Source organism: Mytilus californianus, unplaced genomic scaffold (genome assembly GCF_021869535.1).
Source record: "Mytilus californianus isolate M0D057914Y unplaced genomic scaffold, xbMytCali1.0.p SCAF_16, whole genome shotgun sequence".
NCBI classification, from domain to species: domain Eukaryota; kingdom Metazoa; phylum Mollusca; class Bivalvia; order Mytilida; family Mytilidae; genus Mytilus; species Mytilus californianus.
This window is the reverse complement of record NW_026262648.1, coordinates 1,332,122-1,404,210: the sequence shown is the minus strand read 5'-3', so window position 1 is coordinate 1,404,210 and position 72,089 is coordinate 1,332,122. Positions and strand designations below refer to the sequence as shown.

At 31.7% G+C, this 72,089-nt stretch overlaps 4 protein-coding genes across 6 annotated transcripts in view; 1 reads left to right on the top strand and 3 right to left on the bottom strand.

Annotated features, from left to right (window-relative positions):
* Positions 1-832, bottom strand: part of LOC127726122 (uncharacterized) — a 4,308-nt gene extending 3,476 nt beyond the window's left edge. Inside the window, exon 1 of the mRNA XM_052233442.1 lies at positions 586-832. Coding sequence (XP_052089402.1) covers positions 586-667 — 82 coding nt within the window. The 5' untranslated portion in view covers positions 668-832. The remainder of the gene's footprint in view (positions 1-585) is intronic.
* Positions 833-3,430: 2,598 nt separating this feature from the next.
* LOC127726111 (uridylate-specific endoribonuclease D-like) lies at positions 3,431-12,127 on the bottom strand. The gene is made up of 5 exons (XM_052233432.1): positions 12,097-12,127; positions 8,669-8,834; positions 7,848-8,050; positions 6,029-6,258; positions 3,431-3,655 (listed from the first exon to the last, which is right to left on the bottom strand). The coding sequence occupies exons 1-5, from the start codon at positions 12,125-12,127 to the stop codon at positions 3,431-3,433; spliced, it is 855 nt and encodes a 284-aa protein (XP_052089392.1).
* A 4,657-nt stretch (positions 12,128-16,784) lies between these two features.
* On the bottom strand, positions 16,785-36,079 carry LOC127726051 (zinc finger protein 704-like). 3 transcript variants are annotated; one of them, XM_052233381.1, is made up of 7 exons: positions 35,395-36,079; positions 34,409-34,557; positions 33,897-34,105; positions 31,470-31,570; positions 30,664-30,883; positions 27,565-27,714; positions 16,785-26,953 (listed from the first exon to the last, which is right to left on the bottom strand). In XM_052233381.1, exons 1-7 carry the CDS (start codon positions 35,910-35,912, stop codon positions 26,723-26,725), a joined length of 1,578 nt encoding a protein of 525 aa, XP_052089341.1. In that variant the 5' UTR covers positions 35,913-36,079; the 3' UTR covers positions 16,785-26,722. The 3 variants fall into 3 exon arrangements, with proteins under 3 accessions (XP_052089341.1, XP_052089343.1, XP_052089342.1); XM_052233383.1 differs by lacking the exon at positions 35,395-36,079 and adding an exon at positions 35,113-35,181; XM_052233382.1 differs by lacking the exon at positions 35,395-36,079 and adding an exon at positions 34,870-35,082.
* A 543-nt stretch (positions 36,080-36,622) lies between these two features.
* Positions 36,623-64,211, top strand: LOC127726050 (protein cereblon-like). Its single transcript, XM_052233379.1, has 6 exons — positions 36,623-36,773; positions 40,639-40,785; positions 45,036-45,091; positions 48,988-49,067; positions 50,017-50,099; positions 59,093-64,211. Exons 1-6 carry the CDS (start codon positions 36,662-36,664, stop codon positions 59,134-59,136), a joined length of 522 nt encoding a protein of 173 aa, XP_052089339.1. The 5' UTR covers positions 36,623-36,661; the 3' UTR covers positions 59,137-64,211.
* The last annotated feature ends 7,878 nt before the right edge of the window (positions 64,212-72,089 follow it).

Here is a 72,089-nt window from a genome sequence, read left to right as displayed (position 1 = left end):
CTTTATTAATTGTAGAAATTTAAAGATTATTTTGGTATACTACTAAATACTGATGTTTTAAAAACATTTTCTGAAAAGGCGATTTTTTTTTAATATGACTGATTCATTCGGTTATCATAATAAAGGGTGTCGATTATCTATACAATTAAAATTGGAGCCTTTGAAACAATTAATTTACTTATCTCTATGAACTTTTTCTTCGTCGAATTCATTTTGAATCACCATGTAAAATCTAGGAATCCTAAATGGTGATCTTTATTCGGAAATTCTCAAAAAACTTATCTGAATGTTCATGATAATTGTTTTATTATTCAAAGTATTTTATACAAATTGGAAAGTGAAGAAATTGTCTTCGAGACGTTAAAAATCAATATTAAGTATGCAAGAAAATTCCGTCACATGAGTATGTACTAACGTATCTACATATTTGATTGATTGGTTGTTGGTGTTTAACGCCACTTTCAGAATCCTCAACTATACCATGGCGGTCAATTTAATCGGAGAAAACCACCGATTGGCGATCTTCTGCAAGAATGCACAAATTTGACAGTTTTACATAATCAAAGAAATTATATGTGAACTCACCAATAAGTGATGCCATTTTGGGGTGACATTGGCTTGCATCTTTCAAATCCGTGTCTCTGTCTTCTCGTTTGCGCTTGACCATGGCTTTGCTTTCAGCTTGTGTGTTCAAAGAATTAACTCGACGTCAAAACTCTCGGCTTGTATGATATAAAGTGAAGATGGAATATCTTATCACTAAACTTTAACTCTTCTGTGACACTTTTTTGTTGTCAAATATGAGCTTTCAATGGCACTTTGAACTCATTTCAAAACTTGCACGAGAAATATACATGTGTCATTTTCGTCACGTGGGTGTCTTTTTCGTGATTAAAAAGTGTTCAAATTTCTCAGTACCATACTTAGCTTGTTGTTGTTTTCTGATTGTTTGATTGATTTGTTTACCTTTTGTTTGATTGCTGTGATTATGTTAATACGTTAATTAGTTTTAAATCCAGGTAAAAAATTAAGATAAGATTTTGAATTGAATTCTAGTGTTGAGTGACATCTTGAGAACATTGAGAAATTTAATAAGAAAACAAAAATTTAATTTTAAAGTTATTTTTGTTGTTTTTTTCTAAATTTGGTTGCACACCACCAACTTATCTTATGTTTTTTATTCAAAACTATTATAATAAAGGGGGGTAAAACAAAATATGATAATAAAATTAATAATTTGTATTTCTAGGAAAAAAAGAATTGTAAAAATCCAGTAGCCTGTCACACATCAAAGTTTAGTATGCAGTTTACTGTCGTTTTAAATTTATTTATATTCTTACTTATTTGACTGTTCTGAATGCATTTGGATATTCGCTTTTTAAATGCACATATTAAGATATTATTATTATTAACTGTATTACTATTATCTTGTTATGATTACACCGATATTGCAAAACAAATTACAAAAAATCAAACACTACTAAATAACAGAGTACACGCAAATATCAAAAAAAATGTTCAAATGCAGTTTTAGTGACATTGTAATTCTTAAAATTCTTAAACATTATTTCGGCTTCATATTTTCATTGATTATTTTTTTATAATTTTCATTCAAATAATAATGTTGTCAAATTCTAATGGAATTATAATATTAAAGTGCTAAAACAATTCTACACATTTCTATAAGATCAAACTGTTATTTAGTGCTTATAAATGTATTTAATCCTGTTATCTAATACACGTGGCTATATTGCTTATCCACGTGTACATTCACGTGTATTTGTTTATTTATTTTAATAAACATTGACCATTGGTCCGAATTGGACCTTTAACTTATGTAAAATTTTGAGTTTAAAGTTGCAACTTATGTTGCACGAATTTCAAAAACCGGAATAGTTTTCTTTGTTTTTTAAAACTACAGTATATAATCATTCGAAGCTCAGTTTTCAGTGCAGCTAACCAACCCTCCCACCCATAGCTATTTATATGGAGAATGTATATATTTTTCATTTATTTGTATACTGACTATTTCTATTTTGTCTTTGTAGATATTTCAACATGGCAGCGGTCAGTGCAGATGTCATATGTGACGGACTCTTTCTATGTATGTTTAATAAATCTAATAAATTTAGCTGCACAACTGGCGAGCTGGTCCCATAATGATATGGTGTTTTTGTTTTATGTACTAGCCTAAGTGTTGTGGTTACTTTATGTTCGGTTGAGGAACGAATGAGAACATAAAGACATTTTGACACAAAATTGAAAATTTTACATATTTTTTGAAAAATTTATCATCAAAGGACGTCTCTTAACAAAATTATTAAAAAATAAGTCATAATATAATTGTTAGAATGAATCTCAAAGAAACACTAAGGTGCTGTATTATTGTCGGAAAATGAAAATTGAAAGGCGCGTTTTTTGTTTGTTTTTTTTTTTAAATATTTCAGTTGTTGACGTTTGTTCCTGTTTATTATAATTGTTTTATTTTTATTATTTTGTACTTAAATCAGGCCGTTAGTTTCGTCGTTTGAATTGTTTTACATTGGTCATTTCGGGTCCTTTATAGCTTTTGTGCGGTATGGGTTTTGCTCCTTGTTGAAGGCCGTACGGTGACATATAGTTTTTTACTTTAAGTCATATGGTCTCTGGTGGAGAGTTGTCTCATTGGCAATAATATCACATCATATTATTTTTATACTGTTGTGAAATAAATTCAGGGAAAATTGACCTTACATCCTGACACTCATGGTGGAAAGTCAAGCTGACTGCACATGAGAAAATACATCTATAAGGCGGTTGTATGTGAGACTTAGCTTGTAGCAATGACAATCTCATTTTTACAGGTCATAACATTTCAGAGGCTATCCAAATAGTGTATGTTATTATTAAAATAACTTTCTAAATAAGTCCGTGTATACCTATTGTAGGGCAATATTTCAATCCTTTCCCAATGCACCTGGGTTTTTTTCAGTTGCAATTTTCTGCCTTCTCCACACTTTGCAAAACCTACTTAACTTAAATATTGTTTAATTTAGTCTTATCCTGAAAAATCCTTCAAAATCAGTGTTCTCAAATTTCCTGCCGAAAACAATTTTTATATTTAAACGCTTGATTTGCTACATGAAGTTTGTCCTCCATCGTTAAACAGTATGCTGCATGATTTTCTAAAGTCTCTTTTTGATAAACCATTATTGATGGGTTTCTGTCTCATCTTACATTGTTGTTTTTTTAATTAACTTTTGAAAGCTTTAAGTTTAGATAAAATACAATTAACGAAATAGATTGTTTTTCTATGATTGATATGGGAGTCTCATGTGCCTGCACGCATTATTATATCTGTATAGATATTTGTGATATTTCGTTGATTTAACGAAAGCGTACCATGAATAATACAAGAAAAAAATGAACAACATCATAATCATATCATTTATTAAAGATAGGCTGTTGCGATTTGGTCCCCTGGCATGTTGTCGACTTCGTAGGTCTTCACACGAATGGTATGGCCATTTATATTGAATTGACAGTCCCTGTTCCTATGTAAGTAGTAGCATAGTGTATAGCACGCCATTTCAAACTCTGGACTGGACCCAAGTATTAAGGAACTTAACTTTTTATAACTGTTGTACCATTTAAAATGGACTCCGAGTATTCCAGGCTGAAATGGAAATAGGAATTAATGTTGAGAAAGAAACTTGCTGTGGTTTTTTAATGATGTACCTACATACATATATAGTACTTTCTATAACATTTTATAAAAGTTACTTTCAATTATTTCTACGAAATTAATTCATTTCTAAGAAAAGGTGAACATGTATAAATATATAAGTACATATAATGTATATTATGCAATAGAACTCTTTAAGAGACGACGTAACCCAATTTTAAATACGTATGACTGTTATATGACAAATGTATAATGCGTTTTTATTTTTTTTTACTTATACAGAGAAAAAACTAATAACTTGGGTTATGGCTTTTATGTATAATATGAAAGTAAGTATCAACCATTTGATTTATATATAGAATATGTCTGCATGGAGTCCATTTCATGATAGGTTAAATAGATGACATTCGCATTTTGTTCCAAAAAACTGGGACGATTTACACATGTTACATGTTAATTAAGTACGGATATGATTTGATTTGCGGTCCCTTTTATATCTTCAGTCTTTTTTTGTAGTAAGGTATTTCAGGAACAACATTTTCAAAGTCCAATATTGTCATACGATTCTACAACAACAAGTAGGTTTATAAAAAACAAATTATTTAATAGGCATATATGAAGCTTTGGTGTAGTCCCCGTTTTAGAATGCCGATATTAGAACTGGTCTTTAAGAATTAAATTGACTTTGGCTATTTTCAAGATGACGAATCACAATCAAAGCTCTGGTCCATCATCAAATGGTGTTTCTCATATGTAATGTTTTAACAAATGCACAAGAGGAACACCTTACACCATTCTCTCAGTAAATACAAAATACCACACGTGGTTTGCGTACGTTTCATTTCATTTTTCGCAGGTCAAGTAAATGCATGTTTTATCTACGTTTTTTTTTCTTGTTCTCTATACACTCTTCGTCTTACTTTTAATTTTCTCTCGTATATTATGTTCGTATATTTGTATATTTGTATATTATTAGTGCGACACAATTTGTATGCGACATGATGAACACCGATATAATAAGCGTGCAAATTTGATTTTTTTGTTGTCAGTAACATACTGCTACAACAACCTAATTCAGGAAAGACATTACATATTCTTATATTGTCTTTTGTCGAAGATTTTTTTTTTATTTACAGTATATTAAGTTTAGAGAACTTCATTTTATACCTTTGAATTAAAGGATATACTATAGTATATATATGAACCCTGTAGTATACTATAGTATATATGAACCCTGTAGTATACTATAGTATATATGAACCCTGTAGTATACTATAGTATATATGATACCCTGTAGTATACTATAGTATATATGATACCCTGTAGTATACTATAGTATATATGAACCCTGTAGTATACTATAGTATATATGAACCCTGTAGTATACTATAGTATATATGAACCCTGTAGTATACTATAGTATATATGAACCCTGTAGTATACTATAGTATATATATGAACCCTGTAGTATACTATAGTATATATGAACCCTGTAGTATACTATAGTATATATGAACCCTGTAGTATACTATAGTATATATGAACCCTGTAGTATACTATAGTATATATATGAACCCTGTAGTATACTATAGTATATATATGAACCCTGTAGTATACTATAGTATATATGAACCCTGTAGTATACTATAGTATATATGAACCCTGTAGTATACTATAGTATATATGAACCCTGTAGTATACTATAGTATATATGAACCCTGTAGTATACTATAGTATATATATGAACCCTGTAGTATACTATAGTATATATATGAACCCTGTAGTATACTATAGTATATATATGAACCCTGTAGTATACTATAGTATATATGAACCCTGTAGTATACTATAGTATATATGAACCCTGTAGTATACTATAGTATATATATGAACCCTGTAGTATACTATAGTATATATATGAACCCTGTAGTATACTATAGTATATATGAACCCTGTAGTATACTATAGTATATATGAACCCTGTAGTATACTATAGTATATATATGAACCCTGTAGTATACTATAGTATATATGAACCCTGTAGTATACTATAGTATATATGAACCCTGTAGTATACTATAGTATATATATGAACCCTGTAGCATTATTGTCACCTTCCTTTTAACTTCGAAAAATATGGGGTAAAAAAACAAGCTTATTTGATTTTGCTTGAGACTGATGTAAAGACAAAAAAATTGAGAATCACAAAATGCTATGGAATAATATATTATTATATGTTTCAGTTTTAATCAACTGACATAGCTTGAAAACCAATTGTATTTGACAAGGTCGAGACGAGACAACCAAAATAGAAGTTAACAAAAAGCAACTTTACAATTGCTTGTAAATCCAAAATTAGAATACCTGGTGTCTGAAGACATATCCTAAATAATTGGCATGGCCCTTTTTCTCTTCTAAATAAAACTGAATCCAGTTGTGAAAACCATCCACGCTGGATCCTTTCACCTCTCCTACAAAGATATGTTCAAATCCACTGCTGTCCAGAGTCCTGGATGACCCGCTCCTTGGATAAGTTGTAAACCATACAGATTTGAGTATATGCTCAAAATCTGACATTGATGAACTAACATACCCTAAAATATTTTTTTTTTGAATTATGTCGACAAACAGGATTCTTACGAGAAATACATAAGTTCGGTTAACTTTCATTTTTTCGATACCAGCTATAGGCTTAAAATACATGTAACCTGATTTAGGCTCTTTAACAGCTGATTAATCAAGTTTAAGTCAAAGGTCAAAACTGAACGCAATGGCAAAACGTTTACCACTAGAATTTAAACATACATCCTGCATATAATATGAATTAAATCTAATAATTTTATTAATTCAAATATTTAATGGTCATGTTCCAACAACTATTGAAATCAAAACATTTTTACTCTTGAAAATGTGCAAAAACCACCAAAAAAAAAATATCGTCTTTCTTTTGTGCTTTGTATCGATCAAATGACTTAAGTCCTTTTTCAGCAAATTTTTATAGTTTGTTCTTATGTTGCACTGTTACACAACTGTCCTAGGTAAGGGGATGGTTTGACGCCAGCAAACATGTTAAACCCTGCCACATTTTGTATGTTCCTGTCCCAAGTCAAGAGCCTGTAATTCAGTGGTTGTCTTTATTTTGCTTTATATCATATTTTTTTCGTTTATTGTACATAAATCAGGCCTTTAGTTTTCTCGTTTGAATTCTTTGACATTTGTCTTATCGGGGCCTTATGTAGCTTTCTATGCGGTATGGGTTTTACTCATTGTTGAAGGCCGTTCGGTGACCTATAGTTGTTAACTTTAACGTCATTTGGTTTCTGGTGGAGAGTTCACTCATTGGCAGTCATAACACATCTTTTTATTTTTATATCGTCTTATTATTTAAAACAAAAACTAACTATTTTCTCTAATTTGTTTAATCTCTAGAGTCTATCTAAATAGTCATCCGATACCTTTTCATCTGTAGCTGCCAGTACAAAAGTATTTTGAACTCAATGTATTGTATAAACAAGAATCAAGTTCAGCAAAACATTTTTGGATATCAGTCTTTTAGCTCGAGCCAGTAATCACAATATCAGGAAATTGAAACACAAAATGCGACAGACAGAAAGACAGACTTAGGAGGAAGTAAAAAGTTTGTCATGTTCGGTCTTTTCTGGTTCTTCGTCAGATATGCTATGTGCAAAAAAGTTGAAAAATCAACGAACAGTTAAAATAAACAGAAACACCAAAATCAAATAAAATATTAGACAATAGAAAACACCTTTATTTCAAAATGTATTTGTATTTTTTTTTTAATGAACCTGATTTTGTAATATAGAAAACCATACCTACTTAATACATTAAAATTGGTCTCAAGAATGATATCTTTATTTCTAGAAATAATAGCACATTTTTCTTTTATGTTCACGGTTCGTCACTTGGATACTGATCTGAGACTTTCAAAACACCAACGACCTAAGACTTTCAAAACACCCAAGACCTAAGACTTTCAACACACACCGCTGACCTAAGACTTTCAATACACCCTTTCAAAAAAGACCGGAGCTAAGACTTTCAAAATGCCCCTCTGGTATACCAAACACAAACATGGAATTATTTGCAAGTCATAACATTTCATGGATGGGCGATATTCAATCAAGATTTGTGTCTATTTTGTTACAAACATAAACATATTAACCTTTTTTGTGTAAAAACTGTTGTGTTTTCTGCATTATTGATGTTTTACAAATTTCGTTTACAAATCTCAGTTCTTCTGCTACTTCTGTGTTGGTCACGTGTTCAGCTGTTCCAACCGAATTCTTGTAATTATCCAGTAGATCGAGAAACGTTCGATATGTTGGTTTATGGAAAAGGTAGTTTTCGTTTACATATGAAAATAACCTAAGGATAAAATAACAAAAGTAAAAAATTCAAGTACTTCGAATAATTCAAGAAGTAATTGAATGTATTAAAACATTTTTGCTGGAAAATGAAACACAACATTTTAATCAGTACAAGAATTGCCAGTAATCCAGTGAATTGTGATTTAAAAGTTGATGAAAATAATACACTTGGTTGCATTACTAAATTTTTTCAAAACAAATGCTATACTACCTACTACATGTATTTATAGGCATGTCATAATGTTTTTCTTCCAAAGGTATAAACGATTTATACGCTAAGCCTATATGTTTCAGTCTCGTTTCCATATGCATTATACACAAACACTCACTCACAAAATAAGTAAACAAATAAAAAAAAAGAGCACATCCTCGTGGCCGCTTGTTCTCCAGATCGAATATATCCAAGTAAAATAATTTGTAATCGTAATTTTGTTTCACGGAAATAATCAATTTAAACAGATCAACTGGTCATATATATAAATTACAGAGAATAGAAACTTGTTCAAAACTTGTTAGAGGAACCACTGGATATAGAGTGCAGTCTTTTAACATTAACCCCTTACAAGATAATGAAATCTAAATGGTATTTTCAAATGCAGCGTAAATAAAAATAAACCTCTTTGGAGCATTATCGGTTGAGCTACTGGTATCGGTGTGCTGCTGATAGGAGTAATGAAGGTCGCGTGATGTTGCAGCGTTAGAATCGGAGTTCCATAGTGATGTGATCAGAGTCGACAGTTCAGTATCCTCTACACAAGTAACAACACCCGTCAGTACCAAAACTGCAAAGAAATTACAATTAAAAATGTCAGTATAGCGTATCCCATTTGTATGGGTTTCCTTGGGTATCGAGGGTTCGAGGAAAAGGGGACGTAAATGTCCTGAATGGTTAAATAAAGTGAGCAAAGTTTAGCGAGGCAAAAACAATTTTGACGATTTTATGCCTTGCTCCAAAACGTTTTAGATTTTTGAATTTCCAAAATGTTCGTTTCGAGGCACAATCTGTCACATTAAATTTTATTCCTGAAACTCGTGTCATGTTTCTTTTACCAAAGAATACAATTTGTGTCGGTTATGCATTGTACGTATGTGCATTTCGCAACATAAAAAAAAAACAGATGCGGATTCAGGCGGGGTTCATCCGACCCCCTCCCCCCCTTTCCCCCCAAAAAATAAAGAACAAAAAACATATTATAACGGTTACTAGTAATTAACATCAAATTTTGCGTCCATATAAGGTCCTTAAATTCCTTAAACCCCCCCCCCCCCCCCCCCCCCCCCCCTAAGCTAACAACAAATCCTAGATCCGCGCCTGAAAATCCTCTTCAGTGGTGAGTCCAGAGGATTGTATATATATTACTATACCCTGACCAGATAATCTATTTTTATTTTTGTAATTCATCATCAATCAAGGACTTTAATATTGATATATACGGGACTTTCACGCTCATCACGTTGCTTCTGTGAGTCAATGAAAGGAAAGACTCGGGTAGACGATGACCAGTCTTGCGGATTGTTACTAAATGAGCTTGCTCATTCATATGGTATGTGAGAAATTAATTCAAAGTTCTTTCCCATATAAAAAAAGGCTAGTCATGTCAGTGGCGTAGCTAGGCCATTTTAAGTGTACGCCCGAATCTCGACAAATGATCATGCACACGTTATCGAAAAAGACATTCCGTTTCTGTCATTAAAAACTCATCAGTAGCAAAATAAAATGGAGACTAATTTGTTTATTTTTTATGTTTAATTTATTCATAGTGTTAATTTGGAATCTAATTGTCATTGGTTTAAGAAAAAATGTTCAAACCAGTTACTCTAAAATGTGCTTAAAAGGAGATGTGGGTAAAACAATCAATTGACAAAAAATCCAAAACTTTCGAGATAAAAGTAAAAAAGCAAGTCTTCATTTCAATGTTGTTCTATTTTAATTATTTCGATCGACTTCAGACAATCTTCTCCCCTTTTATGCGCAAATTTTGTTAATGAATACACAAAATAATTAATTTTCATAGATTATTATGTGTAATATAAAAATGCAAACCACGTATCGTATCTTAGCCAAAATAAGTACATTTATCAAACGATCAAATGTAAAGGTTTGTACAATACGTGTATTGTGAATAAAAGTAACCAGAATTGTATACTAGTAAATCACAGCATAAAAATTAAATGCTAGAACCAGAGAGCATGGATATCGACAGTCAATACTAAGGAAGTTTTAAAAATATATTTGAAGTACAAAGTCAGTAAAAGTACAGCAGAGACATTTTCCAGGTTTTGCGTGAACTTAAAGACTTTGACAGAAAATGAACACGTACTCTTATTTTGGTGCTTTGTGTCTGTTGTTTTTATGTTAGTTGTTTTTGTGCCTCGTACAGATCTTTTGAGTTAAGCCAATTGCAACTGATTTTTATAGTTTGTTCTTATGTTGTGTTGTTACACCACTGTCCCAGGTTAGGAGAGGGATGATAGCTCACAAACAATGTGTAACCCCGTGTGGCTGTCCCGAAGTCAGGAACTCCGAGCCTTTAGTTCAGTGGTTGTCGTTGGTTCAAGTCTGTCATATTTGTTTTTCGGGGTCTTTTATAGCCGACTATACGGTGTTGGTTTTTCTCATTGGTGCAGGCCGTACAGTGGCCTATAATTGCGAACATTCACTTTATTGAACTCTGGTGGATAGTTGTCTCATTGGCAATCATACCACATCTCCTTATTTTTATATAAATATTATATTATACCCATTGATTAAATAGTAAATTTCGTCACTTTGATTTTCAATTAGTATTACAAGACATCAAAGAAAGAATTACAAGCGGCTCATATGCTTTAAACCAATTCTTTTAATTTATTTAGATTAATTTTTTTCTCCAACATTCATGTGTACGCCCGGGACATTTTAACGTAAACAAAGCTTCACGCCTGCATGTTGAGACGATCGTAGATATACAATCATACAAAAACTACAAACTGGTTTCAATTTAGAGCTTGAATAGACAAGTAATAGGGACGTGAAGCTCACATTAATCGATCACAGTAATTACATTTGATGACCAGTAAACAGAATTGTGTGGTTTTTGTTTATTATTATTCATATTCACAAAATACTTTAACAGAACCAAGTATCTAATGTTACACGATATCAATATACAACATGGCTTGAATCATTTAATGTCAAATACAAACTTACCAAATATTATAGATGTCCGACGTATTGCCATGATACCTTGTGTAACGTGAAAAATAATAGATAAGAACTCTTAACACGATGTAGTCAATAACCAGATCATTTATTCTGATTGTATTACCAGAGCTACAGCAAAGTCGTCTTGTGACATCATATGAGTTCTGATAACAGACCAATAGCAACGCTGTCCGGGGACAACATTCATGACAGAGGGATTTAAAAGAAATATAAAAATCGTTGACATCAGGTGTAATGCGATATAAAGAGAAAACGTCTTTTAAATCTTAAGAAGATATTTCAAATTTCAAGAAGGGAACCCTTGTCAGCACGGCCTGTTGACAGGAAAGTGTGCGTGGTTTTAAGGGATTATTCTTCGATTGATCACAATTGGCTTATTGCTGGCCCATTTTGCAGCAACTATTTCTACGATTTATTGTTCAATTTCATCTCGTCCTGAATATGCATGACATATTTGCCACAGGACGTTAAGCAAACAACAATCAATACATAAATGGCTGTTAGCATCGGTAATAATACAATATGCACCATATAATGTCGATTCTCTTTGTTAGGAAATTATACCTTTTTTAAAGAAATTATAAGTAAGTTTTGGTGTATTTTCACTTTAGTGGGGGTGGGGTTAAGATGATGGGAGGACAAGCATATTACACTCAACCAAACTGTGCATGTTTGCATCGTGATTATGTCCAAAACACAACTCAAAATTTGTTTTTATAATGTGAAGAACAAGCAGCATGTACCAAATACACTGCTTTAAGAATTATCCGGTGATTTGTTTGTTGGCAGTCATTATTATTGATAAAGTAAAGCCACCATAGTCATTGTGAACAACCAACCTTTGGCAAATATGAACACCTTTTTGCACATCTTGTCATTTCTGTACATGACTGGGGCAAAACTCAAACATAATAGGTGACAAGGCTGAGCTGATCTTCACGTATATATCAAGTCTTCAGCCAACTACCTAGACTACCCAGTCACAAAGATCCACTTAAGGCGAAGTGTACGTAATTGCACGCCTCTAGCGGAATTTAGGATAAAAAACGTGCGTCGTTAGTTACGCGGGTTATCTCACCTACTCCAAGAAAGGAAAAATGGGCACATGAAAGAAAAATGACTTCGTGCGGTCTATCATGAATCCAAACAAGTATTCATGTGCTATCTCAAAACTTCAAAGAAATTATTAGAATGACTCCAATCAGAAATCTGAGTATCCTATTGTGAGTTAGTCTGACTTTATTACCACTGTTTTTGTTTTAGACACGCAGGAGCAGGTACACAATACGACTCGTGTTTTTTTCAACAGAAGGTAAACACGCATAAACAACAAAATTATAACCAAATACACAAATAAACCAGTGACAATTCTGCTTCTATTCGTATCAAATTCATTAAAATCAAACCAGAATTGACCCCACAATATTTTTTGAAAAACCATAGTTTTGAATGAAATTCACAGTGTAGCGTAAAATTGTAGGTAACGAATAATTATATTGCATGTGAATTTGTGTGTTGAACAAGAAAGACGTTGGCATGTCCGTTTTTATGCAATTGAAAATTTTATGATGTTTTATATTTTATTATTTATGTAAAAAGTATAAAAGATACTAAGGGGTAATCGACAACTAGTACAACATAATGAACATTTATAAGCCGAAGGCGAAGAAAAAGCCAACAGCAAAAAAAAAAAACCATCAGATTCCGTCCACAAAACATTACACACTCAGAAACTAAGAATTGAGCACTATTACATTTATCTCAGAATAAGTAAAATATATGTCATCCAAATCTCAGTTTTCAAGGTGAAGAAAATAAATAGGTGTCTTCTATTCCGTCCGCAATTTTTGGGGAAAGTAAAATCTAAATTTAGAACCATGGTTGAAACTGAAACTACACATGTATGATAAAAATAGAACGTGTTATTTTTTTTTATCATTCCAATTTCGAAGGGATAGCGAAATATATTTTCTTTTGTTGTGCTTTTGTGTATCATTCAGCAGTAGTATAAGGTAGGGGAAGAAGGGGTAGGGGTGAGGAAAATAAGGTCTACAATGTCGGGGCTTTTTATAACCGACTATACGATATGGATTTTTCTCATTGTTGAAGGCCGTATGGTTGCCTATAATAATTGCTTACATCCACATCATTTAAGGTAGCTGGGGTGTCTAAATGTTGGACGATAAATTTTTCTTAAACTTCTGTAAAAGACTTCTGGGTCAATGTAATTTCAAATTTCAATATAAAAACTGGGGATCACGGACCTTGTTTTTTCGTAATAACACATTGAAATTAACGAAATTTGGGTTATTTTATATTGTTAATACAGGGGAAACTTAAGTTTTCCTTATTGCGGAAACATTAAACGATAGAATTGGCTAAAATTCGATGAGAAAATTGCTTTTCATTAATAACTCCGAAATATCAAATAAAAATAGGGGGTCACGGGCCTTATTTTCTTGAAAAAATCCCCAAAAATTTTAAATATACTTTACGACACTTAATTTTTTGATAGTTCAATCTTTAAATTTCAAGTTTTAGGTATTTTGTTGTATATTAAATGATACTTGGTAAAATATTTTTAAAACAAAAAAGTATTTTTGCAACATGATCAGAACGGACGCTCAGAAAAAGACACCCGATCTACCTTAAACTGTGGCAGATAGTTGTCTCATTTGCAATCATACCACATCTCCTTATTTTCATATTATATTAACAAAACTGCAATTCATTTGCATTATATACAGGGACAAGTTATATCAAAAACTCCGATCTGTTTTACTTTGCTAAAATACATATGCGGGTTCTTCTTTTGACCTTATTACAGCCATAAAAATTCTCAAGATAATATGCAGATGCAGTTTTCTTATTTTTTGGGAGTCGTGCATGTGGATATTCAACAAATAATGGTACAAGAAATTATTTCCTTTTTTACTTAAAATCTCCAGCAAACATTATATTATGCTTTGTCGTGTAGTTAAAGAAGAGGGAAAGCGATCGAGACAGGAAATTTTAAAAATAAAATTGCAGAGTTGTGTCACGTGCACGTGTGTGAACCTGACAAATAAACTGGGTTTTGTGCGCAATACCTCGAATAGCGCCGGAAATGGTGAGGATGAAAAGATGCAGCAAATTATATACACTTTTTTAAAATACAAACATGCAAAAATAAGATTTTAAAAAAGACGTGTATTCGCGATCCCAATATTATAACCGATTATTAAAATACGTATAGAATCATTCTGTCAACGCTGTGTTAACCGGGACAATTTCAAACTTGATATTTGATTCATAATTATTAGAACAATACAATATAAAAATAAGAAGATGTGGTATGATTGCCAATGAATCAACTCTCCACAAGAGTCCAAATGACACAGAAATTAACAACTATATAGGTCACCGTACGGCCTTCAACAATGATCAAAGCCCATAGTCAGCTATAAATACAAGCATTTCAAAAAAGATGTGGAACCCTGTCTAATTAAGAAAAGATGGAGTTAAAGTCTTTACAGTAACTTTCTTTCACTTGCAGTATATTTATTTGCCAATTTGCTTTTTTTTTTGGCAGCAGAATTATCCTTAAAAAATACTCAGTTTATTTCCTTATCAATTGATTACGCTTCAGCATTTGCAATACTTAGGAAAATGGGTTATAAATAATTCGTAAATATAAATCAACATGTAGACATCATATACGTTCAGGTATTTCACATCCAATATTTTTTGGTAATATTCTTTACAAAGCACAAAAATATCGGCATTCACCTCAAAAGCTAACCAAAACTTTAAACAGACTTATTCGGAAAGGATATAGTTACGATACTATTGTCAGGTAATTAAGGGTTGCATATTTTGGTATTAATATTGATTCGCTCATAGGGTCTTTGCATCGGAAATAAACACTATTATTCTAAAACCAGTTGTTGGCATGATACGGGTTATGTTCTTCTCATATATTTTATGATTGTATGATACTAAACCCCTAACGGGAGGGATTGTACTTGATTTTCATATGATGAAGACATAATCTTTCAATCAGTTTAATTGAGGTCTGGAGCTGGCATGTCAATAACTGCTAGTAGTCCTTTGTTAATTTATGTATCATTGTCTTTTTGTTTAGTTTCTTTTGTTACCTATTCTGACATCGGACTCGGGCTTCTTTTAAACTGAGTTATACTGTGCGTATTGCTATGTGTTTCTTTATTCTACATTGGCTAGAGGTATAGGGGGAGGGTTGAGATCTCACAAAACATGTTTAACCCCGCCGCATTTTTGCGCCTGTCCGGCAAGTCAGGAGCCTCTGGCCTTTGTTAGTCTTGTATATTTTTTTAATTTTAGTTCATTTATATGTTTTGGAGTTTAGTGTGACGTCCATTTTCACTGAACTAGTACACAATTTTATTTAGGGGCCAGCTGAGGACCACCTCCGGGTGCGGGATTTTTTCACTACATTGAAGACCCATTGGTGGCCTTCGGCTATTGTCTGCTCTTTGGTCGGGTTGTTGTCTGCTCTTTGGTCGGGTTGTTGTCTGCTCTTCAGTCGGGTTGTTGTCTCTTTGACATATTCCCCATTTCCATTCTCAATTTTATACACACTCACGATTTTGTTTCGACACTGTACGGTATAATAGCGTTATAGAGTTATATCTAGTAGAAATTGTGATGACGTTACAGTAGACATCAATAACGTCGCCGAATGTTTTTTATTCTTTCCGCTAAAAATCAAACTTCCACAGGATATAGCTTGAAAACTAGCACGGTTGCTAAGGACTTTCTTTGCACCAATGGGTTCGTCGTTCATTTTTGAATCGCATATCGATTTTTTTAAAAATTCTGTGGACCAACGAATTAGAAAATCTTGATAAAGTAAAAATATCTGCCGATTTTTATGATTTTCCCTATATATCCTTTGTATTTTTGGCGTATCATGCTGTTAATTTCAACAGCTTGTATCTGAAAAACGAAAACAGTTACCCCTTTTTTTTATTTTATTGTCTGATGTATTTTTACAAGCAGAATCCACATGTGAAATTAAAAAAAATTCTGTGGAGTAGTTAATTACGTACACTTCGCCTTAAAGAAGTATATTAATGAGTAAAGTATAGAAATAGTTGACCAGAGTGAACACATATTGCAATGATCTAAATTACAAATAGTTTTAAAATATTATTCATTCATTTCACAGAAATTTTATTTTCATCTTTTTCTCATTTCACTGTGATTGAATGAAATATCAATTTGGGACATTTTGACCAACTTTGTGGAAACAAATTATTTGTGAATGCTTTTTTTGTTCAGTGGTGAATATTTCATGCATACTCAGAACAAACGGGAATTACTTATAAGAACTAAATATATCTATAATAGAAAAACAAAGGATATGCCTCAAAAGTTGACATAATGATTACAATAAGATATAAATCCCTCCTCTACTAGAGAAATGATACAAATAGACATTATTTTAGCATTGAAAATCTTAAATCAGCCCATGTATGTCTCTGATGAAAATAACTCACAAATGAACTTCATTATGTATTTCACAATTTATTTGAATCTTTATTATTTACATATTTACAATAATAACATGTTCAAACTATAATTTTAAAATTCAAAAAAAAAAGAATAACAATGATATATAAATATACTTTATAAACAAGTAAAATATGTAAGTTGAAACCATGCACTATTCAATCAGGGGAGTTAACTCTTCAAGAAGACTTATCTTCAAAAAGACTTATCTTCAAAAAGTCTTATCTTCAAGTAGACTTAATATTAAAACCTAGAGTTAAAATCACTTCATTCAAAGTTCATTAATAAAGAATCAAAATGATGTTATCATGAAGCATATAATGTCAATTTTCATCATCATACAAATGTCAATTTTCATCATCGTAAGTGACATATGCACATGAAAGATTGCATGATGATTTGTCAAGCTATTAGTGCCTTGCTTTTTTGGAGGAACATACCAGTATATCAAAAATAAGATTTTGCTTGACTGCACCCTGTTATTTCCAAAGAAATGAAAATTAAACGATTGAGGCCTTAATTATTATTTGATAAATTGCATACACGGTTGGAAGGGTATATTGTAAGAACTTTGAGTTTTTATGTTATTGGTATCTGTTTCGCCATCATATCTCCTTGTATATGTTGTAGGGTTTATGTTTATTTATCACTTTGATGGCTGTGGTATTAAAGATATCTGATGCATAATTAAACTCTTTTTTTTTTTAAATATGAATTTTAGCATGCTTTTCACTCTGGATATGTATTGGCAAACTCACTACATAAATTATAATTTGAAAACAATTCCAATAAAACTTTATAGAAAACGAACTTTAGATAAAATACCAGAGCAACTAAAAATGTTCTATATTGGAGATATTTTGTAAACAACTGTTCATTAGGTCCAAGGACACAGTTATCGTCCTTTGGTTTTCGTTGTCTACGAATATAGTCCCTAGTGTGAACAGTGTATAACTTGCATTTTTTTTTGATACACTTTTCCAATTTATTTCTTGATATTTTATGCATGAAATATTAAGTAAGGGGATGAAATTACATGTTAAAAAAATTTGGGTGCTGAATCTTTATGTTAAGTAGTGATTTGGTCCAGTTAAAAAAGGTCAAAAATTAGAATGTCGGAAGCTGTCAAACTGAATTTTAGCCCCCCTAAACACAGAATTGTCAATATTTTGAGTTAGAGCTGGTAGAAGTTTCTATAATTTTGATATTATTTGTATCAATAGTAGTACACTACACTGTAAAAATCTTTTTGAGATAGAGCAGGTGCGATTTTTTTAATTTGAATTTATTGTCTAAAAGAAATGCACTACAAAATAACTGTGTTCTCGGGCCTAAGAGATGAATTCCGTAAATGTAGATTCTGTACTTTGGCAACTTTCCTGAATGGTTTTCTGGTTTCAATTTGTCAAACTCAATAAAAGTAAAGGATTTACATCTTTGTTTGACAGAAATTCTGTTAAAATGTCCCATTTTGGCATTATAAGGCTAAAATAAGCATTTTAAAGCAGTTTCCATTTTATGCCTAAGAGCCATGCTGACTTTCTATCTGACAGCTTTTTATGTTCCTGATATTTGTGTTTCTATGCTTAAATCAAATTTAATTAACCATTTGTGAACTCGGAATCTAGAGAAAAGTAGATTATCACAGAAAAAATGTGCAGAATATTTGTATTTATGTCCCTGGTTAAACGGCCTGTTTGATGTATGTGAAATGTGAAGAGCTTTGTACATAAAATCTGTAGTCCGTCACAAATATTTCACTAAATCTGTAAAAAAAACACTTTACAATGATCAGTACACCCTATTCATTTCATATGCTACTATAATTTTCTTCTTTAGGATAGTAAGTGGTTCAAATATATGCCAAATGAGACTAAAACTACATGCAAGTTTTCCATTGAAAAGTGAAAAACTGGTCATCAGACCATACTGTCTGCAGAAAAAAGTTGAATTCAAGAGTCCTTTTGCAATTAGACTTCTTGTATCATGACATCTTAGCATAGAAATGAGCAAAAAGTAACAAATTTCACTTCCTTATAGCCTCTGTGTGCATTTTTATATGTAAATATGGGCTACGGCCTAAATCGACTCTAAATAATTCTTAGTCTTACATAGCCTAAGACCATTTTATACTCATGTGGTATGGTTTTTGTAACTTTTCTTTACATTTAAAGTACATTTAATATATATGGAAGAATAATGTATGGTTAAAAACCTTCAAAACTTCAAATTGGTTGAAAAAAATGCATGTTTATGTAAGACTTCCCTTAATTCGAAAATCTCTATTTTCAGGCACAGGCTCATATAAATTTGACTTTTGAATAACTGTAATAAATCTGATAAATCAAATGAGTGTTCCGTTGCTTTTAATACTTATTATATTAAATTCAAGAGTATTTAAAAAGCAAATTTTTGCAATATTTAAATATTTTAGGCCAAAATCTTGACAGTTGAAAATATTTGATTTAAACGTCAAAAATAAACATCCAAATTTCAATATTAAAATGGCCCTAGTTTCTATAATATATATCCTATGGCCATGAAACTTGGCCAACTATCTTAAAATTGCCTAAGCTTAGGTCATGCAAAGTTTTATTAAAATTGGTCAAGTCTTTCTATCCTATTAGGTCCAAGGACACAGTTATCGTCCTTTGGTTTTCGTTGTCTACGAATATAGTCCCTAGTGTGAACAGTGTATAACTTGCATTTTTTTTTGATACACTTTTCCAATTTATTTCTTGATATTTTATGCATGAAATATTAAGTAAGGGGATGAAATTACATGTTAAAAAAATTTGGGTGCTGAATCTTTATGTTAAGTAGTGATTTGGTCCAGTTAAAAAAGGTCAAAAATTAGAATGTCGGAAGCTGTCAAACTGAATTTTAGCCCCCCTAAACACAGAATTGTCAATATTTTGAGTTAGAGCTGGTAGAAGTTTCTATAATTTTGATATTATTTGTATCAATAGTAGTACACTACACTGTAAAAATCTTTTTGAGATAGAGCAGGTGCGATTTTTTTAATTTGAATTTATTGTCTAAAAGAAATGCACTACAAAATAACTGTGTTCTCGGGCCATTACTGGCCTTACATTTACAAAAATAAAGTCTCTATAAAGGAAGTTTCCCTATCACCAGTGAAATTTGATTTTTGAGGGGTACTATTTATGAACTACAATCTATTACGATGACTATTATGGGTAGATTTACAATGAACACATTTAAAATATGAAACCTATATGTATATAAACATGTACACACAGTTAAAATAAAACCGGTTTCAATAAAAATGAAAGACTAAATAATCTTACTACAATGCACACAACAAAATACATAAAATTTCATTCATACATTCATTTGTGGTCTTCAATAAAATAAACTAACTGCACGGCAATATAAATAACATTAATCTGTATGTAGGTAGAAATTGATCTAATCTTGTGGTTTTCTTTTTAAATCTCATCACTTACATAAAAATAAGAAGATGAGGTATCACTGCCAATGAGACAACTCTCCACCACAGACCAAATGACATAGAAGTTAACAACTAAAGGTCATGTACTGTATAATATATTTGAAATATAAATTGAAATAACTCTAGAACGGTTAAAGTGACCCCACCGAGATTCAAACTTGATCTGTGTTTTGTGGTATTAAGCATTGTGTATAAGTTTCATAACATTTGGTTGAGGCAAACTTAAGTTAGAGAACAGAAACTAAAAATTTTGCAATTTTTCCATTTATAAAGGGGCATAACTCTAAAACGGTTTAAGTGACGCCACCAAAATTCAAACTTAATCTGTGTTTTGTGATAATAAGCATTGTATATAAGTTTCATAATATTTGGTTGAGGCAAACTTAAGTTAGAGGACGGAAACTAAAAATTTTGCAATTTTTCAATTTATAAAGGGCATAACTCTAGAACGGTTAAAGTGACGCCACCAAAATTCAAACTTGATCTGTGTTTTGTGGTTATAAGCCTTGTGTATAAGTTTCATAACATTTGGTTGAGGCAAACTTAAGTTAGAGAACGGAAACTAAAAATTTTGCAATTTTTCAATTTATAAAGGGGCATAACTCTAGAACAGTTAAAGTGACGCCACCAAAATTCAAACTTGATCTGTGTTTTGTGGTAATAAGCATTGTGTATAAGTTTCATAACATTTGGTTGAGGCAAACTCAAGTTAGAGAACGGAAACCAATTTTGGGACGTACGGACGTACGTACGTACGTACGTATGTACAGACGGACAAGGGTAAAACTTAATGCCCCCACCGCTACGGCGGGGGCATAAAAAACACCTTTTATTAAAGAGAATTGATGAACACTGGACAAAAACACATACTGACTGCATTGGTAACAGTATAAGGGAGATCATTCTGGTAATGCTCTGCATTTACTATCACATACTTTATTCACAAAAATTCTAATATTGTCTGGTCTTATAGCATACCAAAATGAATAATAAACTGCAGTTTAAGAACAGATATGGGTTACCCAAAGTTCAGAACGCCTATCTCTGGAAAGTTTTCTTTTCACTATAAGTTAAATTTTTTTTAAAATTTAACTGAAACCCCATCTTTCTCAATGGCATATTCCCCAAGAACCAAATTTCACAGATGCAGGTTATGCATAAATAAATGGTTTTAGAAACTGCCTAATACATAGACTGCCCTGGACAATACTCCAATGGACATCAAGATTAATTCTAAATCTAATCAATATAAGAGTACTTTATGACATGTCATAAAAATATACACAACAACGTCATTTAGACAAGGATATCAAAACAGCACTAAAAATTGATAACAAACAAAATAAAAATCACTGTGTATAGGTGACATGCAAGGAATCCCAAATTCAGCATGAACTTGTCATATTTTGTACAATAAATGATAAAGCTGTACTATAGAAAGAGAGATGTCTTTTTTTACATACTGATCAGGAGAGACCCTCATGGGTAGTCAAGGTCATTAAACACCCCCATAGTAGTAGAAAGAGAGAGGATACCAAGGGTTAATTGAACAGTCTAATAAAAACAGACATTGCCTATATTTATATTATAAGTCTATCTGTATACCTTTATTTTTGTTGGAATAATTCCTACAAGAAAACTTCCAATATAAAATTGAAATCATTAGTTATTGTAGATTAATCAATGACTCAAACACCTCTTAAACAAAGATATGCAATTTTTTTTCTTTTTTCTAACAATATAAGTTATTCCTAAAGGAGTGTTCAATTTAATAATCCATAGTGTTGATAAAATAAATAAATAAATAAATATAGTAAGTATGTACTGACATTTTACAGACAAACTTATCATTAAATTACAGTGTACACAGGATAATAGTGTGAAAATTGGTTTTTAAATGACAAGATTGACCTTTAAAATGACAAGATAAGACATTTGCAATCTAAAATATATGAAATGAAAATTAACTCTTAAGTATGTACATATTTACACTTAGAAATTAGTCAATTATAAGATTCTAGAGTGTATCACAATGGTTTATTCAGGGTTTTATGATAAAGTTCAAGATTTAATAAATTGCTTCGCTGAGCGCAGCTGGATACGACCGCAGATGTCCAACCCTGAAAAGTTGGGGCCAAAATGGACACAATATTCACGCTTGATACAGGTTTGAATTTGGATTGTAAGTAAATATTTGACACATAATAGGTTTCTGCCACAGAATAACTGTAGTCAAAGAACTTAAAAATTGGTTATATGATTTGAATTTATATTCAATTTTTTGCTTTTGTGCAATACACTATGCTGTTGCAAATTGACCACCTCCCCCCCTAAATAAAATTGACCCCATTTTTTGCTTTTGTTCAATACACTATCCTGTTGAATATTAACAACCAAAAAAAATATTTGAAGAAATTTTCTTTTAAATTTCTGAAATCTGAAATGAGAAAAAATAGAGTCCCCAAAAAATTCTTATTTCCCCCCCCCCCCCAACCCCAATTGTTTTTCACCTCCCCTTTCCCTTATTCCAAAAAAAATCATTCCCTCAAGATATAGTCATAATCTCAATTCAAATTTTAATAAAATTTGCAACCATAATTACCCTTTTAAATACATCATACAAGTCTTAAAATATAAAATGATATACATAGTCATGGCTAAAATTAATATTAATTAATACTAACTCTTAAAAATAAATTGACAGCTAATCACCTCAAGACAATCGTCATTTCTTAATACATAATTTACAAGCAGTGTAAGGCAGGTAATCAAACATTGTTGTTTTAAATTGGGATTGGATTACCTCCCTTAGACTGCTTTAAATTGACTTAATTGTCCTTTAACCAGAAAAAATCTTGTTTTTCCGCCTTTTTTGCCTCTAATTCCTAAATGGTTTGTGCCATAACCCCCCCCCCATAATCAATCCTAACCATCCCTTTGTTGTATGGAAACTTGTGGTATAATTTCAGAGAGATTCATACACTTAAACACAAGTTATTGTCTTGAAACTACAAAAATGCTTTTTTGGGCCCCTTTTTTGGCCCCTTATTCCTAAACAGTTGGGACCATAACCCCCAAAATCAATCCCAACCTTCCTTGAGTGGTTATAAACCTTGTGTTAAAATTTTATTGATTTCTATTTACTTATACTAAAGTTATTATCCGGAAACCATCTGTCTTCGGACGACGCTGACGAACACGACGACACCGACGACAACGTGATACCAATATACGACAAAAAAAATTTTAATTTTTGGGGTCGTATAAAAAAATTTAATTTCCTCACCATTTTAGAACTTCACAGAAAATAAATGGAGAATTTGTCCATGGGACACAGATGGTGTCCCCCCCTGCATATAACGTTATAAAGGGACATAACTCGAGAATGGTAAAAGTGACGCCACCCAAATTTGAACCTGATCTGTATTTTGTGGTAATAAGCATTGTTTATAAGTTTCATAACATTTTTTTGAGGCAAACTAAAGTTAGAGAATGGAAACCAATTTTGGGACATACAGGCAAGGGTAACACTTTATGCCCCTCCAATGATGGCAGGGCCATAAAAATCATATATAAATAACATAACTTTTTTTACATAAGGAAGCTTAACTTCAACAAGTCTTCAATACAATTAAAGATTTCAAGGAAATTATCAGTGATAAAGTGATCAATTTGAATTTGAACAAAAAGTTTTCAGTCTTAAGTTTTCTTCTACATTGCATGTCGATGTTTAAGTGATGAAAAGATCATAAGATCAAACTTTAAACATGTTAAAAGTCGTTTTATAAAATTGCTATGACTCACAATTGAAGGTTTTCAAACTGAAAAGCTCTACATGTAGATGAAATTGTGTTATTAGGGAAAAAGGGTTTTTTTATCTGATGAATGTAAATTTTTATTCATAGGAAATTGGTATTTTTAAGAGTTGAGTCAATGTATTACATGTACCTTTATAACTTAATTATACAATTAAAAATACAATGTATTTAAAAATACCATTGAAAGACCATCATCTGTATATAGGTCAGCATGTTAATAATTTTACAATTTTTATACAAAATAAGTGTGAATGAGTTTGTTGTCTGTAATTGTCCAAACAGATATCCAATCAAACTCAATTCTATGTCGGGCCTCGGTGGCCAAGTAGTTTAAGTACTTTGTCTAGAGTGATCACTAGTCTGTAAACAGTCAATACAATTGACTAGGATTGCCAGTTTTCCTGGTGAAGGTTGGCAGTCCACTCTGGCTTATCTGGCTTTATCAACCAATAAAATCAGGCCACCATGATATAGCCAAGAGCGCTGAAAGTGGCATTCAACCCCAATAATTAATCCATCAATCAATATCACGCGGAACATATCTTATTCAATTACAGGCAATCAAAACTGATTCCTTCTGCCCTTGATAACAAGTAGCCAAAAAAACAATATAGTATTGTTGATCTTGAGACTATTAAACTTCAGTGGTATTTATAAATGCAGTGTAATGGGCTACAGGAAAAATTTATATTCATTATGTGTTGAAAGTCTACAAAAATGGTAACCTTCAAAATTTAACATTTTTTGAAATAAGTAAAGGAATAATATCTTTGCATAATAAATATGTCAAAAGCTCAATGTAATTGATGGTTAAAATACATTTATAATCAGGTTATTATTAAGTAGCACTGCAATATCTAAATAATAGAATACAGGTAACTTAACATACAGTGAGTGTAAAACAATTTGTACATGCATTACAATTTTTTCAAATATTCAAGCATTATTTCATATCAAATAAAAATAAATATTAAAGCTCACTATTGTAATAATTCAATTTAACAAAAATACCTGAGATTTAATCGTTCCCTCATGAAATTGAATAAGATTTAAAATAGTGGATACGATCTGAAAATGGGAGATAACTCTGCATGGTCCGAAAGGGAGTTATAAGACCAAAAACTTTTTTTTTTTTGGAACATCAAGAACAATACTGTCAACTGTATCACCTATATGGAAGGAAAGTGTAAGACTTAAAGGGAACACTCATTCTCTTGAACTTGAATTCTGACTGCAAAAGAAGGCTAGTCTTTTTACGATAAATCAGTTTACAGAATTATCTATGTTACATGATCAACAATCATTCTTACTGTTATAAAACTTTGAAATGAAACAATAACATGTGATCATGATTGTACAAAAGAGAGTAGTGAAAATGAAGATTTGAGAGTTTGGATAACAATTACAAAGTGGTGTTCTTTGAATGTAACTTTTTGTCATGAGAACATCTATCCCATATTCCTTTTATCAAAATTGTCAAGTCATTGTGGCAAATGCAGAGAAATGGGTGGTATTACATTATTAGTCAAAAGACAACAAATCTGAATTTATAAAGTACATTTTCTGTTTAAGATTTAGATTTTCTGTTTTAAGATTTAGATTTTCTGTTTTCAGATTTAGATTTTCAGTTTTCAGATTTAGATTTTGTGTTTAAAAATTTAGATTTTGTATTTTCAGATTTAGATTTTGTGTTTTGTATTTTCAGGTTTAGATTTTCTGTTTTTTTTAAGATTTAGATTTTGTGTTTTAAGATTTAGATTTTGTGTTTTAAGATTTAGATTTTCTGTTTTAAGATGTCCTATACATCTAATTAATCAAGGGAACTACAATAACATATCACAGATAATAAAATACATAATCATTCAACTGGTTTAATGTACTGGTATATATGAAATACGTAATTTATGTATACGTAATAACAGTCAACAGTAAATAAAACTTTATGACCACTCATAAAATAGCTGTTGCTAAATTAAGCTTTGTGATATAAGGTTCATATGGAGATAATTTTATTTTTATTGAGTAGGTTCGATCCACTTATCAAAGAGTGAACGTCTAACCTTTTCAAAACATTACATTATTTCATTTAAAACTTTTCCTATTTTAGCAGAAACATATTGTTTACAAAATGAATCAAATGAATTAATATTGAGATCAATAATTGAGCTTTGTAATTTAATGTCAATTCTAAGTTTCATATATATATGAGACATTAATAAAATATCTTTTACTTGATTGATCTAGAGTCAAGACCTGGTAGACCCAATTTGTTTTTATTATAAGATCATTTCTGTCAAAGAGATTTCTCCAAGTTTGAGATTAAGTGGAATAGTTGTGATACAATCATATTCATGATACCATGTTGCTAGATTTCTTTAAATACTATGGTACTATCTGAATTAATATATAATAGAATGTATTAAAAATGTGGTGATATAATTTGGAGATAAAAGTGCTTTTTCAAATCCCAATAGGATTTTTTAAAAGTACTGTAGAGAGTACTATACAACCTATAAATCACTGCAGAACCTTTTTAATCAAGACTTGATACAATTCTTTACAATGAGTTGTATCTTGGTCCAAAATATCACCACTTTAATTTGAAACAGTATCCACCCATCAAATGTGTTCAGTTGGTCTTTAGTCCACAAATCTTGAGCAAGCCTTTTTCCATTTACACTGTGTGCACCACATTTCTCTGTTTTCCATACCATATACTTTCCGACATTTCCGTACTTCACTGCGTGGTTTTTTATGAAGTGCCGCTGATTTTGGTGATTGTCCAAACATGTGAGATTTTGGAGATTGTGCTTGGTGTTGTTGTAATCTGTCCTGAGGTGAAAGCTTGGTCATTCTAATAGGTGATGAAACCTATAAAAAAAGAGATAAATTCCATAATATTTTTATACAGTATGTGATTGGCTGTGAAACAGGAATAACTCCATGTGACAACACACTGATTTATGACCCTGTCATATATTACACTAGTACCGGTACTACTCGGGTTGGTTTTGTCAATTCCATCTTTCAAGTAGGCACAGAATAGGCAAAAGCTTACATATGGTCCCTTGTGCCTACACTAAAAATTATAAGGAGTGGAAAAACCAGTATTTCTTTTCTTTCATCACACTTCTTGTGCATACAATTGAAAACTTTTGAAAAATGAGCCTTATTTTCATATATTTGCACATACAAGCAATCAGAGGTTAAACAGTATAGTATCCAGAGGCTAATTTAGGTAGGGGGACAGGAGACTTAATCCCCAATGGAGCTACATATATTGTTAATGCATCTACTTTTTACAAGTCCTACTTAAAATGTTGCTATGTTGTTGGGTCCTCCTTTTTTCAAATCCTAGATCCACTTCTGGCATCTATTGAACCTTATAAAAAAATCACCTAAAATTCCCAACATCAACTGAGCTCCCTTGTGTGTACTGAACTGTATCAAACTATACATACAACTGTTTTAAAATAACTTACAGCAGATGAAACTGGAGACAAATTAGCACTGTTCTGCCATGATAAAGACCTTTTCATCTGTGGCATGGAAATAGGAGCTGTCAGCTCTTGATGTGGAAAGAAACCACCTGACGGCACTGATGAGGCATGCATATGGGAATAACTGTGCTCCTAAAAAAAAAGAAATGAAATACTTGAATGTTCATAAAATAAATCTATATCATTGATGCATATCAGAAAATCATACTGACAGAGCTCCAGATAAGAATTCACAAATTGGGGTTTTTACCCACCATTTTTTATTTAATTGAGTGAAATAGTTTTTCAATTGCATTATTAATTCCAATTCACCCCTCAAGCAAATATCAAATTGGGTTTTTCACCACCAAGCTCCTTAACGTATTGGGTTTTTTCATCAACACAATATTGAATTTAGGCATGTTATAATCACATTCTATCAAACAGAGATGTTCATCCATCTTATTAATAAAATATGTTTCTTTTAAATGTGATAGCTATTTTATCTGGTTTATACACTGACGAGCAATTGTATGTTTAATCTGTGTCGGGTTTCAACACAGAGTTTTGTATTTTTCATAACTTATACTTACTGGTGGCACTAATAGGACATTACCTAATTACCGTTCTAGAGCACATATGATCACCATTCAGTTTATTTGGGGTAGCCTAAGACATTGTCAAACTTGATTCTGTGTCGGCAGCATAAGATAACTTTGTCAATGCATATACACTTTTTTCACAAAGTTAAGAAAATAAAAAAATTATATTGTCAGTGATTGTCATAAAATGAGACATCTTTACATTTACAAAGTGAAAATTGTTAGAGCATGAAATTATAACAGTTGATACTTGGTCAAAAGACAATCATATTTTAAGTAGCAGGATTTTTTATTTGCTTCTATAATGGATCTAATTCACTGTTTTCAATTTTTAATCAGCTTGACTACTAAAACTATCTGTAATTAAATATCAATCTGCTTAAACAGAGGGTTGTGAATAAATTGTTTCATAAATTTCAAACATTAAAATATCAATTATTCATTTATACAGTGTAATCTGAAAAATCATACACTGAACTGCAGTCAAGTTTAGCATTTGATAATTCATTGATAACATTCTGGCGTATCACAAACAAACAACTTGTAACGTCCCATTTCATTGGCTGAAAGATTCAAATACAACAACAATCGTAGTGTGCACGTGAATTGACACAGGTGACCGACAATGGAATGTACTATGTTTTAGTACGAACGTAAACAGGTTTGTGTACTGCTGTGTTGTCACCTGATTTAAAAATAACTGGGTCGAAATATTATCCTTGTGATATTTTTTTTTTATTTATAAATGTTCTCTTTGCAACAACCCAATTATCATGTACCGGATTATGAAAAATATAAGGATAAATACATGTGCCACATTTATACTGATAAATAAATGAACCACTTTTAAATTTCTTTCACACTGACGGGATACAATTATATCCTACCTTATTGTCCCGACAATGTTGTAGTTACATGTAATAAAGATCTCATAATAAAAATAATTCATGATGGGTTGCACATTTCTCCCAAAACTTGGAATTGAATGAATTTACCGAGAAAATATAAAATTGAAGGTTAACAAATTTAGTATGCTTATTTTAAATGAAGTACAAAATAATACATGTACAATAAACTGTTAAATGAAATATAAAGAAATTAAGGATGACAAAATAAATGTACAAGGAGGGACCCACCTTTCACCTTTTTATTAATACATTTAATGAATGAACACACTTTCTTTAAACATGTTCAATTGATTGTTTTTCATTACCAATCAGCGAGTTCTTTGACATAATACTTGGTTTTCTATGTAAACCTATGTAAATATCTTCATCACCTACATTGCCGGAGTTACAAACATGTGTATAAAGTACATTTCCTTTCATTGTGGCCAGTGGTTTGCTTTCTCCATTTTTCTCTAAAGAAAGCATGGTTACCTGCTCCAAATTTACTTAGAATTCGGGATTTTTTTTCAAAATCAAGTAAACCTGGGACTATTATACTAAAATATATTATACTAAAATATATTATGTCCCAGAGTAAACTGAATATGAAGGGAAAAAAACACACTATCCAAAGTCAAATCCATAAAATCCCAAAACTTCCCTGTTTTTAAAAGCCATGAAATGGTATGTAAATTTAAGTTGTCATTTGTGGTTCTATTTTCATATTTCTATGTAGTTTCATATTAATAAAAAAAGGTTTAGTATACGCGAGATTCGTTTAATGGTCGAGGAGGAGGCTGTGATATACTTACTATAGAATATGAATATTGAACACAAAACCTATTTACCGTAAAATCATGCAATATGTATATTATGTAATTTGGTTAATTATGTGTGTAGTTAATTACGGTCTCAGGTCATTTCATTCATATTTCCTAATTTGGTCTCATTGCAACACATGATGATGTAACTTAACAGATAGAAAAGGTGCACGGGGTTAGTCCAGAACTACTTGAGAGGATACAGTTGGATTCAATATATTTCACCGTGAAAACTGTTGAGAGTCTTTGTTAAAAAAAAATCTTATTTAAAACAAAAGGACCTTATTAGAACTTTTGCACACAATTATAATATAAATAAATTTCACATGCACATAGTACACAATCATGTACGTGATCATTCAACTTTCGATCATTTATAGTATGCATGTTTTGTTTTATTAGCAGGTGTGCTTGGGCGGGGCTTAACTGAGTTTATTTGAGGTCGAAGGTTTGAATTGACCAATGACAACACTCGTTCCTTAACGAGTTGATCTAATAAAGTTTGTTTGACTGATTATGTCGCACGGCCTTTCGCTAAGCTTGGCCGCAGTTAAGTGTATTTAATGGCAATTTTGTGGTCCCTCGAGAACAGAGGACAGGGTATTTCCTGTTCATGAAGATATGTACAAAATATTTGTCTTTCTACGCAAACAATTTGTTGTTTCTCCTATATACAATTATCTGTTACCCTAGAAAAAAACCAGTAAAAAAATCAAAATGCTGCAAAATCTCAAGACTTTCCAGTATAACCTGCTGCTGACAGATATCTTAACATTTTTCTATAGCATTTACCTTCATATCAACTGTTTCCCGTTTAGGTTCTGGTATATCAATTTTTCTCTGATAATCATGGTCTGTGATATACTGTACAGGGTCCATGTAATTATTGTCTGGAGGTGAGGACGTGAACATATCTGAGAAAGTCTTTGTTACATTGTCAACATTCACTTCTATCTCCGTGTAATAGAATTCCTCTTCATGGTCAGACATGTCAGAATCGGAATCTTTGCCCCTGCAATCAAATATTTGTTCCTGTCTTTACAATCAAAAGAGTGTTTCTTTTTCTTATCAATTTTTCTTTTTTTATTTGAACATCGTTCTCCAAAGGTTTTCTTTTAAAAAAAAACAATTATTCCACATTGCATATATAACTAAAGATTAACATTTATAGTCTAAGGGAGATAAGTCAATCTTTTTATTATAATGGTCAGCAATAGATACATTGTAGGTAATGTCACAGCATATACGCCTTCCTCCAAGTATATTCCTGTAATAACACCTAGATTACAGTATATTAGGTTATTTTTGTGTCTGGTTTTGTTTGGGGGTTTGTTAAATTTTCGCTGTGGATATTTTTTGCATTTCATGGCCTTTTTGAATGCATTTACATAAATGAACAGTATATTGTTCGTGTAGTGTAAATTTTGGTGTCAATATCTACCAGAAAATAGTGTAAGATATTTGCTGAATTTCCCAATATACAGTACTGAAATGTATATTTATTCTTCTTGTGAGCAAGCACTCAATTGTCTGCTCAGTGCTGTTATATTAACATACTGGTCTCAACATAATATGAGTCTATATATATATATATATACCCCAAGTGGTTTGTCCTGACATGTTTTTCTATTGCAGATTCTGTGTTGTGAACTTTCCCACATCCTTTCCAAGTACATTGGAACATAGTTTTGGTCATCCCCTAAAATCAAATATTCAAAATGTAAATTCCTACATTTGCTGCCCTGACATGGTTAAAATTGGACAGTTGCATTAGAAACCTAGTGGATTAAGGGACTCTATATTGTATAGTCTAAATAAAACAATTTTTAACAAATTTGCAAATATTCATTATAAATCAAAATGCTATATATATCATAGGTTTGAACGTTGTTTTTAATTTAGACTTGTATATATATATATATATATATATCAGCAGGGTTTAAGAACATCTGTTGTTCGACCTGTTAGTCAAATGCGTTTTGTTAAATATACTTTTTCACTTTTTTGGTCTTTTGGAGAATGTTGTTTGTGCTGTATTTAGACCCCTCTATCAAGAAATTTGTTTTGCATGCACACGTATAAAAATTGCAGTTTTTATCCAACGCAATCATAGGTTTGAACGTTGTTTTCAATTTAGACTTGTATATATATATAAATACATCTTAATTAACATTCCTGATATATCAATGTTATATTTTGTTTCAAATGGCTGTCCTTATGCTAATACATACATTTTTCTCTTTTGATAAATACTGAAAATGTGCCAAAATATATCTAAATGGTAAAAACTGTCTTTTTATAATGAAGGATGGTATTGCATACTCATAAATATCATAAAGTGTTGCCAGATTATCAAAATACAAATGACATATTCAGCTGTGATACAGTGACTATGAATTCTAGAATACATTGAGACTTTGTGAAAATGGTCCTGGTTTGAAAAAAAATACGCCTTTTAGTATTTTCATGAATCAAGAAAAGTAACTTTTTCACCCTTTTTATATCATGTATATTAAATTCTAGTTATAAATTAAAGTCTTCCATTGGGAAATGTTTTATTGAAATGCATAGTAGTCTCATATGCAGGTCTTTAACTTTAAAATTAAGATGTTCTCATATATTTGGATGCAAGTTGGAGATTTAAGACCGCTTCATCTTTTTGGCAACTGTATATCTATATAAAAATAATTAAGATACTGTATGATTGCAAATGAGACAACTCTCCACAAAGACCATAAAGCATTTCATATGTTTCCATTTCATCTGCTTTCCATCCAAAAAAAATCTAAAAGTTAAAACATTAAAATTTTGGAGCAAAAAACCTCAAACAATCCAAGACCAAATTCGGTATTTAACTCTCTATGGGCTCTTTTATATAAATATATTTTTTTTAAATCCTGTCTCGTTCATGCATGTGGTTTGCACTTGAGAGAACTCTGTAGCTTATATTCATTTATCTAATGAAATATACATTTATACCCGAGGGGTTAAAGCTAAGGGTTGAAGGCATAAAAACAATAAAATACAAATATATACACAATGCAAAAATTATAAAATATTAAACATCCTCTTATAGTTCATAGCTTCATGTTTAAATGCAACATAAAGCGGTGATGTGTATTTACACAATTATGTCAATATCATGTTCTATTAACTGCCTAGGGGTTAGTGTACTGTTACATCGATGTGCCACTTAAAAACTGCTGACTCGGGATGTTAACCGATACGTCTTGTTACGCTCCATTGCACAATAAAAATTCGGTCAGTTTACATATGTCATTATAATAGCTCTGGATTTGTGCAAAGAATCAATGCATGTGATCTTATCATATTTGGAACAAACCTCATTTTAATTCATTAATTTCCTAATCATTTTTTTTTTCAAACAGAGCAAAGTTCAACTCTAAGCCTTTGTTATTATGCTTCGTGTTTACATGATAATACCACGTGATCACATGATTGGCACCTGACTTTGTGTATTGGCCAAGAACGTTGACCCTTTCAGCAAAAAAGCCACCTTTAATCCTAATTACATCACATAATCAGCGCAGGTACACATGATAGACAAAACCAATCACCTTTGCATATATATATATATATACACAAAATGAAAATATAAATAAAGGTTTTCCGATTTTAAATAATCAATTTTTCTTCCTAAAATAGATTGCCGGCATAAAGGTATGATCAGCTGACTTAAAGTAGGTCATAAATGTAAACAAATAACAAACGTAATACACATTCACAACGACAAACAACCAATCCTGAAATAACTATTATGTAAAAAGGGTTTAAAAGTTTAAAAGTGAAGTGCGCAGAAAGGGAATTATTTTCTATTGATGCGGCGTCTACGTCACACAAAGAATTTTTCATTAAAAGTTTGCAAGATGTTGTTGACAATTGATAGCCTGCCAACTGGCACGCAAAAGGAATTCTTGTTCCATTGATTTAATAACCGATTGAAAAAAACATTTGACACAATTACACTACATGCATTTATTTGTTTCTATGACAAATAAACCTACCAAACTTCTTTTTCTCTTTGGTTCGGGACTGTTCTCCATGTCGTCATCTTCGTTTATTCCTTCATCTTTCCCCATGGGTCCAAAAAACAACCCCGCCGTAATTGGGCAACTTTCACTCAAATGACTAGAGAGGGGTGGGGAGGGATCACTTCTAGGCTCGGAATGGAAACCACTACTGTTAGCACTGCTAGACAACAAGTGGGATTTTTCTGTTTTAATAAAAAATGAATGGTTTATTATTTTTTTTTGCATATAAACTGCATATATATGACTTTCAACAAAATCTACGCTCTCATGTCAAAATTTCTTAGTGATGTAATTAATTTTTTTTACAACATTAATCTTCAGTTTAAGTACCAATGAACTGTTAACACAGACATATATTTTTGACATTGCCATCTCCAACGGAAACAGCATACTTAACGTCTCGCTTAGAATTGCTACAATTTGATAGCGAAAGAGAACCACAGTTTAACTTATGCATTGAACATACACAGAAACTTTGTTTATACCTGATAATGACCCATGGAAGTGTGGAGATACCGGACTGCAGGACAAACTCGTTAGGACCATTGCCGCGATATTATCGTCCATTTCTACATCATCATCTGTCTGGCTGTTATTCTGATCCTCACGTTCAATGTTTGGACCTCTATGTCTACTGAAAATAATGTGTACAAATGCCCGGTTATACGAATTCATACAAACCACGTTTTTCTAAAAAATTACTTTTAAATTATTCTCTAAATTGTTTCTTTTGGATTAACTTTTTTTTCTAAAAAAAAAGTTAGGTTTTAAAGAAAAAAACTATATAAACTATATATATATATACATGCACATGTATGTACATGTTCTATAGAGTTACAAATGTATACAGCAGAGACACAGTTTTAGCAAACTCTGCTTTCAAGTGGCAGTTTCAAATGTTAAAACTGTTACATAAATACATATAAAATGACCTACACACACATACCGGTATCCCCTAGTCACCATGTAAAATCTCCTCCTGGTTCCTGTCATGGAGGATGGACTTTGTCTGATCTTAATTTTTTTACGATCGACTTTTTAAAAAAAATTATGCTCACATAAATGCCAAACATTTTTTCTTCCATCGAAAATCATATTTGTGACCAATAGTTTATCGGTACACTAATTTTGCCAATTAAAAGGATGTTGATCAGCTACTTGTACATGTACAAATATATAAGTATATTACCGTAAATGGTATTTTTACTGAATTAATTTCATAACACCAAGAAATCTACGTATTTCCTATTACATGTATTAGTTAATTACACAGAATTTAAGCCGGTATTGTATTTTACGATTTTTTGTCAGATAAATGAACTATATTTAGACACAGGCAATAGGACATGATCAGGAGTTTAAATACATTTGTAGATATTCTTCAGAAGTAAAACTTAAAAAGGATTTACAAAGTAAAGGTTAAAGCCATATACGTAATACCAAATAAGATACAAAAAAAAAATCAACTTACACTTTTGATGGCACATCTATCACGTGTGAAACTGTTCTGCTTCTTTTGTTTTCATTTGTGTTCAGTGTCAAGTCAGCAAGTTTAGAGTAATCGGTATCTTGATCAACAAGTCTTGCCGATTTCCTACTTTCTATCAGTCTCAATTCGTCCGTTTTTCTCTCGATCTCCGATTCATCGCCATTTGACATTTTTACGTTAATAACCACAACGTCATGTTCTCTGTCGTGATCAATGACCATTCCTGGGACCTCACGACCGTTCAAAGTTAAATAAAGTTTTTGGCCGTTCTTAAGTTTCACAGATGGGAGAGTTTGAAATCCAGGTCCAATTATTTCATTTGCACGCACTTCTTTCCTGTGTCCATCGTCAAACTGTATGACGTATGTTGATCCAAATACCATACTTTCTTCAGCTGTGTAATTCTGGATGCTCCCTGGATAATAACGGCCATCTTGCCACAAAGCACTGATTTTAGTCCCTATAATAGACCGTTTTGCTAGTCTCCGATTAGTAAACATAGTTTCATATATAATAAGTTATATATCCAACATAAAAATATTTAGAAGTTAGCACTTAAAATGGTATATTCATTGAATAATCTGTTGCTCAAAATCAGCTGTCAAATGTAAACATATGCCGGTCTTTCCACCGGTTTGTTTTGGTGCTGTTAATAGGCGGAGCTTCACTGGGTATCAACAAAACCACATGATTCAACCACTGTGAACTATTAGCTTAAAATCGCACACCTCCTAAATGTCATTGGGTAACTCAAAATAGCAACAAGGTTAAGGACATAAATTTAGAAATATTTTGACAAATATGTATTTATTCTTGGCTTCTGTTTGCATTTTCAAATGATTTTAGATAAATAGAATGTTGACAATCACACTAGCTACTCAGATTTATTAGAATAAACGTTGAACCGATTTTTATTGGTTTGTTTTGTCACAACGCACCTGTCAATCAATTTCATCATGGTGTTTATAGAGATTATCATGTACTCCCGCCATTGTTAATTACGTAATTTATTTCAGCAAACAGTAACTAATTATTAAGAAAAAAGGTTTATGACTTCGTTAAATGTCAGCTCAAACCATCAGATATAATGTAAATTATACATATTCTTAATTTTCTTAATGTAAATCTCCGTTAACTGTCAACTACTAGGGGTAATTAAACTAACTAGAACAGCCAAATTAAATCGGTCAAACATGTGACAACTGTCAAAGTAATAAACAATTAGCAAATCCCAGAGTTCATTGCAAAGATGTCAGCCTCCATGAAAGCAATTTTGCATCAAATTTTACATTATTTTGTTTTGTTTTTGTCAGTTTACACATTGATACACAGTGTACATTGTATAACAGAGGATATAACAGGTTCTTAAAGCTTTAAAGTTTGCAAAAACTTACGAACACCGACTAACAGTCAGGGATACTATTTGTACAAGGTTTTATTTAAGGTTCATCATAACAAATGGACAAATATGGCCGTATTTTCACCTCAAAAACTACTCTGTGTACAGACTTACCTGTGCAGTTTGGAAAGTTTTAAGGCCTGGCATCAACTAGATATATAAAAGTTAAATCTATTTTGCATATCAGAAAGATAAAATCTTTGTTTGAATATGATGGGCATTTTTTTTCCTTCCTGCAGAAGGTGTAAAAATAAACAAACACCTGAATTGCATTTGATACTGTCCACTCAGTTACTACCTTTATCTCACCTATAGATGTGTAGATATCTATTGTCCATGCCAATCAAGGACAATCAATACAGTACAAATCAGTTGTTACCTGAGATGGAGCATCTCAAAGTTATATCCCAACTTAGTTTATTTTTACACCTTCAGCAGGAACGGAAAAAAATGCCCATCATAATCCAAAAAAGATTTTATATTTCTGATATGCAAAATAAATTTAACTTTTATACATCTAGTGGATGCCAGGCCTTAAAACTTTCCAAACTGCACAGGTAAGCCTGTACACAGAGTAGTTTTTGAGGTGAAAATACGGCCATATTTGTCCATTTGTTATGACGAACCTTAAAGAAATTATACAATGATATACTTGTAGTTAAAGAAGTAAATTTGTGAGATACTTATACAAGTGTATTGAATTTACTTGTATAGGTAAATTATTTGAATGGCTTATATAGTTCATGTAGTTATGTCCCATAGACATTCAGATTTTTTTTACCTTTATAAGTAAAAAAGTCATACTATCTTCTTTTCTTGAATTTCTCACGACTTCTTTGCTCTAATAGAATTTTTAATTAGGTATCCTTTGCAGATGCCTTTACTTATCATTTAAGCGTAATTACATGGACAATGAAAATCTCATTTGTCTGTTATCTTCAAAACACTGCTCATTTACAAGCCTCCAAGTTACAATTTTTGAAGTCTTTGCACAATTACTTAAGATCTTTGCTAAATTAGTTTCTTTGTTGAATTAATGAGATGAAACATTGAACTCTATTAAAAAAAATATGAGCTAACCAGAGAAAAATTGATTAACCCATGTTTTTTACATCCCAAAACTTGAGAATTTTAGGGAGTGTAAAAAAAATTACTTATACAAGTAAATATTTTGAGAAAATTAAGGGGAGATTATGCTAACCTTACAAGAAAATATGAATATAACAAATTTACTTATATAAGTATGTTACAATTACTTCTTCATGTAAATAAAATAAACTTGTACAAGTAGTACCCCTAACTGAATAAGAATTGTTAAGATGCAGAAAAGAGACTGGATGCACCAATCAACACTAACACCTACTGTAAATTTATTTAAAGAGCTAAAATGGTTGAATTTCATATCTAGGATTTCTTATCATAAATGGATTCTTGTTCATATAATTCTCAATAATAAAGCACTTAATTACCGTAACAAAATATGTTGTCCAATTATAAACAGCCTACACTGCAGAAATTTAAGATCTTCTGCAAACAATAATCTAGCTGTAGTGAGGCCTAATACAAATTTGATGAAAAAAATCATTCACATATAGCTCCTCAATACTTTGGAATAAACTACCAAACGAAATAAAACTATGTGAAAATCTTGGTACTTTTAAAAGAAAATGTGTAGATTTTTGAACTATGAATGATATGTAACGACTCTCTAACTCTATCATGTCTTTTAAATGATTGTGTATAATGTATCATTTTGTTTTTCTTGATCTACAGACAATCATTTAGTGTGAAAGTTGAATTGAATGTTCAAAAAATTGTAGTACCTGTTCTGTATTTTTTTTGTGAGGGCTGCAAGGTACATTTGTAGATTAGTGAATGCTAATTGAGTCACCCTCTTTAAGTCATTATTACTATTATCATTATTATCATGATTATAAAATAATTTGCTTTTTTTAAATAGAACTTTTGTGAAAAATAGTGTGGGATAGAAAATCTGCATATCAATTTGTCAAAACTTATTTTTCGTGTTTTCTATTGTTTTAATATGGAAGTGAGACTTTGGATGTTGCTAGAGATAATTTTGCATCTATTTTTGGGGCAGCCCACCAAATGAAGAGTAGTTTCTCAAATGTTTCCACTGTTGACCAACTACTTTCCTCAACATACAGAATTTAATTTCTATACTTGAAATGCAGGGTATATGACTATGTTTTTCGATAACCTTTGTGGATACAATGGTATACAAAAAACAATAATAACTAATTATAGTAACCCTCTGTCACAGTGATCATGGTGATGGTGAAACATGAGGTTTTCATAAAAATATTTAAACATTGTTTTCCCGTTAGAATGGTTTTACACTAGTAATTTTTGGGGCCCTTTATCGCTTGCTGTGTGGTGTGAGCCAAGGCCCGACATTGAAGGCCTTACTTTGACCTATAATGGTTTACTTTTATAAATTGTGACTTGGATGGAGACTTGTCTCATTGGCACTCATACCATATCTTCCTATATCTATTGGATTGTAAGGGGCCTTGGTGGCCGAGTGGTCTAAGTAGTTACTACTGTAATCACTAGCCTGTCAACACTGAGGTTGTGAGTTCGAACCCCGCTCGTGCGGGTGCACTCGACTCCAATCTTAATTGACTAGGATTGTCAGTTTTCCTATCGAAGGTCGGTGGTTTTCTCCGGGCACTCCGGCTTCCTCCACCAATAAAAACTGGCCGCCACGAAATAGCCCAAAAGCGGTGCTTAAAAGTGGCGTTAAAACACCAAAAATCAATCAATCAATCTATTGGATTGTCTTTAAAAAATGATTAATAGTAAAGTACAAAATGTTATAATTTGACAGAATTATGTTCCCTTTTCACATTTAATTAGAATAACTTGCTTTCATGTTTAAAAACTGTTAATTAAGAGGTATTTCTTCCAGAATAGTCTGCGTGTTTAACTGTTTGGTAGTTAAATCTTGTTTGAACACGTAGATGGGGTTTTCATTCTGTATTCTTTGATTTAAAGCAATGTTTCTCTGTTCTTTTTTTGTCCATTCTCTATTTATATTTAAGCACCCCATTATACTCTAATGACTACTGAAAAATCAGATATTATTGCATGCATTTACCATGTTTACCATGTTTACTATTGTGATTGTTGAACAATGGACAAAAATTTTCATGAAATGATGCATTTAGCATATTTAGGTGTAATACCACCAAATCATAGTATGTCACATCCGGTTGCATACGAAAAAGGGTCGAAAAAAAAAATAGTTCCTTGAATTTGACAGTTGTAGTTTAAACATATTTTATTGTTCAAAAATGACAAATGGATTAGACACAAGTTTTTCAACTTAGTAACGTCTTCTCCAACAGTTGTAGGAAATTAATTCTACATTTCATTGCAGTAAAAAAAATTCTGAGTCATAAACATATATCGTGGATGCTTCAAAGCACATTCTTTTCTAATTAGGTGTTTCTATAAAATATTTTGGACTTGAGGTTACATGGTTACTAAATCTTGTAAACAGGAAAAAAAGGGGTGAAAATTTGATTGGTTAACTTCCAGTGATGGTTATTATCTTATATGCAATGAAATGTTATGTGAAATTTTGTCTGTAGTACTGGACAGGATAAAACTTTACTCATGCCAAATGCAAGTATTTCTTTATTTGACATGTATGAAACAAAGATAAATTCTGCACAATTTTTTTAAAAGTGCAAATTTAACAAAGACTAATTAGGGAAAAACAATGGTGGTATTACACACCTGTGTGTTAATATCCTATGAAATACGATCTTTGATCTTGATATCATATGTATATTTTACAGATTATTTGCTATGCAGGAAGTGTGGACATGAGATTGCTAGGGGAACTGATCTGACTTCTATGCCTTCTAAATTAGCACATCGACAGAGAAATGATACCATATCAGGAGTCAAAGATGTTCTAATACAGCTGTTTCAAAATCCACATGGTAATAACAAATTTTATCCCAAAATATTTGATAACAACCTAAAGATTATATAAGTGTTAAATTTCCTTGCTATTGGTCAGTTGTATCTTAATTTTATCAATATGTACTGTACATTTAAATCAGAAATTTTCCCACAGGAGTTATGTTTGCTTATTCAGCTATCATGCAAAATGTGTGTAAATATCCAAACACAAAAAGTTTACAGGGATCTTCATGATAACTGACATAAGCCTTGCAAGTATGGCCAGTTGAAATTAATTTCTTCTGGTCCACCTAAAATTTGCCTGCACCTAGTGCAATGCTACAAAGCATTATCTTGTCAGGGCTCACACTACTTCAGAATCATAGGGAGAAGTGACTTCTCTTTTTGAAACTGAGAGGGAGAAGTGGTGAGATTGGAAAAAGAAGTGCTCGTTTGCTCGTGGTGCTACAATGTTTGGTCTTTATAATACAAAGAGCCATATGTATCTTATTTTTTTTATATTGTTCAATTTTGTACCTGGGTATACAATTAAAGTAACATTTCAAATTCAAAGTTGTTTAATTTTATCATATCTAGTTGCACAATCATATTAGTCCTCTTGTCAGAAAAAAACAAACATCTGGCAATAATAAAAAAGATTTTTTTTTTATATCAGAAAGGAAAAGAAAGTTGTTATATCAACTAAAATTCAATTAAAAACTACTCTGTTATCATGTTCATGAAATTAAGTATTTCTCATTAAAAAAATATTTAGATTTAACAGTTTTATTTAACACAGTTAAGCTTGGATTTAATATAATTATATTAGTGTGATAGTCCCAGAGTTGAGCAACTTTAATTTATTAATTGAAACAATGCATATACATGGAAATATATACATTAATCAAGTAGATCTAACCAAAAGTATGTTCATGCTTGTTGAATGTGTAATTTTTATAGGACCACCAAAAATTTTGCGGTCGTATATTGGTATCATGTCGTCTTGTCTGAAGACATTTGGTTTCCAGAAGTAAATGTAAATAGAAATCTATGAAATTTAAACATAAGGTTTATAACCACAAAAGGAAGGTTGGGATTGATTTTGGGGGTTACAGTCCTAACAGTTTAGGTATAAGGGGCCAAAAAGGGGCCCAAATAAGCATTTTTCTAGTTTCCAGACAATAACTTGTGGAATGGTGTATGGATCTCTCTAAAATTATACCACAAGTTTCCATATCAAAAAGGGATGGTAAGAATTGGCTTTGGGGGGTTATGGCTCAAACCGTTTAGGAATTAGGGGCAATAAAGGGGAAAAATAAGGGTGTCCTGGTTAATGGACAATTACTTAAGTACAAAAAATAATTTAAAAGCAGTGCAAGGGAGGTAATTCAAACACAACATTTTATTATTTTTTGTACTTAAGTAATTCTCTTGAGGTGATAAGCTGTCCATTTATTTTTAGAAGTTACTATTTAAAAAATGCTGATGAAGGTAATTTAAAATTTAGCCATGATTATGTATGTCATTTTCTATTTATTAGTATTTAAAGACTTTTATGATGTATTTAAATGGGTTATTATGGTTGCAAACTCCATTGGAAATTTGAATTGAGATTATGACCATATCTTGAGGGAAAGAATTTATTTGGAAAAAGGGGGGGGGGGGGGGGGGGTGGCGACATATTGTTCTCAAGATTTCAGAAATTAAAAAGAAAATTTCTTCAAATATTTTTTTTTTTGCAAAAAAAGGAGGGGGGGGGGGGGGTAAACAAAAATTTTTTTTTGGGGGGAGGGGGTTAATTCGCAACAGCATACAAAAACAAAAAAATAAATATAAATTCAAATCAGGTAACCAATTCAAGTTCTTTGACTACAGTTATTCTGTGTCAGAAACCTATTATGTGTTTTAATTAATTACAATCCAAATTCAGACCAGTATCAAGTGTGAATATTGTGTCCATTTTTGCCCCAACTGTTCAGGGTTGGACCTCTGTGGTCGTATCCAGCTGCACATGCGCTTGGCAAAGCAATTTATTCCTTTTGGGATCAATTTTATTTTGCCGAAAGTAAGAATGATTTGATGTACACTCTCGCGTAACAAGTACCAGAAGTGATAAAAAAATTGTCTTTATGAAAATAACATGCAACCAACTTTAAAATCAGTGCTTTAACCTCTTTTCTAAAGAAAATAAATCGTTTATGTCTTTGAATTTCTTTACTTTCAAATGAAAAATTGCTATTTCATTGACTTGGTAGATGTTGAATATTGCCGATGATGAAAGCGACTGAAAGCGAGTATCGTGAACAACAGGGCGACTAGATTTGGCTTTTGACTGTTGAGCAAAGCGAAGTGACGGATGGGAAAGCGACTTTGTCGCCCCAGTCGCCTGCCGTGAGCCCTGCTTGTATTCACTGGTCTATAGCGTCAGTCTAAAATACCTTTTTCTGGACTGCCACATGATTAAAATTCAGTGACCTTATGCCAGCACAGAAATCAATCACGGAGTTTGTACAAATAAAAAATAGAGATGTGAAGGTTGCATTTACTGTTTGATGCATGAATTTAATAACACATGTAACAGCACACATTTTATGCATTGATACATGTGTATCAGGAAAATAACCACCTGTGAAGATATCGTCTTTGACAGTAGCTGTTTTAATACAAAAAAAAGGTTTTGTTGAGGCCAAAACTCTGGCGGAACTTGGTAGATCTAAGGTACACTCATCACCTACAAGCTATTTTACATTTATTTTTATCTAAGTAAAATTGATATGGAACTTACCAGATTCAAGAAAATTAGTGAACACATATATATTAGATTTTGTGTAATGATGTTTTCATTATTACTACATGTTATATCGGCTTATCAACTTAGCCTGTGATCAGTGGGTGTCATTTTTATCATATTTGTTTTTAGTTTTGTATATTAATCAGGCCTTTAGTTTTCTCATTTAAATTGTTTTACATTTGTCATTAAAGGGCCTTTTATAGCTGACTATGCAGTATGGGTTTTGCTCATTGTTGAAGGCCATGCAGTGACCTATAGTTGTTAACTTCAATAACTGGTATGTCATTTGGTCTCTGATAGAGAGTTTTCTCATTGGCAATCATACCACATCATCTTATTTTTATATCATCTGACCATTTGGGCCATGATGACATATCTTAATCATTTGGTGGCTTTCATTGCTGTGATCTGTCAAAAAGTCTTCTCCTGAATCGACAGATTGAGAGGGTAAAGGGAAGGAAGGATTGTAGTCTTTTTTATGTTTGTTTTATGCAATTCAAAGAAGCAAATTAAATTTCCCTAACCTTTAAACTCATTGAGGAATAACACACATGTTAACCTTCAACAGTAGTCTAGGGGAGATAACCCCAATTCAAATTTCTTTGGAAGAGATTTTGTATGATGTGCATTTCATAAAAGAAAAAAATAAATTATGATAAAACAGCAGACAATTAAAGGAACAGAATAATATAAAAAAACTACAAATATTTAATTGATTTTTTTTAACTATAATAATTGACTACAATGTTTTATTTTTTGTATGAAAGGATAAAACTCTATCTTTTGCAGGCGTTAAAAGGTGTTTTAGGTCCAACGACCAAGGACACAGTTATCGTCCTTTGGTTTTCGTTGTCTACAAATATAATCCCTAGTGTGAACAGTGTATAACTTGCAATTTTTGTTCGTACACTTTCCCAATTTATTTCTTGATATTTTAAACATGCAATATCAAGGAAGGGGATGAAATTACATGTTAAAAAAATTTGGGTGCTGAATCTTTCTGCTGAGTAAGTAATTTGGTCCAGTTAAAAAAGGTCAAAAATTAGTATGTCTGAAGCTGTCAAACGGAATTTTAGACCCCCTTAACACAGAATTGTCAATATTTTGAGTTAGAGCTGGTAGAAGTTTCTGTAATTATTTGTCCCAATAGTTATACAATACACTGTAATAATCTTTTTGAGATAGAGCAGGTGCGATTTTTTTAATTTGAATTTATTGTCTAAAAGAAATGCACAATGAAATAACTGTGTTCTTGGGCCTAACATGAGATTTTCCTGTTTTTCTCTCCTTCAATAGAGTTTCGCAATTCTTGGGGAGGAGAGGTTCATTATGGGATCTCCAAATATTATATTTTCGAGGGTTGAAAGGTGTGGATTTGATTGGTCAATCCTTAATGATATTTTACTATTTTCGGATCTTGTATTATAGATTTATATTATAGTTTAAGTTGACACAGATTTAAACATATGGTATGGTTTTCCTTAATTTGGGTTGCAGGTTTATACTTTGAGGTTGTGACAACACAAGAAGCAGATGTACAGCCAACGGGAGAGGTACACATAACAATTTTTTCCATGTAGACTTCTATAGTATACGAATTTATTGTAATAGCAATTAGCAGTATTTGTTACATAATGTTTCCAAGATATGAATTGCAATTACCAACCTATGTATTTCAGAGAACATAAAATTGTCTGGCTTCAATCCACCTTTCCAGGGCCTTCAAGGCTACATTTCTATTATAACATTTTTTTAAAAGATTTATGAAATAATACCTCAGTTGAATTTGTAGTGGTCTTTCATCATAAAATAATTGCAAGAGTTTGTGTCCCTTTTAGATAAAAAAAATACATCGAAACTTGTCTTTCATGCACATACATTTCATGACAGATTTTGACCAGGAGTTATGACCTATGGAGATGTCAATTAGCAAATGATTAGGAATATTATCTTGTAGTTGCCTGTCTTTCTCAGCTGATATAAAAAAAAAAAATTAAATTGAGTATCATATTATCAATTCTTGATTATATCCGTTCCGTCGTTTATAATGTTTTTGACTCGCCCGTCTGTCAGTCCTGTTCATGTCATCACAACTCCTCTGAAACCACAAAACAGAATTTCACGAAACTTTGTAGATAACAAGGACAATACTGTGTAGATGTACATATCGACAAGAAATAATGATTCAATTTTTGTTTTAGGAGGTATGCCCCTTTGAACATAGAATTTTGACCTTAATATACTACTGCAATAGTTTGTCATCGCAACTCCACTAAATCCACACAACAGAACTTCATGAAACTTTGTAGATAATAAGAGCATACTATGTTGATGTGCATATCCACAAGAAATTTTTATCATATGACGTTTGTAGCAGTTATGAGTCTTTGAACTTATGGATCTGGTGATATTTTGTTTGCCAAGTGACAATGTGGGGGTGTGGGGTATTTGAGCGTGCTCACAAAGGTTCTTTAATTCAAATATGAAATTAATTAGGTGCACATGGAACAGGGATGGGGTAATTGTAATCTGTAATCGTAATCGATTGTAATTGATTACATTTTCCCCAGTAATCGATAGTAATCTGTAATCGAAGACATTTGCGATTACATGTAATCGTAATTTAATCGATTACAGCAAAAATTATGATGTAATCATCGATTACTTTTCGATTACATTTCGATTACTTTAGTAAAATAGTTTGATGAAATATAACCTATATTAAATGAAAATATGTATATGTTTTCATCACTTTATAGTACAGATAAAATAGAATGTATTAAAATGACATAAGAGTTTATCAACTGCCTTATTTCTATCTTTTGTCTCAAGCTGCAATATGATCAACCAGATCCCCTACCAAATTTTACTTTATATCTAGCTTTTCAAAACAAATGGATTTATGTGCTTGTCAATAATTCAAACCTTTTATATTAAAATAAGAAATGAGTCTTAAGTTAAGTTATGTACTACATTAATGTAGTAAGCTTATTTGTATTAAAATTCCTTATAGCATAATTTTCAATAAGAGTTGAAATTTTAGCATAGAATAGATACACAGTTGATTCCTTATAATGTTATGATATAAAAATTAAGAAAGTACACAAAATCCTTACAACAATGAAACAATAGCTATGCATTGAAATTCTTTTTCAGAAATAGATATGTGTATCCCATTTTGACACTATAAATATATATTGTTTATAAATTGAATAGAGAATAAAAAAATCTAAACAAACTTCTTGCTTTACTAATCAGATGATCAAAGACTTCTAATCAATAAGATGCAGACTTTGTTTTCATTTCAATTATGTCTAATTAAGAAGGAGATTTACATTATTTTGCCCCAGGTTATAAATTGTACTCCATTGGCAGTTTAATAACCTGTAATTAGGGTGGTTATCCAAACAAAAGGATTAATTCAGGCATGTCATTATAATTATAAATTTCGATCTTTAAAATTAGCTGAACTAATTAATTATTCTACTATTTTTACATATTTTTTTTTCAGAGGAAAATTCCAACATTGTAATTAACTATGTTAAAATATACCTGTTTTTAATTAGTAAAAAACAAAAAGCTAACTTAAGTCAGTATGAAAGCAAAATTTATGAAAAAATCTACAATATATATAAGTGTTTGATGCAATGCGATGTCATCTCTCATTCATGTTGAAAGCCAAAATTTCAAGAATTTTTGAATATTTGTGATCCTCAGTAAGAGAATCCATCTAGAAAACAACTGTCAACTTAAAATTTGGAAACAATGCTTTAAATGTTGTTTTTGGTAAAGTTCTAAATTTCCACTATACAAACATTGAGCAACATAATTGTGTTTAACTTACTTTATTATTTTTTTATAATTTTGTAGCATGTAATTGACAGTAATCAAAAAGTAATGTAATTACTTTTGATAAAGTAATCGATTGCAATCGATTACATACAAATATCAGAGTAATCGATTATTAATCGATTACACAAAACTCCTTCATGTAATCGATTATTAATCGATTACATTTGTCAGTAATCGTGCCCATCCCTGACATGGAAATATAAATCCATGGAAAATTGAGCAAAATATAACATATAAAATGTACAAATGTAGTTGAGAAAAAAATGGACAAATGAATGTGTCTTTTTTTTTATACTGATAGGTACCTGATTTATTTTCATGAGTTATGTAGTGGTACTCAAACTAAGGTTGGAACTTCTTGAGGCAAAGTTGGCCCTGAAAGATTTTGACTGTTCTGATATTTGCCCTCAAATATTTTTATATATTTGGTCTTTTCAATTTTGGTTTAAAAAAAACCTGATTATTTATGTTTTTTTTTGTGTGTGTTTTCTTTTACTTTTTATATGTTGGTCAATTTCTGAATGAATTTTGCTGAATAAAAAGTGGCAACTAAAAAAAGACCAATAGTATATGTCTAAATAACATGCCAAAACATAAATACTTTGAAAACATATATATTTATTTGGTTGCTATTTTGTAGATATTGTGATTCTTAAAAATCAGGAATTTCAAAACCCAGTGAATGGCAACTTTCATCGAATATGCTATGTACTAAGACTGAAACCATGAATGCAATAAAACACAAATTGATTTTATTTCTTCAAACCACAAAAATTTACATGGTATATATTGTGTCTCTATTGATATGAAGGACACTTGTATGTGTCTCTGTTGATCAGAAAGGTCTTTTAATAGATTCTGTCTCTGTTTATCAGGACCCTTGTTGGTTTCTATTGATATTTAGAAAAAATTCCTGTGTCTGATTGACCTCTTTACTGCCATTTTTTGCGATTTTGTTTGGCTCAGTAATTTGATATTTTCTAACCTATAAATGTCCCGAAGCATGGAAAAGATTTACAGGGTCACACATGGCTATCTGTCTCTTTTCTAAAAAAAATCTTTTGTAAGCCATGAACATTTCAGTATAACTTAAGATCTCTTTTAGTCATAAGATGGTTTGTGAAAAGAGCTTCTGAATTTCATGAAGGTGCAAAGATGAATAATAGCACCATTTTTACAGAAAAATAATGTGTTATACAGGAATGACACAAATTTTAATTGTTTTAATGTAGTTTTCTTTTTGATGTCCTTATATTGTTGGCTATTTCTAGTATGAAAAAAAGGAGATGTGGTATAAATTCCCAATGAGAAAATTATCCACAAATGATGAAGATGTTAGCAACTATATAGGTCACCTTACGGCCTTCAACAATGAATAAAACCCAGACTACAAAGCATTCTATTAAAGCCTCCAACATGACAAAATGTCAAACAATTCATACAAAAAAACCAACAGCAGGATTTATTTTCACCTAATGAAAAACAAATATGATATACAGCAACTTCAACCACTGAATTACTGTCTTCTAACTTAAGACAGGCAAAAACAGAAGGGTTAAACATAGTTTGATTTTTTGCTATTATTTTTATTTTACAGTATTCAAATATACAAACCTGGTTTCATGATTATATGTGGCAGCTTGTGGCATGTCCTAGATGTGGCACTCATTTAGGATGGTAAGTGTGATTTCTGATACTGTGAAAGTACTATTGTTCGTGGGGTGGTATTTTCCACGATTTTAAGTGTCCTACAAAATATAACAACTTTTGTCGCATTGTGATGATATGCGATAATGAAGTATTAATTTTATCTCCTCATAATTCTCGTACGAAAAAAAAATCATATTGGGCTTGCTTTTTTATTTCATAAGAATTAACCTTCTTTATAAATAGAGATTCATACCTCCAGACAGGAGAACCTTCTTTATAGATAGAGATTCATACCTCCAGACAGGAGAACCTTCTTTATAGATAGAGATTCATACCTCCAGATAGGATACAAATAATTATAGACCAAGTTAAATTTTTGTCTGAAATTTAATCTTAACTACGTACCCTAATGTTTTTTTTTCTTTAAGCATTAAGAAACATATATGTTATTTACTTTCAAAAGTAGTCTTTGAATTTGTGTGTGTAAAAACAGTCTAAAGCCAGTTTCCAGACTTAAAAGATTGATCAGGATTAGAAAAAAACAACAGATAGATGCTACTTAAACTTTTAATTTTGCTGGTTCTTTGAATTATCTCCCTTTTGTCATACTGGAATTTCAGATACACTATTACTGAATTATTAATTACTTATATGTTTTGCTAATGTTTTCTAACCATTCTTAATTAAACAGGTTGAAAATAACAGACCTATTCCAGAGTCATATCTGAATATACTTTCATAAGAAGTACCTAGCAAATATCTACCCCAGTTATGACATATTAAACCATCAAAAGTGATATGTTGATATTACATTTTGATAAAAATTTATGATTATACTATTGTAAGATTTCACAGGGGTTTATATTGGAGTTTTGGGAAAATGAGGATAAATGACAGATTTGGTTAGTTTTTTTTGGAAATACATGATTGCTTGAAATTATCAAACATTTATTTAAATATTTCTTTTATTTTTCAGGTTATATTCATATGTAGGACTTGAATCTCAGAAACCTAAATCATTTATTGGTTTAATTTTACAGAATTTATTAGAAGATATAGGTAGGTTTTTCATGAACAGTCAAAATCTGGAGAAATTCATCACATGCATTATACACAGTACTAATTAATCAGAAATCATAAATGACACTAGCTTCCTCTTTAGAATATTTTGATGTTTCGGTACTTGATTTTTAAAATTAAATCATCTGAAATTAGGCAATTGTTAAGACATTCGAAAATTCTAATTGGCAGGACCTAATATGATTAACTACACCAAATTAATAAACTTTCATGGGAAACAGTGTTTCATTACCTATCACTGTTATGGGACTTTCAAAATGTGGACCTCAATAGAAATAAGAAGATGTGGTATGAGTGCCATTGAGACAACTGTCCATCCAAGTCACAATGTTTTAAAAGCAAAACAATTATAGGTCAAAGTACATCCTTCAACACGGAGCCTTGGCTCACACCTACAGCAAGCTATAAAGGGCCCCAAATGACTAGTGTAAAACAATTCAAACAGGAAAACCATGGTCTAATCTATATAAAAAAATAGAAGAGAGAATTGAGAAACACTTATGAACGAAATCAACAGATGACAACCACTGAAAAGGCTTCTTATTTATGACAGGTGCATACAAATGCAGCGGGTTTAAACGTTTTAACAAGCTCCAACCTTCACCCTTACCTGAAACAGTAGTGTAACATCACAACATTAAAAAGACACACTATAAAATATCAATTGAAATGGCTTAACTTGACCAAAAAGACATAGAGACAAAAACAAGAAAACATACACTGAATGAATAAATTTGATCTATGACACAATATAAATAAAATGTTAATAAAAAAAGATTAAAAACAATGTCAAAAAGACAACTCTAACCTGGGATAAAAGGTAGTCAAATAAAATAACATACACAGGAAAATTTGAATATAATAATTGTGTTGTTAGTATGGAAATATTTTTTATATTTTACAAATTAGATAAATTTGTTGTTCACAGTGCGAGGACAGAAGTGACAATTTATAGTTAGTACCGGTAATACTAAATACTTATCAAAGGTGGTTCATATTAAAAATAGTGAGAGGAGATATAACACAAAATAAGTAAGCATTGAATAACAAAAATGCATTACAAATTGTGTCAACAGGTCAAATTAACATGAAGGTACGATTTGAGATAACTCGCATTTACTGAGAGCTAGTTAAAAGCCAAAAACAATTAATAATAAAAAATCATGCATCAGAGACTAAAATCAACTAAAACACATCCCAGGGATTTAGTGTTTTAACGCCATGGATAGTCAAAGAAGACATGACTTGTGCAATGCCAAAATAAAAGTATAGACAGGCAGTAGGATAGTTAGGATTTAACCTTATAATAAATATGTATCAAGTATGCTTTAAGTGATGAAATTCAAACTTCAGGAAATTATTAGGAATTGAATACCTTTTTAGCTCACCTGGCCCAAAGGGCCAAGTGAGTTTTTCTCATCACTTGGCGTCCGTCGTCCGGCTTTCTGCGTCCTGCATGTCCTGCGTCCTGCATCCGTCGTCCGTAAACTTTTACAAAAATCTTCTCCTCTGAAACTACTGGGCCAAATTTGACCAAACTTGCCATAATCATTATTAGGGTATCTAGTTTAAAAAATGAGTCCGGCCATTCCGCCAACCAACCAAGATGGCCACCTTAGCTAAAAATAGAACATAGGGTAAAAATGTAGATTTTGGTTTATAACTCTAAAACCAAAGCTTTTACAGCAAATCTGACATGGGGGTAAAATTGTTAATCAGATCAAGATCTATCTGCCCTGAAATTTTCAGATGAATCGGACAACCCGTTGTTGGGTAACCCGGTTGCTGCCCCTGAATTGATCATTTTAAGGAAATTTTGCCGTTTTTGTTTATTATCTTGAATATTATTACATTTTGTATAGATAGAGATAAACTGTAAACAGTAATAATGTTCAGCAAAGTAAGATCTACAAATAAGTCAACTTGACCAAAATGGTCAGTTGACCCCTTACGGAGTTATTGCCCTTTATAGTCATTTTTTAGCTCACCTGGCCCAAAGGGCAAAGTGAGCTTTTCTCATGACTTGTCGTCCGTCGTCTGTCGTGCATCGTGCGGCGTCCGTCGTCCGTAAACTTTTACAAAAATCTTCTCCTCTGAAACTACTGGGCCAAATTTAACCAAACTTGGCCACAATCATCATTAGGGTATCTAGTTTAAAAAAATGTGTCCAGTGGATCGGCCAACCAACCAAGATGGCCGCCATGGCTAAAAATAGAACATAGGGGTAAAATGTAGATTTTGGCTTATATCTCTGAAATCAAAGCATTGAGAGCAAATCTGACTGGGGTAAAAATGTTTATCAGGTCAAGATCTATCTGCCCTGAAATTTTCAGATGAATCGGACAACCTGTTGTTAGGTTGCTGCCCCTGAATTAGTAATTTTAAGGAAATTTTGCCGTATTTGGTTATTATCTTGAATATTATTATAGATAGAGATAAACTGTAAACAGCAATAATGTTCAGCAAAGTAAGTTCTACAAATAAGTCAACATGTGCAAAATGGTCAGTTGACCCCTTAAGGAGTTATTGCCCTTTTATAGTCAATTTTTAACAATTTTTTCGTAAATTTTTGTTATCTTTTACAAAAATCTTCTCCTCTGAAACAACTAAGATGAATTTAACCAAAGTTGTAAACAATCATCATTAGGGTATGTAGTTTAAAAATTATGTGTGATGACCCCGCCCTCGAACCAAGATGGCCGACATGGCTAATAATAGTTCATAGGGTAAAATGCAGTTTTTGGCTCATATATCTAAACCCAAAGCATTTCAAGCAAATCTTTCAAAAACAAAATTGTTCATTAGGTCAAGATCTATCTGCCCTTAAATTTTCAGACCATTCAGGCAACCCGTTGTTGGGTTGCTGCCCCTGAATTGGTAGTTTTTTAAAAAAATTTCAGCTTTTGGTTATTATCTTGAATATTATTATAGATAGAGATAAACTGTAAACAGCAATAATGTACAGCAAAGTAAAACCTACAAATAAGTCAACATGACCAAAATTGTCAATTGACCCCTTAAGGAGTTATTGCCCTTTATAATCAATTTTTAACAATTTTCGTACATTTTGTAAATTTTTACAAAATAATTTCCACTGAAACTACTGGGCCAAGTTCATTATAGATAGAGATAATTGTAAGCAGCAAGAATGTTCAGTAAAGTAAGATCTACAAACACATCACCATCACCAAAACACAATTTTGTCATGAATCCATCTGTGTCCTTTGTTTAATATGCACATAGACCAAGGTGAGCGACACAGGCTCTTTAGAGCCTCTAGTTAACCATTTTTCGTAAATTTTTGTAATCTTTTTACAAAAATCTTCTCCTCTGAAACTACTAAGATAAATTTAACCAAACTTGTCCACAATCATCATTAGGGTATCTAATTTAAAAAATGTGTCCGATGACCCCGCCCGCGAACCAAGATGGCCGACATGGCTAAAAAATAGTACATAGGGTAAAATGCAGTTTTTGGCTCATATCTCTGAAACCAAAGCATTTAGAGCAAATCTGACATGGATAAAATTGTTCATTAGGTCAAGATCTATCTGCCCTGAAATTTTCAGACCAATCAGGCAACACGTTGTTGGGTTGCTGCCCCTGAATTGGTAATTTTAAGAAAATTTTGCAGCTTTTGGTTATTATCTTGAATATTATTATAGATAGAGATAAACTGTAAACAGCAATAATGCACAGCAAAGTAAGATACAAAATAAGTCAACATGACCAAAATTGTCAATTGACCCCTTAAGGAATTATTGCCCTTTATAGTCAATTTTTTACAATTTTCATAAATTTTGTAAATTTTTGTGAATTTTTACAAAATATTTTCCTCTGTTACTACTGGGCCAAGTTCATTATAGATAGAGATAATTGTAAGCAGCAAGAATGTTCAGTAAAGTAAGATCTACAAACACATCACAATCACCGAAAAACAATTTTGTCATGAATCCATCTGTGTCCTTTGTTTAATATGCACATAGACCAAGGTGAGCGACACAGGCTCTTTAGAGCCTCTAGTTTAACCATTTTTCGTAAATTTTTGTAATCTTTTTACAAAAATCTTCTCCTCTGAAACTACTAAGATAAATTTAACCAAACTTGTCCACAATCATCATTAGGGTATCTAATTTAAAAAATGTGTCCGATGACCCCGCCCGCGAACCAAGATGGCCGACATGGTTAAAAAATAGTACATAGGGTAAAATGCAGTTTTTGGCTCATATCTCTGAAACCAAAGCATTTAGAGCAAATCTGACATGGATAAAATTGTTCATTAGGTCAAGATCTATCTGCCCTGAAATTTTCAGACCAATCAGGCAACACGTTGTTGGGTTGCTGCCCCATAATTGGTAATTTTAAGAAAATTTTGCAGCTTTTGGTTATTATCTTGAATATTATTATAGATAGAGATAAACTGTAAACAGCAATAATGCACAGCAAAGTAAGATATAAAATAAGTCAACATGACCAAAATTGTCAATTGACCCCTTAAGGAATTATTGCCCTTTATAGTCAATTTTTTACAATTTTCATAAATTTTGTAAATTTTTGTGAATTTTTACAAAATATTTTCCTCTGTTACTACTGGGCCAAGTTCATTATAGATAGAGATAATTGTAAGCAGCAAGAATGTTCAGTAAAGTAAGATCTACAAACACATCACAATCACCGAAAAACAATTTTGTCATGAATCCATCTGTGTCCTTTGTTTAATATGCACATAGACCAAGGTGAGCGACACAGGCTCTTTAGAGCCTCTAGTTATCAATTTTCAAAGTTTCAGAGATATAGGATTTTAGTCATAAAAAGTAGTCAATTTTTTTTTCGAAACTTAATTATAAAAATAACTGAAAAAGTCAATTGACTCCTTATTTGAGTTATTCTGCTTGAAAGACAATGTTTACCCATTTCTTGTAGTTTTTGAAGAAACTATTACAGATAAAAAAAACCAAACTCTTAATAGAGAAAATGTTTAGCAAAATAAGATTTACAAATTAGCCGACATGGCCAAAATTGACCACTTATGGCAGTTATTGCCCTTGATAGATGATTTTTTACCATTTTTTGTGGAAACTAGTAGATATATTGAATCTTAAGATCTTCAAATAAGTTGACATGGCTGAAATTGTAATCTGACTCCTAGTAAAAGTTATTGCCCTTGAAAGCCGATTTTTACCCATTTTTTGTGGTTTTTTTTTTAAGAAACTATCATAGGTAGATAGAAACTGTAGATAGCAGCAATGATTAGCACAATAAGATCGAATAGTAAGTCAGCATTGCCAAAATTGTCAATAGACTCCATATACAAGTTATTGCCACTGACTCAAAGTTTACACTTTTTTTTGGCATTTTGTTGAAAACTTTAGTAACTAGAGAGAAACTCTAATTTGCAGAAAGGATCAGCAAAATAAAGTGTACAATATATAACTCACCATGGCCAAACTCATCAGTAGAGTCTTTTTAGGAGTAATTACCCCTGAATTGCAATATGTGTACCACTGTAGTACAACTAAAGATACTTAAAAGAAAGCTTTATTTCCAAGTTGGACCGTTGGTGATATATCAGTCATCTTTTTTGTATGCATATAAACAGTGCTCTCATTCAGATACCATGTACATCAAATTATAATATCATATACTGAAACAAGAGAGAAAGTCTTTAAATGCAGCCGGGGGATGCGTCCTAGTTAGACTATAAAAATAAGAAGATATGGTATGATTGCCAAGATACAACTCTCCACACGAGACCAGATGAAATAGAAATTAACAACTATAGGTCCCCTTACAGCCTTCAACCATGAGTAAAACCCATACCGCATAGTCAGCTATAAAAGGCCACAAAATGACAAATGTAATACAATTCAAACGAAAAAAACTAACGGCCTGATTTATGTACAAAATAATGAATGAAAAACAAAAATAATATACAGCAACAAACGACAACCACTGAATTACAGGCTCCTGACTTGGGACAGGCACATACAGAATGTAGCGGGGTTAAACTAGTTTGAAGGTGCGCCAACCCTCCCCTAACCTGGGACAGTGGTGTAACAGTACAACATACAAACAAACTATAAAAATCAGTTGAAAAGGGCTTAACTCATCAGATTGATTCAAAGCAGATATTCATCTAACACAAACACAGAGTGGATGTGGCAGGGTACTTATATATCCCCACAACAAAAAGACACAGATCTGAGAGTACTCACAGAACAAACTTTACTGACAGCAAGTTCAAAGCCAATAATAACTAATAAAAATAATCATGCATCTAAGACTAAAATTGCCTTTTAATCCTGAAATCATCAAGATTATCCTTAAGCTAATAAAAGTATCTTGCCAAAATTTTCTCCATAAATGTCTTTTGTAAATGCAAAAACTAGAAAAGTATAGATAGGAGGCCAATGAAATTTTTCACAGTTGTTGTAACATCATAATATCATGAATATATAGATGTGCATATTATATTTTGGTGAAATTCTCCTCATTAATTATTGAAAAAAAAACTTTGTTTTTGTTAAGAAATCACAAATTTTGAGAAATGTCTTCGTATAATAGGATATTAGCAAAAACTGACATATATATATAGGTGTATTAAGATATTTCAAAGTGATTGACAAATTAAAAAAATGGTAAAAATGTTAAGAAATCACAAATTTTAAGAAGCAACATCTTGTATCTTATATGAATTCAAAATTTTTTTCTTAGGTCAAAATTGTGTTAAGAAATGATAGATTCTGAGAATCATATTTTTTGCTAGGATTTATATGAAAAAGGTGTCAGTTGCTATTATGAAATTATTCTCTGTGTCAAAATTATTGGTTGCCTTCCAAAATACATAGTGCTTGACTTTTGACAAAACATTTATTAATCGATAACACATCCTTAATTAACTGCTGTTGTCAAAATTTATGGAAATTGACAACCTATGAACTTTTGCTTTGTATGCCTCACCTAAACATGTGCAAGCATGGCCTTGTTTATGTAAACTATGTGTTAATGTTGTCAACATGTTCAAAAGTTTATTATCAATTCTACGTAACATTTATACATTTTCACAGCATGCACCAAACACCTGTAAATCACAAGGAAAGGTCAACTTACTATTTGACCAAAATTATTTAGCAGATGTTTTATTATATATTATAAAAATTATTTTAATAAGAAGATGTGGTATGATTGCCAATGAGACAACTCTTCACCAGAGACCAAATGATGTAGAAGGTTAGCAACCATAGGTAATCATATGGTCTTCAACAATGAGCAAAACCCATAAAGCAAGCTATTAAAGCCCCCAAAATGATACCTATACTTCAATTCAAACGAGTAAAGTAACGGCTTGATTTATGTACAAAACAATAAACAATAAACAAATATGATATATTGCAACAAACAACAATCATTACTCTAAAGTCTGAATCTGTGAAAGATTGAATGTCCAACTTAATCAAGGAGAAAAAAAACAAGGTTTTTCAAACTATAAATGTAGTCAAAGAATACAGAGGATTGTATTTCATCGATGCATTTGGCGAAATGATATTTCGGAGAAATGAAACATGAACAAGATGAAATGACTTTTTATCCATTAATGGCAATTTAGAAATTTCTTAGGCAAGAACAAAGCTTGGACTAGTGGTTTTCTCTTTCAGACAAGAAAATTTCATGGTCACTTCCCCAAGAGCAAGTTGTTAAAAAAGTTAATGTTGAACTCTGCACATAAGCTGCTATTATATTTTACTTTTTTTATTATAAGGCCCAGCGTGAGCTCTATAGTTTTTCTTTTTGCCTGTCAACAATTTTTGTAAACGCAATAACCCCAAAAGTATAGGTAGGAGGCCAGTGAAATTTTGCACAATTTGTAGATGTGCATAATATATTTTTGTAAAATTTGACTCATTAATTTTGGAATAAAATTGGTTTTTGTTAACAAATCACAAATTTGGGGAAATATCTTCTTATAATAGGATTTTAAAAAAACCTGATATATATAAAAAAAAAAAGGGTAAAAACTTACTTATTTTGTTAAAATGTCACAAATTTTGAGAAGCATCTTCTTGTGGAAGGATGTCATCAAAATGATATATAATATAATATAATATAAGCATAATGTGCATTCCAATCATTTGCTATTACGAAATGATACTCTCTATTAAATTTATTCGCCACTTTTATAAACTCTAGACAATTACAAGCTTGACATATTGTACAGACACCGTCACTGTCATGAAGACTGTATGGTGCCCTCTGTTTGGTTATTTTTGTTGTTTGGTTACTGTCTAATTGAAATACATCCCACATCTCATTTTATTCATAACCATTTTATTACTTTAAGGGGAGGATACATACTTCATGATATAATTATTCAAAAGATAGCTCCATCTTTTTTTAAATATTAAAACAAAGAGAGGAATTCATGTTACTGATAAAAAGTGCAAAACATTTTTTAAAATGCATAAGAAAGAAACTTTCTCCATTTCATTTTGAACATTTGGAAACATCTTCTTCATATCTTTTAATTCCAGAGTTTTAAACCTTATCCTCAGGTTTGGACTTTGCAAAAACAGTATGCATTCTTGTCATAAATCTTCCACAAATGGTTGGTTTCAGTATTAAGCATGCTTCAATACACATTTCATCAAACTACTTGACAATTTTCCAGTAGAAATCTAGGTTTTAGTTAAAATTGATTATTTCAGTAAGTACCCTGATTGAAAATGGAACTGTATTTTGTACATTGTTTTCTCTCATGAACACTGCAGATTTGAAAACAACTTGAAGAAATGCATTTAGAGACTTGTAATTGTCTGTGCCCAAAACATATCCAGGTTGCAATATTTCTTAACTATGATTTATTAATTATATTATGATCACATGACAGGTGTGGCCAATAATTTAATTTATGAGTTTTGTGGTGTAGCATATAAAATGTAAACATGTAAGTAATAAAAATGTTGTTTTACTTTCAGAATCACAGACCATTATACATATACCAAAAGCTTATGGAAGTTGATAAAAAGAATAAAAGATTGGAAGAAGGTTCAACCAACTTATTGAAGTACAATATTGATTGTTATGAAAAAAGACTTCTCATGTTTAAAAAAAAAGGAATAAAGCATTGTGGGTTGAAAAAAAAATAGAGCATTGTGAGTTAAAAATGGAATAGAGCATTGTGGGTTAAAAAAAGGGAATAGAGCGTTGGGGTTAAAAAAGGATTAGAGCGTTTAGGGTAAAAAAAGGAATAGAGCATTGGGGGTTAAAAAAGGGATAGAGCGTTGGGGGTTAAAAAAGAAATAGAGCATTGGGGTTAAAAAAGGAATAGAGCATTGTGGGATATTGATAATGTAAATATGATGATTGATATGTAGGAAAATGTAATAGGGAAAAGAGGACTTGATGAATGTCTGACACTGCGAACAAAAGAAGATAAGCCAAACTTGATTCTGATCTGTTAATTTGGTATCATAGACATCCATGAAAAAGATTCCCACAGTATTTTCACATTCAGCTTATTTTTATTTTAGTTGTTAATGTTCATGAAATAGATGGAAGTTTACAAAAAAATTTAATATCTATTAAGTCTGTGAATCATTAACAAAATAGGTGTCATATAAGAAAAAAATATATATTATTGCTAATTCTGATATCATATTTACAGTTTTGAGTCTAGGGTTTTACAATGTCTAGACTGGTCAAAAATTACCTTGGTGCCATTTAAAAAAACATTTTAACATTTGAATAAGTGTCATGCCATGAGATATGTGTTAAAAATCAAGTCTGTAATATATGTTTGTAGAAATAATGTCCTTTATTTTTGTCTCGACTTGACGGAATCAAAAAGTGAGACATAGGTATGCTGTTTCCGGCGTCGGCGGCAGCGTCAACAATGTATAAGTTTGTGATTAGGTCTAGTTCATGGTGAACCACTAGTGGTAGGTCAATGATATTTGGTATGCAGTTGTATTAGCATTGGTACATCACATTACCATTGAGATTATTTGGCCCCGCCCCCCTCGGTCAAGGTCTTTTGACTTTGAAACTTTGCTTCGTTTACATGTATTAGTTTGTGATTAGGTTAGTTTATGGGGAACCACTAGTGGTAGGTCAATGATATTTGGTATGCAGTTGTATATGCATTGGCACATCTCATTTTCATGGAGATTATTTGGCCCCACCCTCTCATTCATGGTCTATTGACTTTGAAACTTTTGCTTTGTTTTCATGTATTAGTTTGTGATTAGGTCAGTTCAAGGGGAACTGTTAGTGGTAGGTCAATGATAATTGGTATGCAGTTGTATAAGCATTAGCACATCTCATTTCCATGGAGAATATTTGATCCTGCCCCCTCAGTCATGGTCTATTGACCTTGAAACTTTTGTTTAGTTTACAAGTATTAGTTTGTGATTAGATCAATTTTAGGTGAACAGCTAATGTTAAGTCAAGGATATTTGGTATGCAAATGTTTTGGCATTTGCAAGTTTCGTTTCCATGGATTATATAGCCCCACCCCCTCATCATGGTCTATTGACTATGAAACTTTTGCTTCGTTTTCATGTATTAGTTTGTGATTAGGTCAGTTCAAGGGGAACCATTAGTGGAAGGTCAATGATAATTGGTATGCAGTTGTATAACCATTTGCACATCTCATTTCCATGGAGAATATTTGGTCCTGCCCCCACAGTCATGGTCTATTGACTTTGAAACTTTTGCTTAGTTTACAAGTATTAGTTTGTGATTAGATCAGTTTAAGATGAACTGCTAATGTTAAGTCAATGATATTTGGTATGCAAATGTATTGACATTTGCAAGTCTCGTTTCCATGGATTATATAGCCCCACCCCATCATGGTTCATTGATTTTGAAATTTTTACATAGTTTACAAGTCAATGTTTGTGTTTAGGTTTGTTGAAAGGGAACGACTTATGATAAGTCTATGCGATTTGGTATGCAGTTGTATTAGCATTGGAACATCTCATTTCCATGGAGATTGTTTTGCCATGTACCTTCAGTCATGGTTCATTGACTTTGAATATTTGCATAACTTACATGTTAAAGTATTGCTATTTTAATTTCAACATTTGCATTATCAAAAGTACAAAAAGGCAAGACATATCTCTGTGTTAACAGTTTATTTCTGATCTTTGCGGTAATGACGCCAAGACCTTTTTATTGGCGGCATGAAAATGTCAAGGTTGAAATTGAAATCGAAATTACTTATGCTTTGACGTCTTAATGTTAGTATGCGGAGGGTTGAGATCTCTAAAAACTAGTGTAATCCGCCACATATGCATGTGCCTGTTGCAAGTCAGGAACCTTTACAATGGTTGATTTCTGTCAAATCTTAATGTTTTTTTTTGTTATTTATATAATTTGGTATTGATGGATATCTTGATTTAAATGACTAAGAACTCACAAATATTGTAGATATTTAAGACAGTGCACCTATTAGAATTGAAATATTAAAAATGACATGCCTCAAAAATGAAAAAAAACTTCTATCTTTGGACACTGGAGTAAAATCTTTATAATAAGATTATGGAAATATGAATTACAATATGCAACGCTTCAACCATTTGTCTTCAATGTCATATTGTTAGGAGTTAGAAGAAATAGAGTACCCTCATAGGTAATGATAAAACTTGGAAGTCAAAGACTTTATTTATCTTATTTTCAAGTCCCTTTGTCTATTGGTCCCAGGTTCTTCCGGGATATCTAAGGATTTTGATTTTTTAGAGGAATCTTTATTTGGTAATTTTTTGTGTTTGAAAAAAAATGTCAGATTGAAACTTTAAAACTATGAACATGATTTGATAAAAATATAGAATCACATTTAAAAGATTATGATAAATTAGTGACCTACTGATATTGACACACATTTAGTTATTAATTGCTTTTGTTTCTAAGTTTTGCTGTAATTCAACTATATGCAATAGTGCTTTGTCATGGTGTTTTGTCGAGCCTGCGACTTTTGTCGCAGAAAATTAGACATAGGGATAGTGATCAGGCTGTGGTGGCGGTGTTAGCTAACTTCTTAAAAGCTTTATATTTTAGAAGGTGGAAGACCTGGATTCTTCATACTTTGTATATAGATGCCTTATGTGACGAAGTTTCTGTCTGCCATATGTCCATTGTCCTTGACCTCATTTTCATGGTTCAGTGACTACTTGAAAAAAAAGTTCAGATTTTTTGTAATGTTAATTTTTTTCTTATTATGAGTAAAAGGATAATTATATTTGATATGTGCATACCTTGCAAGGTCCTCATGCCCGTCAGACACTTTTCATTTGACCTCAACCTCATTTCATGGATCAGTAAACAAGGTTAAGTTTTGGTGGTCAAGTCCATATCTCAGATACTATAAGCAATAGGTCTAGTATATTTGGTGTATAGAAGGATTGTAAGGTGTACATGTCCAACTGGCAGGTGTCATCTGACCCTGACCTCATTTTCATGGTTCAGTGGTCAAAGTTAAGTTTTTGAGTTTTGGTCTTTTTTTCTAATACTATATGCAATAGGTCAACTATATTTGGTGTATGGAATGATTGTTAGGTGTACATGTCCAACTGGCAGATGTCATCTGACCTTGACCTCATTTTCATGGTTTTGGTCTTTTTTCTAATACTATATGCAATAAGTCAACTATATTTGGGTATGGATATATTTTATGATGAACATGTCATTCTTACAGGTTTTATTTGTCCTTGACCTCATTTTCACGGTTCATTGCTCAGTGTTAAGTTTATGTGTTTTGGTCTGTTTTTCTTAAACTATAAGCAATAGGTCAACTGTTGTATGGAAGGATTGTAAGCTGTACTTGTCTGCCTGGCATGGTTCATCTGACCTTGACCTGATTTTCATGGTTCATTGGTCAGTGTTTAATTTTCTTGGTTTAGTCTGTTTCTCAGAAACTATAAGCAATAGGTCAACTATATTAAGAGTATTAAACCATTGTAAGGTGTACATGTATTTCTCGTTTGGTTTGTTTGACCTTGACCTCATTTTCTTGGATCATGTTGAGTGTATGTAATAGTTGTAGTAAAGCTTTCTATTTAGGACTATCAACATAATATTAATGGTTAGTAAAGGAGGCGAGACATTTCAGTGTGTGCACTCTTGTTTCCACCATGTAACATACTTAATAGAAGACTAAAATATGGTTTGAAATTATGTACACAACTCTTCCAATCTTTCAACCTGTGATTTCAATTTCTTTGATTCATTGATAGAGATGAACAAAAATGGAATTATGAATTGGAACCCTCAAGTTTAAAAAAATTATATTTTACAGACAATATAATTTAAGATGTTTTTTTTTATTTATTATTTATTTATTTCTTAAAGGGCATGATTATACAGGATAGTAAGATAGTAGCAATGCACAGAACAATAATTAAATTTTATTGTTAAACATAAAAATCATGATAATGTTGGCTACTTGGAGACATTTTATTGTTACTGTTCACTATGAACAGTAGGATCTAAGGATTAACTTGTTATTTTTATGTATACTGTTGAATCCACGCAATTGCATACCTGTAAACTGTATAAAATGATAAATAAAATTGAGAATGGAAATGGGGAATGTGTCAAAGAGACAACAACCCGACCAAAGAGTATTAAACAGCCCAAGGCCACCAATGGGTCTTCAACTTGTCGAGAAAATCCCACACCCATAGACGGGCTTCAGCTGGTTCATAAACAAAATGTGTACTACTTCAGCGAAAATGGACGTCATACTCCGAAACATATAAATGAACCAAAATTACCAAAAAACATACAAGACTAACAAAGGCCAGAGGCTCCTGACTTTGGACAGGCGCATAAATGCGGCAGGGTTGAACATGTTTTGTGAGAGCTCAACCCTCCCCCTATAAAGTTTATTTTGTGGCTTGTTTATTTTATATGTTTAATGTAGTCTTTCTTTGTGAATTCATGTAGATTTTATAGAAGGTGATTATGCAGCTATTATGTAATTTCGTATCATAAACTCAAATATGTTTATTTTTTTATTATGAAATTAATTTTTATACTCAGTAATGGTGCAAATTTGAAATCCTTTATTGTTAAAATAAAAATAATTTTTACATATTTGTATATTTACTCCTTTTTTATGAAAGAGGTTACAAATAAACTGGAAAAAATAGTTACTTTGAGGAATTTTATACCCATGCTCAAATGAAAGGGATGTTCACGTTTCTGTCCAAGATAAGTTAGTTTTATCTGTTCATTCTCCAGTCACACTTTGATTTCCAGATGAGAACAGTTTCATGATATGGGTAGAAAACTATCTTTGAGCGTTTTGGTTCAATGAACTAAGATAACATTTGACGTTTGACTTTTAGCATTACTATATCAAAGTTATGATCCTTGATTGTTTGCAAAATGTGGCTTCCAGATGATACATATAAAAAAATGCTTCATGAAATATACTAAAATATTCATGGAGTGTTTGGACTACTGAACACATGGTAATATTGGTTTTGGTAGTACCCTTAATCTCAAGTTGACTTGGATATATGAGATGCAAACATTTACTGAAATGTTAGTTATTGGGTGACAGGACATCATGCTGTGCGTCTATTAAAATGGTGTGTTGTAGATTTAGTTGTCTCATAATTCTGCTCGTGATATGTTCAACATGTTTTCCAGGTGATGGATGTGAGTGAGACAGGTCTATAGTTTTCTGGGCGGTCCTTATCTCCCTTCTTAATATAGGTACCACATCTGGCTTCTTCCATTCCTTTGGGATAGCCCCTTGGTCAATGGATGACTGGAAAAAGAGTGTAAAGACTTGCGCTATTTCTGTGCCTAGAAACTTCAACAGTCTAGCAGACAATCCATCCGGTCCAGTTGCTTAGTGGAATTGGAGACCTTATAGTTGTTTAAGTACGCCTGGTACTGTGATTTTAATGTTAAGCATATCCGGGAATGTCAATTTGCTCATTGATTTTTAATGTTGTCTTCTGATTTGTTGGAGTTTAACACGGATGAAAATTGGTTGTTGCAGTTGGTTCAAAATGTGTTAGGCCATTTGTTGCTTTAAGGGGTGCCACTCCACCGTTGATAAAGCTCCAGAGGCGTTTAGGATTTGTTGTGCAATTTGGTGAGATTATGTTGGTTATATAATCATTATAAGCCTTGTTGCAGTTTTAAGTGGAAGTTAGACAGTATTAAATTATTCTGAAAGAAAAGCATTGATTCACCAAATCATTTAACAACTGTTATGACAAAGTTAAATTTAAAAATGGAAACACAGGAAAAATGAAAAAAAAAAAATATCAATATTTCTTCTCACTAAAATTTCACGTGATCGTCTGTGTTGGTGTTGGTGAATGACTGTAAACTTGTGTTCTAGAAGTTATTAATATTTCCATATATTGAATTATAAATTTGAAGACAGAATATATGATATCGCTCACATCTTGAAACTAAGAAATTATCCATTCTTGACGTTTGACCATTGAATTAACGGAAAATACCTGATATGAATATTTGACAACTTGGTAAAAAAAAGGTAGTTCAGATGACACACTTTAGAATTGGTCATCAAAACATAAAACATAGTTTACTTTTAAAAATTTTGACTTGGATGGAGAGTTGTCTCATTGGCACTCATACCACATCTTCTTATATCTATCAAATAACTTCTTTGAGGAAAAGCCCCCTTCATCAATTATGGTTGATTTAGTGAAAAAGAATACTAGATTAAAAAATAGGAATGGACGTTGTAGAAGGACAGGCAACTTTTTAACCAAAAGTTCAAAGATGAAATGATGACAAGCATAGTAATTAAAACCTCTAGAAAAAAGAAGATTGAGCAGCAGGAACACCATATGAAAACTAGCTTGAATGCTAGTGCCCAGTGAGGGTAAACATTTTGTGGTCCAGTGGTAAAGCCTGTCATGTTGTTCATGATAATATTTAAAAAGGTAATAACAAAAATACAGCGCAATAAACCATACAAATCTTCAACATCCGACTCCTCCGACAAAAAATTGTAACAACACCAATCTGGCCAGAAAGCGTTACTACAAATCTTTTGTAAAGTATTATCTGTGGCCGATCTTCAGCAATAAAAAGAGACCAGGTTTGAAGCTACGAACAGAAACATCAAATACAAGGGATTGGCTATTCCATTAGAAACAGGAAGGTGTGGTATGATTCACAATTATACAACTGTCCATCAGAGATCAAAATGACGTAACATTTGATTTAACAACTTCAGGTCATTTAATCTAATGTTATATATTACGGCTCTTTCAATATTTTCACATACTCTCATAACCTTTTGATTAAAGCTTTACTCATAAACATTATATTTCCAAATATTTTTTAAAAGGTTTGAAAAAAAAAACAGTATTTAACAAATAGAAAGCTTTATGAGCAATGAAAATCAAATATCAACACTAAATATTCAACAAAATCACAAAAGGAGGGCCTGTAGTGATTTTTGGAATGCCAGTGGTACAGTTGAAGTCTTCTCTTCGGAAGTTTTACGGCGCCATCAAGAGTTTGTTGATCGTTATGAAATATCTGTCATACACGACCACCGATATGTTCCAATTATCGTAAACACAATCCCAGCCTCTTTTCCTCGATTGTGACACAACCAAACGAGACTGTACTTATGAGCAACATGACGGATGGAGTATGATCTGCTTACCCTTCCGGAGCACCTGATATTGTAAATGCTCTTTTGATCCGACGTTGGAAAGTTCCGGGTGGAAAGAACTAACTAGCCGAAAAGTTCCGGAGGAACTTATTAACTAGTTACTTTGTTCTTCCTCTGGTTTAAAAGTTCCACCGCAACAAAGTGACTAGTTGAAAAGTTCCAACGGAACATATCAACTAGGTAGAAAGTTCCTTTTTGCCAAATTAGTCAAAACCGGAACTAAGAAACTAGCCCAAAAGTTCCAACGGAACTTATCAACCAGGCAGAAAGTTCCATTTGGAGAAATGATGCAAAGTAAAAGCGCAACATATTATATTTGAACCTTTCAAAGGGAAACCAAGAAACTGATTACAAAAGTCAAAAGGAACTTATCAACACTACAAAAGTCTAAAAGTCTGAAAAGACCAATTTTTGTCTGAATTTGCATGAACTTTTGCTCGACATTCTCCAAAAGTATGACTTGTGTCTTAATTTTTCTTGACAAATTCTCATTTATATTAAATTTGTATGAAATTTACTCGACATATTCTCGACATTCTGAATATGGTCTTAAAATTTCTTGACAAATTCTTGACATTTGAATACTGTCTTGAAATTTCTCGACATTCTTATTTTTTCCCAGTATGGCTTGACATATTCTGAACATTTTGAATCGTGTTTTAAATTTACTTGACAGTTTTGAGGTTTACAAATCATGACCAATATTCATGATATAACTTTAATCTTTATTTCTCTTTATATGATATACTGTTGTTTCAAGTTACACTTCTTTACAACAAAAATAAAAGTTGGGCATGTAAAATAATTGAAAATATTTTTACAAATGCAAATATAGCTATGAAATCTAAAGTATAAAATAATTCAAATGTGGGTGTGTTGATATAAAACAATTTCAATGTGGGTTTTTAAATAATTACAAATTTTGATTCTTAATCTTATGAATTAAATAATTCAAACCAATCATACTGTAGACATATTTCATTCTATATTCATAATATTCAATGTTGATATGGTAAATAATTATTATACCAAAATGTGGTTTATATAAATAGCAAATTATGATGATATACAAATCATTCATTTAACAGAAGAAAAATTTGTGTAATGTCATCTGTTGGAATATATTAAGTATTACACATGGACAGGATGTTCCCCATAAAATTAAGGTATTCCACACCCAGAGTACACGCAACTGTCAAATAGAAGTTATTGCTTTACCTGTAATCAGCCATACAACTTATCAGTTGACCGACCATGCCACTACAATTTAAAAAATTTGTTGATAGATGAAAATGAAAATCATCATTTTGATGAAAAAAAATATAATTGAAATGGATTTTCTTCATCAAAATTATGAAGTTAATTATTTTAACATAAAAACAAATTGAATAATTCCCAAAGATTAAAAGAAAATTATTATCTACTCCAGGAATAATAAAACAAATGTATTTATAATGGGTCCCATCAATGATTTCTATAGAAATCATCGGTCTTATGAAATGGTTCTCAAACAGACGTGCATAATATAGATCTAAACATTTTTTTCTTTTCAGGAAGGAGTTATCACAAATATTTATTTTTGATAAAAAATTATAAAATTCAACACTCAAATTTGAATAAAAAATGTTTTTGGGTTGTTCTAAAAAATGAATAAGGTTTTTGAATCAAGATGGGAACAAATTCTTTGACCTAAACGAAAGCCCCCCCCCCCCTCTTTTTTTAGCCACACAAACCCAAAAGATGAATTGTGGGGTCCAAAAGAGATACAAGACACCTATTTTAGTACAGCAAATTTGACTGGCAGTTTTGCGAACGGCAAAAATCTAAAGGCTGTTTGTCAATACCTTCGACTTATATTCCAGGTGAAAACAATTACTTAAATGTTTAATAAAAATAAATCAAAATTAAACTACATGGGGGATTATTCAGGGTATGCCAACTTAGTTGCACCAAAAGGGTATCTTACGATACCAAATTAATCCTTGATTCTTCAAAGTTTAGTTTAGCCATAATAAAAAGGAGTATATAACAGCAATAGAATGTCATAAACAGTGCAGAATAAGTCTGTTCACATTTCAGGCGAAATTTATACTGTTGAGATATTGTCAAGACATATTTAAGACTGTCAAGAATGTGTCGAGACATATTCAGACATTATTTAGAATGTCAAGAATATGTCGAGACATATTCAGACATTATTAAGAATGTCAAGAATATGTCAAGACAGATCGAGAAAAATTTAAGACAGTCAAGAGTTGGTTTAGACTAATCCAGACTCTTATCAGATGATACAGGAAGTGTCGAGAAATTTTAAGACAATGTTCATACTGTCAAGACACTTGTCAAGAAAAATCAAGAACCTTATTAGACAAATTCATACTATGTCAAGAATTTTTAAAAATTATTCAGACAAATTAAGAATGTCGAATAAAAATTCATGCAAATTCAGACAAAAACTGGTCTTTTCAGACTTTTTGACTTTTGTAGTGCAACTAGCCACAAAGTTCCTCTTTGGCAAATAAGTCAAAATCGGAACTAACAAACCAGCCCAAAAGTTCCAACGGAACTTATCAAGCAGTCACAAAGTTCCATTTGCTGAATTGAAGCAAAGAACCACATGAGGAGGGGGGATTCTTCCCTCTCTTGAGGGTACTATGAATACTAAATTGGCATGATAATGCAACTTATTCCGTTTTATGTGAGCTATGAAATACAACGTAAATTTTGCATATGTGTCCCCATAGAAACCCCTTTCAATGCGTTGGGTATTCTTGTAAGTTAATGATTTACTCTTATATATACTGATACTCATTCTTCCCCCTCTTTCTACAAAAAGGACGAAACATGGTATATTCGGAACGATGTAACTAGTTGTTCTGTTCCACCAGAACTATTCAACTAGCTACATTGTTCCGGGACTTTTCAACTAGCTAATTTTTTCCGGAACTTTTCGACTGCACTCGGAATAAAACAACTAGTTGGAAAGTTCCATCTTAACGAAATAACAAGTTAAAAAGTTCCGCCGGAACAAAGTAACTGACGGAACATAGTGGCTGTTACAATATCACCCTCAGTTGGTTTTTTAATCTTTAGTTTTCTTAGTTGTAGTGTTTTGTGAACTTGTTTGTCTTTTTGTCGTCTTTCGTTTTTTTGCCATGGCTTTGTCAGTTTTTCACGTCTGATGAGCTTTTAATGTCTCTCTTGTATCTTCCGCTCCATACATTTTTAATAGACGTGTTTCTTTTGTATCTCCCTCCTTACATTTAAATACACGTACATTTTTCTTAAAATAAAGATGAAAATTTTAATGATTTCTTGAATGAGTATTGCTCATTGTTAATGGTCATACAGCGACCTATAAATGCTAATATGGACGTCAGTTTTGTCTCTTGTGGATAGTTCTCCCATTGGCAATCATTCCACATCGTCTGGTTTTATATGTTCATCAGTGATACAAAAATTATTAGGGGCGGATTCAGGCGGGGCCGATGCGGGCGTGCGCCCCCCTAAAATTTACAAAGCATTGGTTGTCCTTAGTTTAATAAAGAATATTTCGATAATTTTACCTCAAAATTTTGTTCGCTTCGCTCGGCGAAATTTTAAGTTTGCACCCACCTAACATAAAATCCTGGATCCGCCCCTGATTATATAATGATAAAACAGTTCATAAATGAAAATATTCGAAACAGGTATGTGGGGAAAAGGTTAAATACAAAGCAATTGTAAAACCAAAAACAGTACTGTACAATCCAGAATTATCCTGCGTATTGTATCTATGACTCTGCGAACTTGATACAACCGAAATTATAATGTATACTCCATATTTAGATATGTTTCTTGCAAATTTCACAAACTAGTTCAAACTAAATCTTTGACAAACATGACATTTTCCGATTTCTTACGATCAACTGTTTTTGTTCACACTAAAGGAATATTTGAAATAAGTTGGTAAAAATAATGTGCTTCGTGATCTTTAGCTTGACATTTTAATGACGAACACAATAATACCTGAATAACAATACCACACGATAGCTGTGATTTGTAATGAAGGCGTGAAAATGTTATAAGTTGAATATTGAAGCCTAATATCCAAAAGTATTTTATTCATTTTCCAGCTTTTTCACTGATATCCTCACTTTTTCAAACTTGAAAGTTATAAAATGACCTTTTCTTTTGCATCAGGCTTAATGGTGATTTGAAGGGTATTTCAAATACATTAAATGTTTTGATGTCTTAATGTTTATAAAGGTGAACAGTTAATTAAGATTATGAAAGTTAAAAAAAGATACCCTCTGTGGGCATTCATATTATTATTAGAATAATTGTTGTACTTATTAATACCACCAACATTCTGCTTGTATCAAGATGGAATAACCGGCTTTAAGTTATCATTGCATCAGCTCAAGACTGGATAGATTACTTCATTTATACAAGAAAATGTCCGGCTAAATACAGTATTTAGTTTTCTGTTGTCTGCTTAAAAAGAAGAAACAATACTAATAAGAGCCCGAAAATAAAAAACTGAAAAATTCGACGAAAAACAGACAAAATTTTAGCCAATAGAAAACTAGTTTTAAAAATCCTTATGTAAATAGTTAAGAGAAATTGTGTCCATACACAAACTTTATTTTAGACCAAAATTACATAGCCCGAGTCTCCAAGCATGACGGTTGCCTTTGTAAGTCTTACAGTTGTTTGTATAGTGAAAACAAATTCTAAAAACAACATCAGCAGAAACATCAACTGACTAAAAATATCGGACCTTTATAGATATTTTCATGAATGAAGTCTGTTTCAACAGAAGATGTTTAAGGGATCAAGTAGTCCCTGTGGTTGCTTCTTCTTTTCTTTTCTTTTTTAGATAAAAGCTTTCAAAAATCTGTTTTTTTTAAAGGAACAAATATCACTCGATTTTTCTTCTCTTTGTTTTTGTTAATGGAAGGGAAAGAATTTCAAACCGTATGAAAATTGTATTAATAACAATAGTTCAGTAATTTTTTAATATGTTGACAAACAGTGTATTTATTAATTTGTATGTTTAAAAAAAAACATTAGGTCAAACCTATATGTTTCTGATATTTATTTTACATTGACTATGAACAAGGATGAGGAGTTCAAAGTACAAGAAAAGAATATCCTCGGTTTTCTCAAGAATAGAAAGTCTCGGTGTTGATTCAGAACACTCGCATTTGGATCATTTTATATTAACCTTTATACCACAATACATTCTTTGTACAATTTTTCATTGAAATCGTGATTATTGAAACATTTTGTGTCGGGTAAAAGGACGATAT

What these genes read in the sequence shown, in the direction of transcription:
- LOC127726111 (XM_052233432.1), bottom strand. Translation starts at nt 12,127, where the DNA reads ATGTGCAAAAAGGTGTTCATATTTGCCAAAG. An exon ending in ACCGATAATGCTCCAAAGAG is followed by an intron (nt 8,051 to 8,668) that starts GTTTATTTTTAT and finishes TTTTATCCTTAG; the next exon opens with GTTATTTTCATATGTAAACG. An exon ending in GATATGTCTTCAGACACCAG is followed by an intron (nt 3,656 to 6,028) that starts GTATTCTAATTT and finishes TTTCCATTTCAG; the next exon opens with CCTGGAATACTCGGAGTCCA.
- LOC127726051 (XM_052233381.1), bottom strand. Translation starts at nt 35,912, where the DNA reads ATGTTTACTAATCGGAGACTAGCAAAACGGTCTATTATAGGGACTAAA. An exon ending in GTCAGGACAAACCACTTGGG is followed by an intron (nt 30,884 to 31,469) that starts GTATATATATAT and finishes ATTTGATTGCAG; the next exon opens with GGGCAAAGATTCCGATTCTG. An exon ending in TGTCTCCAGTTTCATCTGCT is followed by an intron (nt 26,954 to 27,564) that starts GTAAGTTATTTT and finishes CTTTTTTTATAG; the next exon opens with GTTTCATCACCTATTAGAAT.
- LOC127726050 (XM_052233379.1), top strand. Translation starts at nt 36,662, where the DNA reads ATGTCAGCCTCCATGAAAGCAATTTTGCATCAAATTTTACATTATTTT. An exon ending in TATAACAGAGGATATAACAG is followed by an intron (nt 36,774 to 40,638) that starts GTTCTTAAAGCT and finishes TATATTTTACAG; the next exon opens with ATTATTTGCTATGCAGGAAG. An exon ending in ATGTACAGCCAACGGGAGAG is followed by an intron (nt 45,092 to 48,987) that starts GTACACATAACA and finishes TTTATTTTACAG; the next exon opens with TATTCAAATATACAAACCTG.